Source organism: Sminthopsis crassicaudata, chromosome 1 (assembly GCF_048593235.1).
Source record: "Sminthopsis crassicaudata isolate SCR6 chromosome 1, ASM4859323v1, whole genome shotgun sequence".
In the NCBI taxonomy this organism is placed as follows: Eukaryota; Metazoa; Chordata; class Mammalia; order Dasyuromorphia; family Dasyuridae; genus Sminthopsis; species Sminthopsis crassicaudata.
The window spans coordinates 631,648,276-631,720,364 of NC_133617.1; the positions used below are offsets into that span (position 1 = coordinate 631,648,276).

A 72,089-nucleotide genomic window follows, 5' to 3' on the forward strand; every position below is an offset into this window, starting at 1 on the left:
TTTTCCATAAAACTGAAGAAAGCCAAGGGGCAGGTAGATGGCGCAGTAGATATAGGACAGGCCCTGAAGTCAGGAGGACCTGAGTTCAAATTCAGATTCAAATACTTTACACTAGCTCTGTGACATTGGGCAAGTTGCTTAACTCCAAATGCCTTGCCAAATAATAATAATAATAATTAATTAATTAATTAATTAAGTTATTATAAAAAGAAAGTTACATCCAAGCTATAGAGAAAATTGATATAATATGACCAATAACCAACCATTCTCGAACAGATAATGGCTCAAATAAGATAATATTTATACCTGGCACACAACAGATGCTATATAAATACTTATTCCCTCTCTCCCTTCTCCAGGCAGAGCTATGAACAATTTTTAAAAGAATTGCAAACTATCAACAACCATGTTGAAAAACACTTCAAATCACAAGTAATAAGAAAATGTAAATAAAATAACTCTTCACCTCACATCCCTCAAAATGGCATAGATGATATGACAAAAATAGTCCATGTTAGATGGACCATAAGAAGACAGGCACACTAATGCTTTGTTGGTAGAGTTCTTAATTACTCCAACTATTCTGGACAATCTTAAATTATGTGAGAAAACATTAAAATGTTCATGTTCTTTGATCCATTTATCTCATAACTGGGCACTTACCTTCAACAAGATGAATGACATAAAGAAAGAAATTATTCTTACAAATAGTAACAACACTTTTGGTGATAGCCAAAAAACACAAACAAAAACTTGGAAATAAAGTTAAAAACCCATTGATCAAGGAAGAACTGAACTAGGATGTATCAGTGCAATGAAATATTATTGTACTATAGGAAACAACAAGTATAAAAAATTCAAATAAACATAAGGTTTTTATATTTTCAGTTTGATAAAAGTGAAGTAAGCAAAATCAGGAATATAATACACACATGACAAAATACAGACAATAAAGGCAAAAATATAAACAAAAACACAGCAAATGAACTCCAAATAAATTCAATGACCAATCAGAGCCCCAGAGGAAAAAAAACTGAAACCAATTTCTCATATCTGTGGAGAGGAGACTAGACAAATTTTTATCTAATAATTTTTCTCTATTTCAATGAAAAATTCAGTGATAGAGTTGTCAGTCAGGAAATGATTTATTTTAAAAAAAAACAATAAAACTTCAAATGGATACATAAAAGTAATCTGGAATTGTCCTATTACTATTATTAGGTCAATAGTCTGTTCAGTAGGTACATTCCCATAGTAAGATCCAAAAGCACACCCTTACACTGCTTAAAATGTTCTCCTCAACAATATGAAATAGATAATACAAATATTATTATATGAATTTTTTATCTAAGAAAACCGAGGCTCAAATCAAGGTCACACAGCTATAACGGAATAGTCAGTCCTCTTTTTGCTTCCAAATATGGAGCTTATTCTACCGTTTATTACAAGTTCCTGCAATGTTGTGATTAGTTATCTGTGAAAGTAAAACCCCTCTCTCTTCTCTCTGTAAATGTCTCTGGCAAATATTGTCAATTATGTTTCTAATACACTTGATGTATATATCCTTGATAGTAATGTGCCAACTGACCCTTCCTCAACTGCAAAAATTTCTCAATTTTCCAGTCTTCTAAACGTTTTGTTTTTTAGGTTAGTTAAAAAGATCATTTTAGGAACTTTGCCAGGATTTTCAATGGATTTGTCAGACTCTCCCGTGTAAGAAATCCAAGTTAGGAATACTGCCTCCTTCTAAGCCATTTCCCCAAGAATACTTGCCTGAACTAAAGAAGACACCGCCTGATCAAACTGAGTATGAGTGCTAGATCTGGACACAGGGGATGTGGATTCAAATCCTAAACACTTAGTAACTGTGTATCCATGAGAAAGTCCCTTACATCCTCTGAATCTAATTTCCTAATCTATTTAAAAAAAAAAAAAAAGGATAATTTTTCTACCGACCTCACAGAATTGTTGTAAGGAAAGCAATTTATGAACAGTACTATAAGAAGTGTTATAATTTATTATCATAATCTAATAATGTTAAAAGGTCACAAGTAGGATAAATCTAAGAGAAATTTTAATTACATCTCTAACTAAAGAACCAGAGTTGTTACTTATTAATCAGAGATTCATTGTTTTTCCATAACCTTGAAGTGAATATTCAAGATCAGGATGAAAATGATAATTTATTTCATTTCCTTCTTATACTTAATCTAACTCTTCTAACCTCTACCTCTTAATGCTGTCCCTGAGTTGTTCATTCTTCAATTAAGGCAAAAATTATACATAATCCAAAGTACTTCCCACCTCCACCTTTTTTTGTCTTAGTTGTCAAGAAGCTCAGTTAAATTCAGAATTCAGCTGCAGAAGTTAATTTATCACAGATACCTGGTAACATTTCTTTCTTTGCTCCTTTCTCCTGGGTTTTGTTGTCTTTTTTTTTTTTTAAACACGCTGCTTTAAGCGTCTTACTTCCTCTGGTATTCCCGAATCTCTAAATTGAAAGGGAACACAGGCGATTTGAGTGTAACATGTTCTTGAATTCCCTCTATAACGAAACATAACAAGTGGTCATATAGACTCTGCAAAAAGACTTTTGTGAATGGGAAATCCACTACATTTAGACATTCCACTCTTAGACAGCTCAAGGCATAAGGATGTTTTTCCTTGTATCAAATTAAAATCTATTTCTGCACTTTCCACTCTCTGCTTCTCTCGGAACAAGTCCCATATCTTATCTTCAGGTTAAACATAACCTGTTCTTTAACCTATATTCAGATATTACGAACTTGAGGTTCTTTACAATGCTGATTATCTTGCTCAAAACATGCTCTAGTTTGTATACTTTCTAAAATATGGCATTAAAAACTAAACACAACTCTCCAGATGGGATCTGATCAGGACAAAGTTCATCAGGACTCTCATCTCTTTAGTTTGGTATAGGAGGCTTCTTTTTATACAGCATAAAATCATCAACTTGTTTGGTTACTATGCTAATGTGTTGCTTGATGGTGTGCCCATAGTCCACTAAAAGTTCCAGATTTTTTAGGTGCTTGCAGCCACAATCCGTATCTTATACCCATGAAACTCACTTTCTGAACCCAAGTATAAGAATTTTCATTTTCCCCATTAGATTTTATTAGATGGAGCCAGATGTTCTTGTCTGTCAAGACGAAGCAATGCTAGTTTCTTGTCCCACATAGCTTCCTTTTCTAAATATTTATTAACCATCCCTTTAATGAAGCAGATGTCTAATCAGCCATTTTTTTCTTTGAATGTCCCTGTAGTTATACTCAGATGACACCATTAAGACACCATGCATGGGAGCCAAAGAAAATTACAATCAAACTCAGAGTGTATTGAGACTATCACAAAAGGTCACAAATGGTTGTGCTGAATTGGTCGTTAAAATGCCAAGACCTTGAGAGATTTTTTGGCACAACTCCCACTGGAAAGGCACATTGAAGCTTTAGCCTCTGGGAACTTTCAGGTGGAAGTCAATCTGCCTTTGATACAGAAGCAGGGCGTTCTCCATCTCTCCCTCCCTTTGTGTGTGTGTGTGTCTCTCTCATACACACTCTCCCCTTCTCTCTCCTGGGCATCAAGTGTTGGAAGTCAGGACTGTGACGACAGCAGAGACACCACTAAGACTTTTTGGAGCCCAGCATGGGAAGATACAGTAGAGAATTTAGTGGAGATTTATGGGGAAAGGATGGAGTAAGAGATGAGGGAGACAGCTGGAACTGAGACAGCCTCTGCACCTCAGTGTAATCACTGCACTTCGTAATCTCTACTTAGAATTGATCCTGGTTAGACTATTCCTCGGCTTTCTGCAAGTGAAAGTGGAGTTAGGAATAAGTGTCCCTAAATTTTGATTGGAGTACACTGAGAATAGTCATCTGAAGCCCAGAAGCAAGGAAAATGGAATTTATTAGGTCTTCATCAGAATGAGTGCTGCCAAGAGTTTAATACTTTTATCTTTTTCAATCCTAAATTCCTTCTTAATCTGAATTTCAGACTATAAACATATTCTACTCCAATAATGCAAATGTACTTTTTAGTTTACAAAATTTGGAAGGTGATAAGAATCCTAACAGGAAATGAAAGTACAAGCCAATTGTGATAAATTTATGAAATAATGTATGAAAAAATGTTTTAAATTTTAAATTTTTAGCCAACTCCATATATATCATGGCAGTAGGAGTCAGGCATCATCTGAGCATTGGTAATAATCTACCTGTGTTTCCCTGTCCTGCCTCCATGGGGAGCAAGAACTTCAGTAAACAGAAACAGATCAGTCCTTACATGAAAGATTCCTAACTTCTTTAAACTTTCTAGAATTTTCCTAGGAATCCAAATCAAAGTCACTGCTCCTCAGGTTTTCCTACTCCATTTTCTTCCTGGAAGGGAAGGGCAGGGAAATGAGGACATTTAACCTTCTTCACTTCTGCAGTACTGCTTCGATTCTTTAATCTTTCAAAATTCACTGTCATTCAAGTCAAATATCCAGTCCTTCCTTAAGAGGTTGCACATTTAGGCCAGATGATCTGAACTTTTCAAAGGCAATCGGTACTCTCTTAATTTTCCTTACTTTTCTCAGAGGTCAATTACCCTTTTAGAGATATTTTCCTCTCGTTTTCAGTTCAAATATTCTCCTTAGCCAATTTAAAAAAAAAAAAAAAAAAAAAAAGCAAAATAGAATTAAACAAGTTCACCCTTTCTCCCTCCTATCAGGTTATCATCACTCCATCTACCCTGTCCAATGGGCCTACCTATTTTTTTATCTTCCTTCCCCATACAGCTTTAAGACTGAAGGGGGAAAAAAACCTCTTTTTGTTGTCTAACTTACCCCAACAACCTTATCACACTGGGCTTTAGCATCCTGGCACTAAATTTTTTTTGCAAGACCATACCATGCTTTTGTATGCAATCTGTTACTTGTGTTTGCTTCTATCTTATGTATATTGTCTTTTTTTTTTAATCTAAGTTGATTAATGAGTTCCCCCTATGACCACATTATAAGTTGCCTCATGTCATTTTTGAAAGCAGGAGATATATAAATCCCAAAAAGATAGATGGGTAGTGGTATAATAAAAAGAATACTGAATTTGAATTATGGCTTTCATTTACCTTGGATAAGCTAGTTAACCACTGATTCTGTTTCCTCATGTCTAAAGTGAAGAGGTTGAAATAGAAACCAGCTATGAAAATGGTATTTGGCTTGTGTCAGGCACTGATAAGTCCTAGGAATAAAAAGTGTAAGTCCCTACCCTTAGGGAACCAACATTCTATATAAGGAAACAACATATATACACCCAAAAATACAAAGTAAATTATGCAGAGCTTTGCAGGAGGAAATTAGCCAGGATCAGGAGAGGGAAAGTAGCATCATGTTGGAAGTGCTTTTTCTGTTAATCTTTGAAGAAAAGGAGGGATTCCAAGGGGTGCGGCAGAAAAACTGCATTGTAAAGCTACAAATAGAATATTAAGAAAATGGAAAGTGTATGTGGATGGGTGAAGTGAAGGGGATAGATTTCCTGGCCAAAACTTTAAACTCTTCTTGGGGGGGAGGAGGTAGTAGAAGGGAGGTTATCTGAGGAGATAAAGGGGAAACAGCCTTATTGTGTAACAGAAGTCCATCTGATGTGGAAATCCATTTTTGGGCCCTATAAGGGATATTCCCAGAGCCTGCCAAAACGACTCCCTCAGGGTCCTTTTATCAGTTTGGACCTCTCCTCTATACTTATTCTCTCTCCCTTGCATCATAGTTACTTGTGCTGAAGTTCTGTCTCTATCCCCAGGAGATAACAAATTCCTCAAGGACAAGACCTTGGTGGTACTCATCTTTATACATCCAGAACCTAGAACACAATGCTTTACACATAATAGGCAAGTAAATAACATTTATTAGAACTGAATTGTGCAGGAACACATGTAAATAAAAGAATACCTACCTGTACACTGCTTTCTGTGTAGTTATGTGGAAATGAGGTTTTACATTAGGAAGGAGCTAACAGGTGTTTGTATTTACAGCTTACACCAATTTAAGGTTGGTCCTCATTAGCACACATTTACACTATGTCATCTCTCATCCCTCTTCTGTGTAGGCTGAAAGAAAAACTTCCATACCACAAGCTACAAAACTTGCCAGATGTACATAGTCCCTGAGATTCCACAGTGGGCTGGACTTTACTACTTGTGCAGCTCCCCAGAGGACTCAATAAGTCTCCCAGCACACTCAGAGCTGGGAAACGTTGCAACAGGTAAACAGAAAGCACAAGCTAGGTGGTTAGAAAAACCCAGGAAAAGGAGTCAACCCAAGATAATAGAAAGGAAAAGAGAAACAAGGGGAAGCTAGAAGATAGCAAAGGAGAGAGATATTTGAGGGAACTGGGAAGTTCACATGAGGAGTCAGGGAGTACGAGGACTAAAAACAAAGGCAGTTTCCACAGAGAACCAAAAGGCAATCTGAGCACCTGAACAAAAGCATCTGGTAGGCCTAATGGGAGTGTCCCACTCAGCACCGATGCCTCTTAATATCTACTCCTTCCCCCAAATCAACAAGTACCAGAATCATTGATGCCAAGGAAAGTAGTCTCCCATATGGTCTCCATGCTAAACTGGAGTTCTGTCAGTGAAAAGTGGCACAGATGGAGTGAATTTTATGTGCATGGGAACATTTTTTAAAATTTTAAACAATAAAATTAATAGTGAACCAGAAATGGGAATATCTTTTCTACCAACAATTTCTATCCACAAAAATCAATAAGGGCTACAAAGAGCAATTTATTTTAAGTTTTGTTACCCCAAGATAGGTGACAGCAATAACTTGCTTTCATTTTTAAATGAATTGGAAACATCCAATTTATAATTATAATAAGAAAGAACCACCAAAAAATATTTCCAGGTTTGAATCCTGGAGTCATACTTATTAGCTGTGTGACTTGGGCAAGTCACTCCATATCCTAGTCTGATTCCGCATCTATAAAATGGAAATATATATGCACTACCCACCTGTGTTGAGGGAAAAATACAAAGTGTTATTAAAATATGAGTTTTTATAATTAAGGGAGACATAAAAAGGGGGAGGAAGTAAGAACAGTAAAACATGAATAACTGATAGAGAAGAAAAAATGACAAGAAGAAAAAGATGTGAGTGTGAATTCTGGAGAGAAAAGAAGAGGACTAAGACAAGGAAAGGGAGATACAAGAGGGAAGCTCAAGATGTTTAGTGTGATTAGTGAGCTTATTTCTCTGTCACACCCTATTCTTTACTTAGACTATCATACCAGAGCAAATTATTACCTGGATATACTGAATAGCTCTTCAGAAATCCTTTCTTCACTGGGAAGCAGTTTGCTTTGCCTTTAATGTTCAATCTTCAAAGTATATTTCTGAAATAAAAGTTTATTTTTCCTATGGAAGTTCTGTACTGTGTGAAGCAGTGATTTAGGTTTTAGAAATATACTTTAGAAACTCTAAATTATTAACTCATTTAGAAGCTATTCCTGGGAGTATACTTTTAGATTCAAAAACCTTCAAACTGCCTTATCTTTAGAGTAGGGCTGCTTCATTTCATAATGGCGAAAGATCACATCTAAAGCTAACATTCAGTTCATTATTTTCAGCCTTCTATCTACCTTTAATAAAATTGAAGGTACTTTAAAAAAAATCTTTTGGTCCTAGTGGGAAAAAACAGGAACCAAAAAATTACTGGAAACCTTTTAAGAACAAATGGATCTGTTCTTATCAAACCTTCAAAGGCTGAAAGAGACAGAAATAAATAATGGGGCCCCATTGGTGAATTCTGCTCAAGACTGCAGCACTCTGAACAGAGTAATATCATCTCCATATGGTACTTAATAGAGATAGCCAGAAAACTGGTGAGACACAGCTTTTGTCCAATATTATCTTGCTAGGGAACAAACTGTGCATCTCAGTGAATGGCAACAAGAGAAATATTTCATTTAACAACTATACTGTTAAGTCAAGAATTGACTAATGTCAATGACTTTAAGAGTCATAATTTTATGGTTTTATGTGCCAAAAGTTAACATCCCACCCTCCACACTAGTCCAAACCCTGTAACCTAGTACTAATAAGCCTAATGTGTAAATCTGAGTGAAAACTAACTGAGCCATCAAATGAAAAGAAAGCACTGGGATCAATCTCAGGAGCCCCTGCAGACTTCACCCTTCTTACCAAATGACTCCTTTAAAGTAGAGAATATGTTAATGCAGGATACAGTAAGAAAATCCCCCCTCAAAATGTAAAATATTGCCATTTCACCTGGCAAACTTATAAAACCAAATAAAATAAAAAGAACTAGGCCTCTCATTCATTATGGAAAATTCCTTTGATGAGGGACCCAAGTTGTCGACAGCAAGGGAGTCAAGTCAAGCTCAATTTCTCCATTCTTTTATTAAAGCTAGGTTCTCCAGCTGACAAGGGTGAGTATGGGATGGATGCATTTAGGGGAGAGGGGAGGCAAGAAGGGGGGCCAAAGGGAACACAAGACATGCACGTGAAGAAACATGCCAGATGTGGAAAGGGATGGCATCTGGATCCCGGCACTGCTACCAAAAACGTCTGTGGTTTCCGCAGCTCCTTTGCTCTCCAGGAACACAGCACACAAACCCACTTCCCTCCCTGACACCCCATTTCTAGGGCTTCTATTCCTCCTAGGATAAGGGCAGAAATTGCTATGTAGGACACTGCCCATAGCTCAGGCACCATATCTTTCTTGCCCAGGTATGAATGAGCCAAGAGCCAAGATAATGCTGCATAAGTGATCAATACAGTGATTTCCCCCAAACGTTACTAATCCCCTCTGCATCACCACATATCCCCTTTATCCCCTCCCCTCTTATTCACCCCCATCCCCATATCGATTTTTAACCTTCCCTTCTACTTTCCCAACCCCCCTCCCCCCTTTCTAAGGCCCACCTCCCAACCCCACCAACTACTTGTGCTTCCCAACCCTAATTCCCACAAAGACCCTCAGCAGCCCTGCCTCTCTCCCTCCTGGCCCTCAATGCCATGCCTACATTATAGCAAGTGAATTGTAGTTGTAATGAATGAAACTGGATTCAAAATGGCAATTTTTGGTACCGTTCAGACTGGCAAAGAAACAAAATGGTTTGCTGGTTATTTCCCAAGATGCCCTTCGATGCTCTTTAAACTAATTGTGCAGTTTAAACTAGAGTACTTTGCACATAATAGGCATTCAACAAATATTGGTTGTTCTGAATCCTAACTTGGTCATTAATTCACCATCATTCTTGTGCAAATTACTTAACTTCTTAGTGTCTCCATTCCCTGCTCCACAAAACAGGAATGCTACTCTTCTATGGGAGTAATGCTTGTAAACAGAAATATGACTCACCTCTAGTAATGAACTAACTATAGAAAAAGAACTGGAAAAGGCCTCCAGAGGTCATCTGGCTCATTCCACGGCCTCTATTCTATTCCTAAAGACCTCTAAGAAAGAGATTCTATGACCTCCTTCAGTCCATCACTCCCAGCAGTGCTTAATTATACTGAAAGTCTATCAAGTGTTAAAGTTCAGAAGAAAGGTGCTAAGTGAACCACACCAGCTTCCCGAGACTGTCTGACAGTCTGTGTGAAGATGCTAGTGCAGAGCATCCCTGGCTTTAGGGAAGATTGGGAAGCAGCAGAGCCTTTTCCCAGTGACTTTCACCTCCGGGTGAGTTTATGTGGAAACAATGAACAGTAACCTATTTTACTCTAACTCACAAGAGAGGGAATCCACACGGCTCAGAGAGCTCCAGAAGCAGCCTTAGGTTCACGTAAATGTGTGGTTTTCCACAGGCCCCTTTGTGAAATGTACATCTTTTGCCTCTAGCTCCCAAGCAGAGGTAGAGACAGCCAAGACTTCTGGGGAGATGACTGGAATGAGAACCCTCTTGATTACTATAGTCAAAGACGTGCTACCTGTGGGCGATGACAAGGCAAACCGGCCACTCTGACTAAGCAAGCCTGCCTTCAGGCAGCCGAGAAGTGAGGCAGTGGACTGTGGTGCCTAGGGAAGCACATTCATTCACTCTTGAAGCCGGAAGCCTCAAACGACGCAACCTTTCCCAGCTGACCTCCAGAATACTTAGGATTTCCAGCAGAGGAGACAGTGATTAACATTCTTGACTACTATTCCATCAGTTGGTACTATGATTCAACTTCAAAGCATGATCACAAAAAGTCACATTAAAAGTTTTCTCAGTTCCATTTCAATTCCCTTAGGCTAGGAACATAGAGCCGATCTCTTTGGAATTCCTCTAAGTTTTCTTATCCACTGATCCACAAAAATATAGAACATAAAAATGACAGAGCTAAGGACGTGTCTTAGGACACAGAATGTCAGAACTGGAAAAGACCTTAGAACAGAAGATGTTAGCAGTAGAAGGGGCCTTAGAACACAGAAAACTGAATTTGGAAGGAACCTTAAAACATTAAAAATAGAATGTCAGAAGTGGACAGGACCTTAAAACATAGAATACCATAACTGGAAAGGACTTTAGAACACAGAAAAGAGAATATTAGATGGAAGGGACCTTAGAAATCATCTAGTTTTAACCCTAGAATAGTGACTGAAGTTGCCAGGCTAATGCCAGTTGACATCAACAGAAATTACCAGGTTCTTACACCACTTCCTAATCAATATTAAAATGAATTGAATTGACTGAAGTCACCCATTAGCCAAACATTTTTTACAAAGCTAGGTGAGAAGGGGGGAAAGGGGAATTCCATAGCTGCAAGTTAAAAGTCACTCTGCTCCACCCACTGCACCTGCCACCCAGACTTGAGCTTTGATTCACAGACTCCCCGCTCCCTTTATCTAGTCCCATGCTACCAAGCAAGAGTCTCCTTCTCTTGCTCAAACCCAGGCTTTCAGAGAAGAAAGGGTTTTTCCCACCCAATTCTGCATCAGAGTAAAATAAATAACATCACCATTCCTGACTATTGGTTTGCTCTACTATTTAAACCCCAAATGGAATCATATTCCAGGACACTGGGATGCCAACCTTCACTCTTCTGCATCTTTTCTCTCCTTCAATCTTTCCCAAATCCCAGCTCTCACCCCGTTCTGCCCCAAGGCCACCTCTTGGATACCAGCTAGGCCCCTTCAGAAAGGCAGCTTCCTACTAGAGAAGTGGAGCAGGAGAGAATCACAAGTGTGAGGGGCTGGGGAACTGCCAGGGGCTTCAGAGAAAGCAACTTAAGCCGAACTCCCTCCTGCCTAGGTCACTGTCTGGAGAGAGAAGGAGGAGGGAGCATGAAGTCAGGTGACCCCCAGGAAACCTCACAGGGATTATTCCCTATACCCAGCTCCCTGTGCAAGGGGAGTCATAAAGGGAAGAGACAAATGGTCTCTTGGGACATGCCTCCTCCCAGCTCCCTCCTCACCCACCTCACATGAGGGTCTCCTCATAAGAGCAGGATGGGCCAGGGAACATAGTAGGTTCCTCAGATGCAAAACTACTAGTTTCTCCCCCAAATTCCACCTTGGGGTTACTATTGTCCTCCTTTTCCCCTGAAGGCCTACTGGCTTGGTTCTGCCCTGACCCTTCTGCTTTTGCCGCTGGCCCAGTTGTTGTTGTTCCACGATGAGTCTTCATATGGGTGAGGAGATGGGAACTCTGAGAAAACCTGCGGCCACAGGCTGCACACGCATATGGCCTCTCCCCGGTATGTGTTCGCTGGTGGGTGACCAGCACTGAGCGCTGTGAGAACCTCTTCCCACACTCAGGGCAGGGGAAGGGCCGCTCACCTGTGTGACCCCGCCGGTGCTTGGCCAGATTGGAGCGCTGGGCAAAACCCCGGCCACAGTCCGCACAACGGAAGGGCTTTTCCCCAGTGTGGGTTCTTCGGTGCCTCTTAAAGTCTGAACTATGTCCAAAGCCCTTGCCACAGTCGGGACACCGGTGAGGCTTCTCTTCCGCGTGTGCCCATTGGTGCCGAGTCAAGGCCGCACTCTGCCCAAAACGCCGCCCACACTCCCCACAGGCATAGGGTCGTTCTCCTGTGTGTGCCCGCCCATGGGCCGTCAGGTGAGCCCTCCGGCTAAATCCAGCCCCACATACCCCACACACAAAAGGCTTTTCCCCAGTGTGACCACGCACATGGGCAGCCAAATGAGAGCCACGGGCAAAACGGGCCCCACACTCTGGACAGGGGAAAGGACGTTCACCTGTGTGTGTGCGCCGGTGCCGAGCCAGGTGAGACCCATACACAAAGCTCTTCCCACAGTCTGCACAGCGGTGTGGCCGGTCCCCAGCATGGTAGCGCTGGTGCTTAGCCAGAGCTGCCCGACGCCCAAAGGTCTTTCCACAGTCAGAGCATATCCATGGAGTTTCTTCTTCCAACATGGAAGAAGGCTGGGGGTCGGAAAGGAGGCTCCCCACTGAAGGTCCAAAAGATAGCAGTCCAGGAGCACAGGGGTCGCAAGGCATTGCTGTCCCATCAATTAAAGAGATCTGATTCCCTAAATGACTAGGGATAGGTGGAGCATCAACCAACTCATGGGCCACCCTTTCTCCAAAATCCTGAAGAGCTAACATGGGGAGATTCTCTCCATGAAGCCAAGATTTGGGTGGCAGGGGGAAGTGGAAGTCAAGAGGGTGAGAAGGACCTTCCCCTTCCCCAAAGCCATTTCCCAATTCAGGATAATTTCTATCTATAACAGGGCTTTCATTTACAGGGTCCAGATTCTCCCCACCCAACTCCGGTCCCTCACTCTCTTCTCTTCTTGCCTCTTCTCTAAGATCAGAGCACTTCCCACCCCTTCGATGGCGCTGGAAATCTGCTCGAAGTCTAAAGGCCCGTCCACAATCAGGGCAGCAGTGAGGTTTCTCTGCGGTGTGGACAGCCTGGTGACGGGCAAGGGCCGAGCTCTGACTGAAGCTGCGGCCACACTGGGGACAAGGATAGGGCCGCTCACCTGTGTGGGTGCGCTGGTGTGTCACCAGGTAGGAGCGGCGGCCAAAGCCAGCCCCACAGAAGGAGCAGCGGTAGGGCCGCTCACCTGTGTGAATGCGTCGGTGGGTTACCAGGTGGGATTTATAGACAAAGCGCTTGCCACAGTCTGGGCAGGGGAAGGGCTTCTCTCCTGTGTGTGTACGCTGGTGAATAGCCAGGTGAGAACGGTAAACAAAGCCCTTCCCACACTCTTCACAACCAAAAGGCTTCACAGCTGCGTGGTAGCGACGGTGCTTGGCCAGCCCTGACCGATGAGGAAACACCTTCCCACACACATCGCATGTTGTCTCTGGCCTGCCCCCCGCTGCTTCCACCACTGCTGAGAAGGCCCAGGGAGGCAGAAGTGGGGCACCTGCTTCCCCAGTATGAAGAATGGGCTTCATCTCTTGTCCTTCAGGGACCATCCCCATATTTGCGGGGTCTCCTCCCCACAAGTCGGATGGCTGGACCTGGATGGAATCATCAGGTCCCCAGGTTCCAGGGACATCTCCTACACCATAGGCTGCTGACCATACTCCTGGTGGTTCAGATTCCTCAGGGGTCTCTAGAGGACCTTCTTCTTCATCTTCATCTTCATCCTCCTCATCCTCATTCCAGAACCAACCACCTAGAAAAGAAAGAACGAAATGCTAAGGAAGGGGTACTTTGTATAAACCAAGTCTTTGAAAAAGAGTGTGGTATAGTTTAAAAAAAAATAAAAACAAAAACAAAAACATCCATTTTAGAGTGATAAGAGCTTGGTCTGAGCTCCAACTCTAGCACAGACTGTCAGTACAAGTAAGAACCCAGGGAAGATGTTTAATCTTTCTTTGCTCATCTATAAAATGAGGATAGTAAAACTTACACTCCCAACTTCATAACACTATTGTGAGGAACTTCTAGAGAAGTAGGAGTTACTTTGATTATTATTCTACTGATGATACTGAGTTCCCAAAGGCTGTATTTCAGAAAAATACAAATTCTAATAGGTCCGTCCAAATTGGAAAGATGGTAAGTCTGGTGACAACTGTGAGTTATCATGTAAGGACTAATCTCAGTAATCTGAAAGAAGTTCAAAACAAAGCTGGCCTCCTAGTAATGATTCAGTCATGACTACTCTTAAAAACCATCTAATAAGGCAAAGAGGGTTTGTGATCTACACTGATGGGAGGAATGCTCTCACCAAGAAAATCAGATCATTCAACCAAAACCACAACAATAAATGGTTTCCATTGTTCAAAATCAAAAAGACAAAAAAAGGATGCTTTCAGGAAAAGGTATATAATAACAATTTCTTCCAAAAATAAAAGCAAAACTATTTTTTTTAAAAAACAGGAAAGGTCTAAAGAAAACTATGCTCCCTGCAATGAAAGTTTTCAGAAGGCTTATTTTGCTTGTTAACATCAAAACCAGTTGGTCAACAAACAATAACTGAACCCTTAATCACCAATAAGATTCAGGTAGTAGGGGTTCTGAAAAACTAAGTCTTTTCTTTAGAGGCTCCTTAACACAGGCCACATCTCACAGCTCAATCACCTGAAAAGTTTTTTCCCAAGTCATTATGGTGACTGACTAACTACACTACTGTTAGACCCAGGTCTAAATGCAAAGCAGATAACAAAAGCAATTGTTTAACTAAGAAAACGATTCCAGTTCCCACTGCTAAAGGACATTTTAGGATGCATTTTCCATTATCAATATTTCTCTGAATGCTCATGTATCACAATTCTTGAGAGATCTATTCCTTGGGCTGTCTCTATATGATACCTTTTGAAAGAGATCTGAAACTACTATACATTTTCTTCATCTTCCCTTCCTTATAGGAATTCACAAAGTTAATGCTAAGAGAGATCTGATACCTATCAACTACAGAGAGGCAAACATCGTGATACAGAGGAAAAATTTCCAGAAATGGGACTCTAAAGACCTGATTTCCAAGCCCAAATCTGCTCATTTCTACCTATGTGATCTAGAGCAAATCATTAGCCTCAGTTTACATGTCTGGAAAATGAAGGGGTTGAATTAAGATTAAAATGTCCTTTAATGTCCTTTTGTCCACTTCTAGAACTTTTGTTTCTTTGATATATTGTACTGAAAAAAAAATATGTGAAGAGACCAGTTCTTCCACTAGTTTGATGTGCTACTCAAACATGCCACTTAAATCTCAGAGTTTGCTTTCTTGCTTGTAAATTAAGGACAATAATACTACACTGACTACCTCCTGGATGTGTTGTCAAGATTGAGCAAAGTAATAGATTTGAAAAGCATCTATCTGGATAGAGCAAAACCCTTTATGAATTTAAGATATTATCCCATTAACTATAATTCTAAGTAGCAAGACTTCTGTAGGTTGTAGCAAAGCTGTTGTTAAAGAACAAATAAAGAACAATGAGATGAAAGGTAGGACTCTGGGATGGAAAGTCAAAAGAAAAATCTGCTACTATTGTAACTTAGCAAGAAGCCTTTTAATGAAGTATTTTCAATAAATGCTCATTTAAATAAATTGGATTCCACAGAAATAGTTTCAGGTCTGAAAGGGACTTCTGTTCAAGCCAGTAGCAAAAAGAGGAATATTACATCCAACACCCCTGAAAAATAAGTCACCCAGCCTCCAACCGAATACCTCCAGTGAGTGACTGGGCACGCCCCAAGGCACTGATAGTTATGCTGGTTAGACATTTTATAGTGTAAATGTTTGTGTGTGTGTATATAATGTAGCTTATGTATATATGTGTACATATACATATGTATTGGTGAATATAAACATATATGTATGTGTGTACATAGTAAGACATAAATCTAAAATCAACCTCTAGTTATTACCACCCATTGCTATTAGTTTTGTCCTCAAGGACCAGATAAAAATATGTCTAATCCTTCTTTCTTCAAATACCTGAGAACAGCTATTACTGCACTACACATAACATGTTTTCTTCTACAAATTAAACAAGATCAGTTACTTAAATAATTCCTTAGAGTATCACAGATTTAGCGTTCGAAGACTTCTCAAAGATCATGAAGTCCAATCCTTTAATTTATAGATGAGAAAATCAAGGCCTATAGAGGTTAAAAGACTATTTTCCAGGACATGGTTTCAAATCTTCTCTCCAAGATGGTCATCCCCTTCATGATTTCTCTAGCCTGAATAAATGCCTTAAATGTAATCCCAGAACTGGATATAATACTCCACTTGCAACCTGATCTTGGATCCACTTAACTTTCATGATGTATATGAAAAACCCATTATATAATTAATTCAAAGATCATTCTATTGTGCTCAAATATGTTAAAATGTTTAGAAAGAAACAAACAAGTTTGGGTCTCTTTAAGAAACAAGTTGACCTGAACAACTTAATAAAGTTAACAAGAGAGAGAGAGAGAGAGAGAGAGAGAGAGAGAGAGAGAGAGAGAGAGAGAGAGAGAGAGAGAGAGAGAGAGAGAGAGAGAGAGAGAGAGAGAGAGAGAGAGAGAGAGATATTCAGTGCTAATTGATAAGAGAGGGAGATGTTATTAGAAGGTGAATCCAGGAAAAGATACCAATATATCACATAATAGGCATATCTGGGTATACCTGAAACTAAGCTGTGAAACAAATATGACCTTTCTGACCTGGAACAAAAAAGATCAAGAAAAAAGGGGGGGGGGGGGGAAATGTAGCTTTAAGGTTTTTCCTGAAATTATTAACAAAGCAATCTTTGCTGCCTTTCCAGAGATAGCCTACATATATCAACTACACCTTGTAAATACAAGCTGCAAGAAAGGATCTTATAAGTTTTCATAGCTTAAGGCAAGAAGGTAAAAAAGATCTCCAGTCTGAGGATTCTCAAGAGACTTCAGTGCTTAGAAGCAGGATAAGTGAAGGTAAAGGAGTCCCTAAAAATGAAAGAAAAGCCAGAGTTAACAACAAAGAGGTCTTCTCAAAAATTTGTTTAGTAGGTGAAGTTACTTAATCTGTACCAAGTTGTAGGTTTTTTAAAAACATTATTTCAATACATGAAAGATCTTCAATTTCATCTGAGTATGCCTTTCACAGATATGTTTTTGATAGAGGATACTTGGATATATTGGAAGGCAGTTGGAAAGCCAATTTAAAGGGAGATAAGAATTTAAGAGAATAATGGGATGATTGAAGATACAGTCTACTAGTAAAAACAGTAGGGAATGGGACAAATGCACATGTAGAAGGGTTGACTTGGCAAGAAGAGGGGTCATGTCTTTGTTAGGGCCTGAGGAGAATGAAAAAGGCGCTATAGATGATGTTATAAAGTGAGGGGAGGAAAAAAGGGCACTCGTGTTAAATAGCCTTTCTCTCTTATTTTCAGTAGAGGCAAAACAAAAACAAAAAACAAAAACAATTCCATACCTCACTCTCAAATTATGACTCTATCACTCCTTTTTTTCATCTACATTCCTTAAACAAGTTACTTATATTTTCTTCACATCCTCTCCTCTTACCATTCAAACCTTTGTAATTAAATCACTGAAAAGAAATTACTCTCACCAAAGTGGGCAATAATTTCTACATTTCAAAATCTGATGCTTTTTCTCCATCTTAATCTTCCTCAACTTCAGACACTGCTGACAATCCTATCTTCCTAGATTCTCTCTTCCCTGGTGTTTTTTGATCCTGGCTGACAACTAATTTTCAGTCTGTTATGCTAGTTCATTATGCACATCTATGCACATCTATGCACATCTACTTTAGGAATTCCCTAAGATTTTGTTGTGGACCACACTGAGGCAACTAGAGAGTATAATGGATACAGTTCCAAGCCTCAGTTCACATCTTGCCTCAGATACTTAACAGCTTGGTGATCATCTCTCTGTACTTAAGAGCTACCATCTTAAGTTCAGGCCCTCATCACTCCTTTCCCAGATTTTTTTGCAATAGCATATCTCCAATCAGTCCCCAACAGCCCTTTCTAAAGTGCTGCTACACTAATTTTCTTCACGTACAGAACCAGCCATGACTCCCTTATTTAAGCAAATCCAAAAGCTTCCTATTTTCTCTAGAACAAAATAGAACCTTTTCTCTTCAGTTTTTAAAGCCCTACAAAAATTCTACCTATCTTTGCAATCTCGTTGGACATACATTCTGGGATTCAACCAAAATATCTTTGATCCTCACAAAATGGCATTCCATTCTCTATCTCTAGACCTTTGTTCTGGCTATCTCTTACACCTTATCTCCATATCAAAGGGGCCCCCTTTCTTCTAAGATTCATTTCAGTCCTGATCTCCTGCAAGAACCCTTTCTTTTTTTTTTTTTTCTTTTTTTTTTATTATATATATATATATTTTATAATATTATCCCTTGTATTCATTTTTCCAAATTACCTCCCCTTCCTCTATTCCCTCCCCCCGACGACAGGCAATACCATACATTTTACATGTGTTACAATATAGTCTAAGTACAATACATGTGTGTGAATATCATTTTCTTGTTGCACAATAAACATTAGAATCCGAAGGTACATGCAACCTGGGCAGACAGATATTAGTGCTAACAATTTACATTCCCCTCCCAGTGTTTCTTCTCTGGGTGTAGCTACCTCTGTCCATCATTGATCAACTGGAAGTGAGCTGGATCTTCTTTATGTTGAAGATTTCCACTTCCATCAGAATACATCCTCATACAGTATTGTTGTTGAAGTATACAGTGATCTTCTGGGCAAGAACCCTTTCTTGACTCTCTCCCTCCAAAACTGCTTGAGATCCCTAAAGCTAGTTAATGTTTAAAGTATGTTGATGTTATGCTATTTAAGATGACAGAGGAATGGATGGATGGACGGATTATTGTTATAGTATTGTCTACTATGCTTTTAAACATAATGTAGTTCACGTCTTTATCTTTTCTAATCATATCTATTTTTACTGTTGCCTTGCCTGAAACAAATGTTTATATAACACTTTAAGATTTGCAAAGCACTTTTCTAATCCAATCTGCTCTCCTCTTCAGTTATATCTGAGCTCATTACATCTTCCTTCGTGGTTATGATTTTGTGTATTTCCCTTCATTTGGTCTCTTTTCTCTTTGCCTTTCTCTGTACAAAGCATTAAGTGATGAAAAAGCAAAGAATATGATTAACACTAGTTTTCTGTAACTAAAGCAATCCTGTCTTCCTGTCTACCCTTGGTCCTTACCAAAATCACTGGCCCACTTTATACTTTGTTTTTTAATCCTCTCTTTATGATTAGGCCTCTAAAGCTATTTTTTTATTTTGCTTGTGACTATTGTGACTATTGATGACGCTAGCCATCCTTCCTCTTACATCCATCTCAATTTCCTTTTTAAATTTAATCTGTTTCTACACTAACCTCTATGAATATACATGTGTATATTCACTCCACTCTAACCAGTTCAGAAGAGAGTGAAGTTTGTTACATGCCCTCCTGGCAGTTACAATTACTAGTCTGCCCTAGGCCCAACAGAGTACTTTTGACCACTGTCCTTTGCAGTGTCAACTCTACCCGGCTCGCCTCCTCTGAGGCCTTCAAAGGTCTCTGGCCACGATCTCTGGAATCTATAGTTTAATAACCAGTAGCACACTCAAGAACAGCCACATGTAATCCTAAAAGCCTTTATTATAGCTGCTCACATAATGCCCTGACTTGTCAGCTCCCTAGTGAAAACCTGGTCTGAAGACCCACGTGTTCACTACCAAACTCCTTACTTCTCAGCTTGGCTTGGCTTGGCTACCCCCAGGTTAGGGAGCCAGGTTAAAGATTGCTGTCTGCAGTGGGCTTATAAAGGGCCTGTGAGGTCACACACACAGCCAACCAGCTGTCACCCATTACAAAGCTGTCTCAATATGGACAGGATCCCACCCACCGAGCAGTCCTATATCCACAGAGAATATTTCTGGGCCACTCAAATCTCCTGTTGCGCTGTGGCGCCGCCCATTTAAAGGGCCCTTACAATTCCCTTCTCTTGTTTTGCGGGAACCATATCCTTACAGAAGTTCATGTTAAAACCATTCCATTCACCCCTTTCTCCATGTGTATAAACTCTTCTCTTGTAGCCCTCCAACTGACAAAAATATTAATTTCCACTTCCTACTTTATTTCTGCCCTAATGTGTTTCTTTTTCCTTCCCTTTTCTTTGCTCTAATTATTGTTATTCTGCCATTTGCAATTACATCAAATTCTTTGTGACCTTATTTGGAGTTTTCTTGACAAACATACTGGAGTGGTTTGCCATTTTCTTCTCCAGATCATTTTACAGATGAGGAAAATGAGTTAACAGAATTAAGTGACTTGCCCAGGGCTATTTAACAAGTAAATGTCTGAGGCTAGATTTGAATTCACATCTCCCTGACTACAGGCTGAGTGTTTTATCCATTTCATTACCTAGATGAATCTTTTTTGCTCTAAAGAAAATCAAAATGAAAAATTGCCTCTAGACCTTTCAATCCCTTTATTTATTTTTCTGTGACCTTTGAAGGCATAAACATTCTGAAGGGACATGTCTCTTCTCTTTCATTAAATATAAGTATTTCATCATCAATTTGTCCTTTCAAGAGTTCTATTTACTCTTGTGTTTGCAATTCAAAATTTCTATTCAGATCTGATATTTTCACCAGGAATAATAAAGAGTTTTCTCTCCCAACAAAGGCCCAATTTTATCCAAAAATGTTATACTTAATGTTAAAAGATAAAATGTAAGCCTTTTTTCCAAGATTTTCTTTCCCATAAATTATTGCTACCAAGTCATACAAGATTATGACGGTGATTCTTTGGGACTTTGAATGCTTTCTTTCAGGATGCTTTCAATAAATTTTTTTCTTTCACCTAGAAGCTCTCAATTTTGAATATGATATTCCTGTGATAATCATTTTAAGAAGTGATTGGTAGATTATATTTTCACTTTGTCATCTGGTTTTAATAAATATATAAAGATTTTTTTGTGGGTTTTCAAATTATGGGATTAAGACTTCTTTTTTCCAGGTCAGTTCTTTTTCATATCTTTCATTTTCTTCTATTTTTTCAACCTTTTGATTTTATTCTAGTATTTCTTATTATCTAATGAAGTAATCTGTTTAGTTTATTCTTATTTGAAAGGACTCCACTCCTTTAATAAGGTTTTTTTTTAACTTTCTGTTCCATTTTTTTCTCATAATTTTTTCTTCCAGAGCTCTTATTTCATTTTGTAGTATATATGGCTAAGTCACCTCCTTCTGATTGTACTTACCAGGTACTAATTATCATTGTATTTTATTCTTCTAGAGTGACCTTTGAGGCACTTTCTGACTCAAAGATATCAGTATCTATTTCTGTTTGATCAAATCTCCAGCCTCAATTCCTAAATTTGGGAATTTATGCTAAGGTAAAACTCTGCCCCTTTCTGCACTCTTAGGACATTTAGGCCATGCTTGGTCCATTGATTTCCTTCTAGGAGCAGCTTCCACTTATTTTAGTATATCTATTTACAGAATGCTGGCAGGCTTCAATATGCCAAAGGTAATTGGCTGTCCCTAAATATGACATTTCAGTGGTCTTCCAGCCCATCAGGACAAGATTTTCACAGAAAGCTTCTGTCATCCCTCAGGGATCCCCAGAGGAGAACTGTATGTAGTTATCCATCTTCCCCAAAGTATGTTTGTCTGGACGTTGCTAAGATTTCTAGTTTATTTGTCTGACCTCATTCTGGATTCTTTGGTAGGAGCTCTATTTCATATCCACATCTTCTAGCTCTCTTTTTGTATATGGCTAGATTAAGGAGCTTACTTAAATTTCTCTTTGAATTTCTTAGTCATTATTGGATCTAGTGTCCTTTCTACATGATTGCTGAGAGCTAATTTCCTCTATTAATTTTTCATGCCACCATCTTGATATATTCTATCTCCATCCAGATCTTCATTACAATACTTTAAACTGTGGTCCAGAAATATTATATTCATATAATACAATCTTCTTAACTTCATTTCCCAAATCTTTTTTTGTCTTCAGGAATAGCAGTAATAAAGACATCATCTGTACCTTCTAAGCTCTTCACTTTCTTGACCAAAATCTTTTTTGGGGGGTGAGATGGGAAGCTGTTTTACTTTCCTAATTAAAAAGCATTTATTTTCCCTCCTTTACATTTCCCATAAGGAAAATTCCTTGTAATAATTATAAATAGTCAAGTGAAACAAAAACCTTAATGGCCATGTCCAAAAATGTATATTACCCCTTCTAAATAAGGCAGTTTAGTGGCATAGTGGATAGAATGCTGGGCCTGAAAACCTCAGTTCAAATCCACCTTTAGACATCTACTAGCTATGTAACTCTGGGTAAGTCATTTAACTTCTGTATGCCTCAGTTTAAACATCTGAAAAATGAGGACACTAAGACCTCTCAGGTTTGTTGTGAGGATCAAATGAAATAATATTTATAAAGCACTTAAGACAGAGCCTGATATATAGTAGGCACTTAATAGATGGTTAAGTAAAGAAATGGGTATTGTGTTTCATCTTTGGTCTTCTGGGATCACTGTAACCTCAAATTCTAGTCTTTCAGCGTTTTTGTTTCAGACTGTTGTTTTGTATAGTTTTCCTGATTCTACTCACTTCACTTCATACAGATCTTCCCAGTGTATTCTGAAACTGTCCATTCTAACATTTCTTATGGCATAGTAATATTCCATTACTTATACATACCATAATTTTTGAGTGTTTCACAATAGGTGGATACTCCCTTACATTTCCAGTGTTTTCCTATGAAAAGAATTGTTATAAATCTTTTTATCCTTTTCTTCTTCCATTTTTTGGAGGTATGTGCCTAGTGTGATATCATTAACTCAAAGGTTATGTTCAATTTAGTGGGTTTTTGTTGCTCAATATTTTGTCATCCTTAGCAATGCTTCTTATATTCCTTCTTCTACATTCTACTCTTCTCTGTTCTTCAGTCTCAGAGCAGCTAAGTAGAGCAGTGGATAAGAGTGCAGGGCCTGGAATCAGAAAGCCCTAAATTCAAATCCAGATTTACTAGCTGTGTACTCCTGGATTCTGCCTTCATTTCCTCCATGAAAAATTGGGGGCATTAAAGCACCTCACAGGATTGTTGTGAGTATCAACTAAGATCATTTGCAAAATGCTTAATATAATATCTGACATATAACAGATGCTTAATAAATGTCTGTCCCCTCTTCTTTCCCCCTACCACTTTCTGAATGATCTCTCACCTAACACATTTGGCAGCACTTTTTCATTCCTTAGAGGATAAGCACCAACTTCCTCTTCAGAAAGGGCCTCAGGTTTTTGTTTTGTTTTGGATTTTTTTTGGGGGGGAGGTGTTGGTTTGGGGCTTTTTTCAATTTAATAGCTTTAAATGTTCTTTGTCCTTTTCCCTTTCTTCCTCCTTTGTGTGACATTCTTTCATCCTCCAATTTTCAGATCCTTTTTATTTTCCTACTAAGCCAAATTTTTAAAGAAACATCCATTTTTTTTCTAATATCTGAATTATAGAAGGGGTGTGTGTTTCTCTGTTAGGACAAACAATCTGAATAGACTATCTCCCAAAGGGTTCCCAGTTTCTTAAACTAAAAATCTTCCTTTCATAATTTATCATCACATGCAGTTCTGCTTATCCCTGAGTTATGATCCAATGCCAATGATTGCCAACACCTTCATGAAACTCTTAATAAAGAGAATTTCTAATATAAAAGTGATCTCTCCTCCCCAGGCCTTTCAGGGTATTCCTACCATATCTCACTTATGCACTCATATCTTACTTTGTATTAGTCAGGTATTTATTAAGTACCTCCTACCACCATAATGATGGAAGTTCCTTGAGAACAGTTACCATATCTACTTAGTCTTTGTATCTTACTCAGTATCTAACATTAAGTAACGCATTACATAAGACAGGTACTTAACAAACATTTGATTTTTGTCATTCATGTGAAAGCAACTGTATCTCAGACAACCAGTTTAAAGACCTTAAGCCTCCAAAATTAGAAGACCACATATGAATAACCTATTAGGCATCTCCATGTCAATGGTCATACGTATCCATAGGCACACTGATCAATAGTTCTTCTTACCTCAACATTCAAATTTGCTTATGCTATGAGACCTAGATTCTTGCACTTGGCAAATAAGTAATATATGCCACACCAAGGTTACTACAGATCTATTTGTTTATGTCATTTGATCAAATACCCCACTACCACCACCTCCTTCTCTTTCTACACAGTCTTCTTCATCAGGAGTATTCTCATTGCCAAGAGTGGTGACATTATGTACAAAGTCCCATTTAAGGGGTGATTTCCCTCAACATCTGAATATCTCCCAACATCCATCTGTCTCTCCTTCCTTTGAATCAGTCCATAACTTTGAAACGGATAATAGAGTCTCCATAGGCTGCAAGCATTACTAGGCACTAGACTTTGGAGTCTGAAGATCTAGAGCTGAATTCCAGCTTTGAACCTAGTTATATGAGCTTAGAGAAGTCACAGCCTCTTTTTAGCCTTCATCTGAAAAATAGAAATAATTATACTGATATTGTCTACCACACAGAATTGTTCTGAAGAAAGCAGTTTACAAAACTTAAAATAATATAGAAATGTGAGGTTTTTTTATTATATTAATAATAACAACGTAGGATGTTTTCTCTTTTGTTTCCATGACATGAATAGTTACCCCTTCAAATAAGAGTAGTCAAGTATGGTTTATCTTTCTATAAAGTCTCCTTATTTACCAGTAAACATTTTTATCATGCTTTTGAGAGTTTTGGAAACATTTTTTGTTTAGTAGGTTTCCATAGGGCATAACTAACAAGAGAGAAAAAACTCAGATCTCTTCTCCAGAGTGACTAAGAATCTCATGGGGATCTAGTCTCTGAATCACAGTATTTTAGGCTAAAAAGAATCTTAAATATAATATAGCCTGACCCCTTTATTTTACAGGTAGTTCTCAGAATGGTGACAGCTTGTTCCATTACTAGATCATATAACTAACAGAACATGAACACAGAATACCAACATAGGTCTTCAGACTCAAAATTTAGTACATCCTTTCCATTATGCTACACTGTCTCTTCACTCTCAAGTATACTTTCAAGGGTCAGACCAAGAAACAAAAATACTAAAAGAAATTCAGTATAGGACTTTATAATGGAGAAAGGCAGGAAGGAATCTATACAACTGTCAAATAAGATCCATCAGCAGAAATATGATACCTTGATAGCAAGTAACCAGGGTTTCCTTATGTTTAAAAATAAACTCAGTCCTTTGGAAATGAACACAGCATGAAAACAAAATAGATCAATAATTTTTTAACTGAACAATCTCTGCCAGCTAATGTAGTGCAACTAAGTAGCTATAACTACCAGGAGTTGAAGATCAAGGTCAAACCTACAACAATATTAGTAATATTTGTAACAGTAATTATAAGACCAACTTAGAATTCTTAGTAGAAGGATGGCTTAAAGCTAAAGTATCTTTCAACTTGATTATCTTATGAACCTAAATGTTTTAATTTAAGTTCTTGAGTTGGAGGGAATACAGGTAACTGCCCAACAAATTCCAGATAAAGATATGCCTAAGAGCTGAAGTCATAGACATTCAAGGGACTGGAAAGTAGTACAGGACAGCACAGGGCAGAGTTGTGTTTAAAGTCCTTTCAAAGACTTAGAAAACAAAAGACCCTCCAAGAACTACATTCTTATCTTCTTATTTTATAGTTCAGGAAACTGAGATCTAACAGGTAAAATGACTTGTTAGTGGTTATAGAAGGAATAAAAAATAGAGCTATAATTTCAAAGCCCGTTCTTTAGCACTAGTAAATAATCTTTCACTGTACCATATAGTTCTGAATGAAACCCATTTTGGGTATGAAATACTGCATACTCCATGCTAGTTTTGGTAAACTGCTTCTCTGTCTCTGTTTCTATTTCTCTCCCTGGTCCTCTCCAAGTCCTTCTCCCTCTCTTTCTCTTTTTATCCCTCTGGATGGAGGGGGAAAGAGAAAAGGCCTATAGATGGAAATGAAGGTAATGTGAAACAAAAGCTATAAACTAAAACAATTTAAATAATTTAAAATATAATCCCTTTTCTGATACTAGTTATGTGAGCTCCAGCAAATCTTACAAAGTTTAAAATGCTATATAAGTATCATTTGTTATTATTAACAGAAGGAATTGTTTTTCAGCCAAATGAGAAAGGCTATCTACTGATCCATTGAACTGATGCCAAATGAATCAAAGAATTTTATTGGTGTATGTCATAGGAGAGAATGAAAGTTAGTTTGCAAGTCCTTTCACCCAGCTGATCTATAATTAGGTCCCTAACAGAGCTCTCCAGTGACAGGGAATTCTCTCTTTAATGAGGCAGCACATTCCTTTTTTGACTCTACTTTTAATTTTTACAAATTGATCTTTTACTGAGTTGAAACTGATTCCTTTTAACTTCTACCCAGTAAATTGTCCTAGGCTAATATTCTAGAGCTGTGCACAGAAGGTCCACTCTCTTCATATGATAGCCACTCAAAAGATTTATGACAGTGGTCACATCCTACAGTCTTTTCTCTCCCCTCATAAAAATAAAAACAGAAAAATGATCTCTCTTCTAGGATATGAAATCTTCTGAAAGGTAAACTCCTGGGTAGCAGCAGAGGTCTCCATAACTAAGCTCCTATTTTTGTTGGAGATGAGGGCCAGATGTTCCTTTGGGATATGCTAAGAATAGTGGTCAATTAATCTAATTTACCTAACACTAATGAAGCACCTATCTATTCTGTGCCAAGGGCTTGAGCCACAAATGGGCTCTAAGGCCACCTGCACTCTGACTCTGGAATTCTGCTAATACAATATTTAGAGAAGTATGAATTACTAAAAAAAAAAAAAGAAGAAGAAGAAGAAAGAAGAAAGAAGAAAGAAGAAAGAAGAAAGAAGAAAGGAGAAAGAAGAAAGAAGAAGAAGAAGAAGAAGAAGAAGAAGAAGAAGAAGAAGGAGGAAAAAAAAAATTCCATCAAAGTGAAAACACTGCTTGAGAACAGTCAGTACTAGACACTGGGCCTCCTAAACCTTTTACTTAGAATTATATAACTCTTAACACTAATTTTTATTATTCTATTTATTATATTCTATTATTATATTTCTATTATTATATTCTAGTTATTTGTGTACATGTCTTATCTCCCATTGGACTTTTAAGCTTTTTGATGGCAACTCAAAGATGATTGACCTTTTAATGTCTCCCTAGCAGAGTGCTTCCTGTGTAGGGTCTAAATAAAAGTCTGGATAACAAGACAAACAAAGCTGAAAGTGAGGAAACTAAGGTCAAGAAAAGATAAATGACTTGCCAAGAACACAGTTGGTGCTTGTTCAAAGTAAGGAGCTTCTCTTCCGCTTGTCCTCCTGACTCAGAATCTGCTTTCCCACTCCCATTCTCAAAACTTTTCTCCCAGAGTTATAGCTTAACGATCCACAAACAGATAAAAGGTTTCTAACTAAAGAACAAAGGACAGGGGTGCCATCGTGCACAGAGCACTGAACCTGGAGTCAGGAAGACTCATCTTCATAAGTTTAAGTTTAGCCTCAGACATTTAATAGCTGTGTGACCTTGAGCAAGTCAATGAACTCTACCTTAGTTCTCACATCTGTAAAATGAGTTGGAGAAGGCAATGACAAAACAGTTCAGAATCTCTGCCAAGAAAACCCCAAATGAGTCAAACATGACTGAAGAAAAAAAGATTGAAAAACAAATCTAATTAAATGATATAACCAATAGAACCCAAAAGATTCCAATAGTCCCTTTATTGTCTGATTTTATTGGTCTCTGAATACAGAGTGCATTCTATGATGAAAATAGGTATCCCTGGGTCCAAAGGTAACCTCTCTGTTTTCTGAGTAAAAAGACACCCAAAGAAAGGCTATCTTGATGTTGAGAAACATACATGAGGTATTTCTTGGAATTATTTCCAGAACTATTTAAAATCAGTTGAGACTACATTTCTAATGAGAAATGAGGCATTTTTAATAAAAGCCATCCCCCCAATTGAGTTGGTCAAAGGATATGAACAGGTAGTTTTCAAAGGAAGAAATAAGAGCTAACAATAGCCATATGAGAAAATTCTCTCAATCACTAATAATTAGAGAAATTCCAATTAAAACAACCCTGAGGTACCATTTCATATCAACTGGATTGGCTTAAGTTGACAAAAAAAGAAAAATGACAACTGCTGGAGGGACTATGGTAAAATAGATACTTTAATGCACTGTTGTAGTAGTGTGAACCTGACAGATCATTCTGGAAAGCAACATAGAACTATACCCCAAAAGCTATTAAAGTGTGCCTAGCCTTTGGTCTAGTGATACTGTTACTTCTAGAGCTATACTGCAAAGAGATAAAAGAAAGAAAACAGACCTGTGCATACAAAAATATTTACAGCAGCTCCTTTTGCAGTAGTACAAGTTATAGTATATGAATATATTTGTGCTGTAAGAAATGATTAAGAACTTAGGAAAACTTATATGAACTGATGCAAGGTGAATAAAGTAAAATCAGAAGGATAATTTATACAAAAACAATACTTTAAAATGATCATTTCTGAAAATCTTGGTAACTGAGAAACACAATGATCATAATTTCAGAGGACTTATGATCAAACATGCTATTCATAACTAGATAGAAAGCTGGTGCACTCCAAGCACACTCTTAACATATTTTATCTTACTTTGGACATGACTAATACAAGAATTTGTTTTACATGACTATATACATCTGTAATGACTTTTGTTTTTCTTGCTTTCTCAATGGGTGAAGGAGGGAGAGGTAAGTATAAAAGCCATAATTGAAAATAAAATTCTCTTTCAAAAAATAAGTTGCTTGAGATTAATGTGTTCTAATGAAGGTTAATCAATGGTTGATAAGGTGGAGACCAAAGCACATAAAATGTGAATGCCTCATATAGGACTCAGTCAGCCAAATTCCTTTAAGGTCATTAAATTTATGAAACAAATATAGCCCTGGGCTCAGAGATTAAAATTTTACTTGGTTAGCTAAAGTATAGATTATGAGGGACTAGAAGAAGCTTCTGTTTCCCTTGAGTCTAGCTTGGCCACAAGATTCCATTCCTGGGACTGAAAAGGCTGGACATGACTAAAATTCAGGAAAGAACAAATTAAGGAAAAGACTAAGAATGGGAAATAAACACGATGACCCCTTTTTTTATTTGCTTTTTAGGAGTCAATTGTCTGTCTAGAGAATTAATGAATAAAGGCAGGGGACAGTCCTAGCCAACTTCCTGAAAAACCAATCATTACCTGTATTCTAGGTGAAAGAGTACATGAAAGGTCATGTCCCTTCCAGCTCTAACAACAAAAATAATTACTTTCCCAAAATAGCAATTACATTTGCAAAAAACATACCCTTTAAAAAAAAACTTTCTGTGGTGCAATAGAAAGAACTCTGGACATGGAATTAGGAAACCTGAGTTCAGATCCTGGATTGACACTAATTAGAGTAAGTCACTAAACCTCTGGGACCTAAGGATAAAACATACAGCACTTTCTCACTCAAAGATAGTGAGGCAAGTGCTTTATAAACCTTCAAGGGCTATGAAGAATACTCATTTTCTCCCAGCTTAAGAGGGATCAGTATCTGAACATACTCTTTTACAAGGTTGTCAAGATAAAAGTCCTTTACAAACCTTAAAACACAAAGGAGTTGTAAGGTATTATACTTTGTATTACTTTTGGGAAGAGCTGGTTGAGCAACAGCAAGAATACTGGGCCTGGAGTCAGCAGGATTTGAGGTCAAATTCAGCTTCAAACACTGACTAGCTTGTATTACTGAGAAAAATCACTTCACCTCTGTCTTCCTCCGTTTCCTTAAATGTAAAATTGGTATAATAACAGTACCAACCTCCCAATGTTGTTGTAACAGTCAAAGGATATAATAATTATTTTTATGCTGAGGCAATTAGGGATAAGTGACTTGCCCAGGGTCACACAGCAAGGAAGTATTAAGTGTCTGAGACCACATTTGAACTTAGGTCCTCCTGACTTCAGGGCTGATGCTCTATCCACTGGACCACCTAGCTACCCCAAAGGATATAATAACTGTAAAGAACTTAGCACAGTACTCAGCACACAAAAGGCACTTTAATAAATGCATATTCCTTTCCCCTTCCCATCTGAACTTGTTCCTATTTTTCACTTGATGATATGAACTTGTCACTTCAGTATCTTCTTCTGTAAAATAGGGATAATATTTATATGTCCATCAAGTTGTTTTAAGAAAATCTTTCATGCAAATATGAGAGATGACTATTGAAAGAGAAGATGGATCAGATACCACCACACCTAGGAGAGTATGCAAAGTGGGCCAAAGATCTAGATTTCTGGCTATTGGCACATTATTCTTTGGAAACCAAGGTTGCATGTGAATAATCTCTCTCTGAAAAGATGGAATTCAGAGAAATGAACACCCCATTTTCCAAGATTTCTCTGGTTTTAGATGCAGAAATTATCATGCTATTAATTGATACTAAATTCCCCTTCAACTTTCAGGGGAAAAAATGGTTAGCCAGGTTACTCAAAGGAAGTCCTATGAACCCAGTGGAGTCATAAGGATCCTCTAATTAGAAGAATTCACTTTGTAATTTTGAATTTTTATTAATTACTGTCAGAGGAATACTTTTAAAGAATAGAAGACAGTCTGGATGATGGGAAACATACACTAATAACTGAAAGTTAAAATGGAAATAATAATATAGTACAGTAGAAAAATATTGGATTTAAAACAAAAGGACCTATGTTCAAATTCTGCCTCTGCAATTTTACTCAATAGAAAAATGACTTTAAGTCATCTGATTGCAGTTAACCTGAGTTTCTTTGGTTATGAAATGAAAGGCTTGTTTTAGATTATTTCTAAGATCTCTCCCAGCTAAAAGCTATTTTTATCCTACATGACTGAAAGGTTGAACTACAAAAAATGAGAAAGGAAGTGCCTAGAACTTCATAAATAAATTTCCAAGCAGTATGTGGAGCACCTGAAAGTTTTGTGGTTAAATAAATGAATCATATAAAAGTTGCATGACATAGCAAAAAGAATATTAGATTTGGAAAATATTGGGTATTGAGACATAGCGTTAGGAATACTCATATTCAAATCCTGCCTTAGACACATGCTAGATGTGTGAATTTGGGCAAGTCACTTAAATTTTCTATGCTTCAGTTTACTTATCAGTATAACAGGAATAGCCTCTATCTACCTCAAAGGATAGAACAAATACAATAAAACACAAATAACCTTAAAGCATTATGTAAATGCTACATAAGCTAAATAATGGTCTTCACTTCAGTTTACTTATCTGCAAAAAGAAGAAAATATTTGTTCTACCTACCTCATAAGACTGTCATGAAGTTAAGTATGTTGTAAATCGTAAAAATTCTACAGATAACTAAACAATTTCTGATTCCAAATTCTGAATATAAAATTCTCAGAGTTTGGGATGCACTAAATAAAGTTCAATCGGTATTGCCTTGGTCCATGGAGACAAGGTTTTGAGGAATCCAGAAGCCTTATTAATGGCTGTTATGTTAATAGTAAGGCCTTTTGCTACAAGTTAACAGTAAATTACAACATGATTCTCATGAAAAGCCAATTGTCAAGGCAAAGTTCATATTAATCAACTAATGCTGGATGGTCAAGGACCACTTTATGACACAAATGAACATGCACTCAATTTTAGTTCAGGAAAACTATGAACTGAATCTATTCAAAAAAAGGGAAAATCATTCTTTTTGCCCTTTAGTTCTTCTCAAAGGCAAATCAAAAAAGAGCTTCGATCTCAATTCCTCCACACTATATCAATAATCTCCACAGGAATGCCTTTTTCACCGAAGGGATAAGAGGGAATAGAAAGGCTGAGGAGTAGGTTCTATGGGGCCTTGAGTCTAAAGTTAAATAGAGTTAGCAACAAGCAACAAGAAGATTAACATAACCAGATGAGCTTACAAATCATTCCTTTTCCTAAAGTTACCTCTGAAGTGGGATCAGGAGCTACAAGGTGCCCTCAGTAAAGATTGGGTTCTGTTTCCCATGAATACTTGATACTGCAGGGCTTGGTAGATTTAACTCTTTTCAAGTTATGGTCATCAAGATTCAATCCAAATATATGTAACTATGACTGGCAAATGGAATAACCCCTTTATACTCCAAATCCTTATTTAAATTAAGCTTATTTACTTCTCTGATTTTCCCTCTCTTTCTAGAACCACTGGCTCAAAAAATTAAATTTAAAAAAAAATCATTGGCTCACTGCTGCCATGTCCTTTTTACATTATCTTCATATACTTTTATGGCTCGATTTAACTTCTCCATTCTCCTCTTCCACTCCACCATTATGACACAAAGGTCATCCTGGACTCTCAAAAGTGATACAATCAGAGCACAAGCTCTAGTAATTCTTATCAAGCGGAAAAAAAATGTAAGTACTGAGTCAACAGGCAATGAATCTGAGGACTAGCCTAGGTGGAACTGAAGAGTCTCATCACTGGCCATAAGGCCATAACTTATTAAACTATCTTCTTCATTATTTTTTGCATTCCTAGTACTTAGCTCAGTACCTGGCATAAAGCAGGTGCTTAATAGTTATTTACTGAGTATCTATTGACTATTATGTGTCAGGCACTAAATATTTAACAAATATTAGCTAATTTGATCCTTACAATCCCCATGGGAAAGATAATATTATTATTCTCACTTTGCAGTAGAGGAAATGGAGGCAGAGGTTAAGTGACTTGCCCAAAGTCACACAGGTAGTAGGTATCTGAGGCCACATTTGAATTCAGGTCTTCCTGACTCTAGAACTAGCACTCTAGGTACATACTGTACAACCTTGCTGCCAAGTTTCTGAGACACTATCAATTTTAAGAACTTTCTTTATTTCCAACTCTCTACTTCATTCTTTAGAATTTTCTTACTGATATAGAAAATTGATATAGTAGTTGTTATATTCTGATTTGACAATGTGTAATAGAGACCCTTTGTTCACTAAACTAGGAGTAAAAAAAATCCAGATTGCTCCAGCTTTGCTAATTATTATTGAAGTCATCCTGGACAAATTATTACATCTCAGAACTAGTTTTCTTTCCTGCCAAAAGGAGATGATAGGACCTGACCTATCTACTCCCTGCTGTGAAGAATCTAGAAGTTAATGAATTCGAAAGTGTTCTGTAAACTGTAAATGCCACATACAATGTTATTTTTATTTTGGGCTAGTTCCCAACCCAAGTCAGTCACCACAGATGGATGACTCAGCTACTCAGTCAAAACAAAGCAATTCGAATCCTGACTCTGCCACTGACTCATTGTGTGACCCCAGGCACTTCATTTAACCTCAATGTTTCAAGGTATTCCCCCCCCCCCTTAGTTTCGGTCCCTTTAATTCTGGTACGAAACCACAAGCCCAGGCCCCAGGAAAAAAAAACAGGCAGTAAGCCAGTGAAATGTGATTAAAAATGAAAATGTTACTGTCTAGTGCTACACTTGCTGTCAATTGTGCAGATGCCCAATCATAGTGAAATATTGGACAGATTGGGAAATATTTTCTAAGTTCATACTTTTTTTCTATTTTATAAATAAAAAAAGGAAAAAAAAGTTATCAGGAGACAATATAAGAAAAATGGGAATTCCCTGTCAAACAATAGAAAATCTCCCCAGTTTTTTTCCAGAAAAGATCAACCTATGAATAAGACTGACTAGAAAAATGTGTTCTGGTCTCATTTATAGCGAGGAGATGTACATAGTCAAGAGGCTAAGAAAGGAAACAGCAACAGCATCTCAAAGGGGCTACTTTCATTTTAACTAGTCAACAAAATCAGGATCACTTCAAACAACCTTCAAGTGAAGGATGAATGGCCACTTGTTGGAAATACCACAAAGACAATTCCAGTGAGAGGACTAGATTAGATGTCCTGAGGCCTCCTTCAACTCTTTAGATGGCAGAGAGATTAAAATTCTCCTCTGAGTGCAGAAAAGTCATGAGAAAGAGCATGTGGTTTGAGATACACAAAGCCCCCCAAGCTACAACATACCTTCTTCCTTTTCCAACCCATTACTTGTACCTTCCTCTCTAGTTTCAAGCTCTAGGCTCTACATGCTAGGAAATGAGCCAAGAATGTTTAAGACTCAGACTATCTCCTAACATAGTTAGCACCTCTCTCCTCTTCTTCTAAGATATTTTCTAATCCCTCCTTACTCTTCCTTATCAGTTCCATGGATCTACATTAAAATGATTCTTTCTTTGACAGAACCAGGAAAGAATACCTGGTTCTTTTTAACATAAAATAACAGAAATTGAGGATCCTAGTGGTAGAAGAGCTCCTGATTCTGTTTTATTTTTAACCAGTCTGTTCTTCTTAGTTTCCCAGATCTCAAGTATAAACCATATTAAAGCAGCAGGAAGCTTTGGAATGTAATAAATAAACAGAGAGGGGGAGGGGCGGGGAGAAAAAGAGAGAGGGAGAGAGGGGGAGAATATTGTGAAAGATGAAATTAGAGCTTTCCAAAATAGCAAATATGACCATTTTTGTGTGTCTAGAGATACTAAGGAAATAAGCTGATGTTGAATATTCCAAGAGTCCCTGAATTTACCATTTTTTTGTATTCTAGAGCTAATGCTCTCATTGTAGCTTCTTATTTGGATTTTAGGGCTTTTTGTTTTAGAACATTTTCTCATGTGAAATAGGTAGGGAAACACGACATTAACCCTTTAAACTTCACCTTTCTTTGAGGGGAAATTATCCCTTTTCCCTTTTCTGCTACATAGTACAAAGCTTCAGAACCCTTGGTCAGACATAGCCACAAGGCCCCAGAGCAGCAGTGGCACTTTTCACTGTCACTAGGCCTCTGTAACCTCAAGTCCTTCACCCACAATAGGGAGGGAATCAACCCTGTACTTTCTCTAAGTCAGTCCTGAAACCTAACTGATATAAAAGGAAAGATTAAAAGGAATAAAAGGAACTCAGCAAACACAAACCCCACCTGTTTACCAAAAATATCACCTCTAGCATTTGCCAATTAGAGCTACTGCCTGCCTGGTGAGTTATAACTTTAACAGCTGAGGTATCCTGAACTGTGCAAAGGTAGCATATTCACTTGTCTTTTAAATAGGGATTAGTATGAATGGCATGATGAGGGTTTAACTGTCTCTTATTCCCAATCAGTGAAATTGACCTTCCTGTGCAGAGGCGGGAATACTATACAAGACCTGAAAACCCTGTGGAGCTTAGGACACATAACACATACTCTCATCTAACCTACTGGAACAAAAATGTATAAAGCCCTGAGTACATGAGATCCTAAGCTGGCCAAAGACACATGGTACAAATAAGGACTACTGCTTTTGATGATATAATGAATCCTGTAAGAGAATTACTGTCATCATTCTAAATTCCATGATACCCTTCTAATTTTGTACTATAACATAAAGAATCATGGTCTCCCCAAAATCTCCCGTCTCCTGGGACTAAGATGACCAATCAGAGGATGATGAATGACAGAGGTAAGTAGAAAGGGCTGACAGCCAGCCCAGCTAAGGTAGAAACAGGGTAGGTATAGCCAGACCCAATTATCCTTGGTCACAGGGTAGCACATGACCTTAATCCAATTGGTTTATGAAGGAAAAAACAGATTAGTAATTTCCATAACACCTGTGTCAAAGTTAGGGGTACATGAGAGTCAAGAGAAAGAACTTTGGTACCAACAACTAAAGCAAGGCTTAGAAAAAGCCTGGCTCACCATTAAGATATCCATGCAACCCCTGAGATACATCCTAAGTGTTAAAACATTGTTTGAAATTGTTCTTGGAAATGGATGTGACATATTTCATATATACTTAATCCTTCTGAGTTCCCAGTTTGGGAAGTTGAACAGAAATGATGAACACATAAGAATAATATTTTTAAGTGTGTTAGGAAGAAATGGATAAGAAAATTAGGCTCCAATCCAGACACTGTTCTTACCATTTATGTGATATTGAATGAGTCATAACTACTCTAGACCTGAGGGTTTTTTTCCATAAGTAAAACATAGAAAACATCTATCTTTCCTGACTAATAGGTTTTTGTAATATTTAAACAAGGTAATTTATATGAAAGTGCTTTGAAAAATATAAAACACTTTACAAATCATTTTTAGGAGCCGGAAAGTAGCAGGAAAGATCAACAAAGTTGCAATAATATTCATACCTTGGCTAGGTCCAGTCCTAATCTTAATCCATATAATCTTAACTTTTAGCTTCATATACTTCCTTTTTAATCTCTATTTCTTCTTACTATTCTTTCAAATCCAATTAGTTTTCCAAACTGAAGGGAACCAAGACCAGAAATATTGGTAAATTGGTAAAAAAAAATAAAATAAAATAAAATAAAATAAGAAAGAAAGAAATATTAGTAATTATTTTCTAATATAATTTCTTTAATTTTGATTTAAATCTCAAACCTTACCACCCATTATATTACTTAATATGCAACATGACTCCCAAAAGAAAGGTAGTTTTAGGAACAATGAAAGGCTATGATATCAAAGGGGCCCAAATACAGGACACAGAGTAGGCTGATAGGAACAATGGAACCACATATTAGGCCTTTCAGCTTTGTGGCATGCTGGTTCTCCAGCAAAAGAAGAAAAGAACCACACACATGAGACCATAAAAAAAGTCTGGCATAGACCTGCACCACCCTTGAGAAGGTAGTATTCTTAAAAACTGTGAATGGCTTAGAAAACACCTTTAACATGCACATTCATAGAGGAAAAAGTTGCTTCTTAAGATGTTGAAAGGGAACCTCTCTCTCATCCACTATGACTTACGTGAACTGTTTGACATAACCCATGGACTCTTAGCCTAGTAATAATGTCTTTAGTCAGAAAATATTTCCACCAAGCTTTGAGATTCAATCTCAGCCTGAACACACCCATCCCAAAACCCAAAGAATACAAAATACCACCACAGTCAGTAAAATTAATTCTTCAAAATTATGCTCTGATGTTGAGAGTTGCACTAGTCACAGGGACCAAAATATTTCCAGTTTAAAAAGGAAACCATATTAAGCAGCTTTTTTTTTTTTTTTTTACTCCTCATTGCACAACTATCTTGGAACTGTTAGCAATCAACATAAAACTAGAAAATTAAAGGTAATTATAGGACTGGGTGAGAGCAAAACAGTAGGAAAAAAAAAAAACACTTGTGAAATTCCCATTCCTTTGTTTTCCTCTAATCCCTGATTCTCATGCTTCTCACCTGTATAAACACCAGTTAAAATATCTCCTTCCTCAGGACCAGGACTGTCTGGGACCCACAACTCTTCCCCACGCTCCATTCGAGAGATTACATCAGGTTTAGGAATTGGATAACCTATCAAAAAGGATAAAAAGAAAAAGAAAAGAAAGAGAGTGAGCAGGAGGTTGTTCATTATCAATGAAAATGATACTATCTCTACCTCTACCCCATACTCCAAGGAGGACACTGATGCCTTCTGCTAGTAAATGTTATTTCCTTAATTCAGTCCATCTCAAATATTTACAGCTTCTTTCACCCTCAGTTTTCTTTTGGGACCTTCCCCTAATTTTCCCCCACCTCTATTAACCACACCTTTCCCATACCCACTATTTTAGTGTGCCTATTATTTGAGTGCTCTCATCTCTCCACATCTAATTGACTCCTTACACCACTGGATGTGTTGGTAAAATCTATAGCCAACAGATTCCAAGTAGGACTGAGAGATGTATATAACCTAACATATACTTTGGATTCTTGGGCTAACAGAGACTGTTTTTAAAAGGTAAATTATAATTATTTATTGTTTAAGTTTAAACATAAAGAAAACTTTCATATATAAATCAAAACATCCCCCCAAAAAATAGGACCACAAATGAATTCTACTTCATTACCACTTGCTTTAAATATATAATTCTACTTTCTCTTCAAAGTAGTTTTGCTTGTTATACTAGCTGAATAACTTAATTTTCCTTATGTAAGTTTAAAATATTACAATGGTCCTTTAAAACATTATAATCATCATGTATTTTAAATTAACTTCATTTTACATTAACTTCCCTTTCTTCCTCCCAATTAAAAACACAAAGGAACAGAAGGTAAAAAAAAAAAAGTTTAACATAATCAAAATTAATCTACACATTGGCCACATCTAAAACTGTATGTTTCTTAAAAGAGGCTTTGAGGCTACAATGTACATACTATTCTGTGCATTCTCTGAGTTTATAATTCAAGAAGTACTCCAGGAGGGATGCTTTGTTCTGATTGAATCTAGTACTTTTCCCAACCTGTCAGAGACCACCGGTTCTAAAGAATGACAATGTTTCAGAAAGAATATCACAGTTGGATGTCCCAAGGAATTGTGTGAGCTTATCCCTCTGCTCACTGTTTCTTAGATGTTGGGAAAACCAGCACTTACCCAGAGACACCAGAATCCCATAGTTCTCCTGCATGACTTCCTTGTAAAGATCCTTTTGAGCTTCATTTAGCCTTCCCCACTCCTCCAAAGAGAAATACACAGCTACATCTTCAAATGTCACCAGTCCCTTAGAAAAAGAGAGCAATAATACATCCCCATTTTGCCTCAAATGAGGAGGAAGAGTAAAGAAATAAGCCAACAATGACAACTGAAAACCATATTGAAAGATAAAATGGAGAAAATACAATCCCTTCTTTGAGTCTGGTTCACACAAAAGTTAACCTTCAGACAGTATAACTTAATAGATGTTAATTAAACTATAATAATATATATAAATATTTTTAGGGGAGATGGGAGGAGAAAGAGGAGAATGAGGTGTATGGAAAATCCACATATAAGTTCTAAATTTTAGTTTTCTGAGTCAGGGAAAAGCTCTTATGTTGAATGGTGACATGAAGAGTATATGAAGCAAAAGAAGCCCAAATCTAGGGGAAAGAAACAGCTTGGTAGCTTCCATTAAAACTTTTCTGTAAGAAATCATGGTAGAGAGGAAACTCTGGTTTCTGAAATATTGAGACAACAGACTACAAGTTCTGGTATATCCCATCAAACCAAAAAATCTCCAGATACAGGCTTGATGATAGACTGGTAGCAGAGGATCAGACTTTTTTTTGAGAAATTTGAGAAAGGCTCATCTTAAGTAGTTTGGGGGCTAGGTAATAGATTTTTTTCTTCTTTTTTTTTTCTTTTTGGCCAGACCAACTCACAAAGACTGTCTATTAAAGAGTTAGAATTTGTACCAATCGGATGAACACCCAAATCTTAGCAAGCAGAGGGCCTTGAAGCACTGAAGTAATTGGAGGTGAATTTAATATTGAGGAAACCAACATTCTCGGGATGCACTCAATCTTCTACATTTGAAAAAATGAGCATAAAATTACAGAAGGGAAATTTACTGGCTAAGTAACTACTGACAGGCAATGATCTCCAGAAAGTAAACTTTTTGTAACTCTGCTTTAAGTGGAACAGCATCTAATCCAGATTAGACAGAAAGGTTGCCAAGAAACTGCATTAAGTTCTTTAACTGGTTCTTTAAACAGTGTCCTTAAAGTCCAAGTGCAGTTCAAAATGTTAGTAAATTAAATTCTATAAGAGATTTTAAAAATAATAATCTATTAAACATAATGCCAAGGTAATTAATTCTAGATTTAGCACATTTAATCTTAAAATAGTTTAGTTTCAACATGTCCACCATCAGTATATATATATAAAGCACATTATAGTTTTCTATGTAGCCTATATTCTGTGGTTATTCTACAAACCCCATTCAGACCAGCAGATTACGTTTTAAAGCTGCAGTCTCCCCATTACATCTAGTTTCACAAACAAATGCTCAAATTGTGTTACAGCACTGGTCACATTATTCTATCATGAAGTCCATTCTAAAAGCAAGGTTTTTTCATACTTTCATTTTAACATATGCCCGTAATTACAACTTTTTTGATACTAAAGAGCACAATATTTTTATTTTCTTCTACTGAAGCCATCTAGTCTACTAAGGTGGGTTATCTGGAAAAATACAAAATAATAAAATTCACTTCTTTTTCATTCAAAAATGAATAAATTATCTCTATTGCATTTTACATATTGTTTTTATGTCCTATTGAAGTGAAGCTATTGTTTTAAACTCCTTATAAACTTTAGGAACACTCTGTATAGCCCTTTTTGGATTACAAAATACCTTGGGCCATTAAACATATTTTCTTAATGAGTAGAAAACACAGGTGGCATTTATGTCAAATTGACAATTGACAAAAAGCTAAGAGGGACAACCCACATATTGGATGTAAAAGTCAGAAACAAGAAAACTCTTGAAATGCTCTTAGAACACTGGGCAGAAATCTAAGATACAATTTAATAAGAATAAATGTTGTCTTAAACTTGGGTTCAAAAACAACTTCAAGAGCAAAAAGATGAGAGGGAGATGCTATCAGAAATTTGTCTGAACCATGTCATCTGTGTGATTATAGCAGCTTAGAAAATAACACAATCTGCATAAAGTGGCATTAGGTCAACAACTAAGGAGTAATATAGTCCAACTGTACTCAGTGTACTGCCCAAACAATATCTGAAGTATCATGTTCAGTTATAGATGCTACATTTTAGAATCAAGACAGTAAGAGGCCTCAAGTTCATGAAGACCAGGTTAACGAGATTGGGGGTGTTAAGAACAGAGAAAGGAAAACTTCAGAGGAAGAGATATTAAGGACTGTCACATAGAAATAAGATTCAATTCAGAAGACTGAAGTAGGAGAAATGATTATAGCTGCAAAAATGCAGATTTAAGCTTGATAGGAAGGAAGACTTCCTGGGGATCCTAGTTTTCCCAAAAAGGAACAGGCTCTCTTGGGAAACAGTAGATTCTCCAATGCTGGAAATCCCTCAGTTCCCTTCCAACTCGAGGTTCTGTAATGTCATTTGACCCTAAAAAAAAATCACTGTGAGATGGGTTTTTAAATATTAGCTCCATATGACAGACAAAAGAAAGTCACAGAGCTACTAAAAGAAAAATCTCAGAGAACCAAAGCTCACCTGGGACTCAGTAGTTAGGAAGTCAGTTGCTGTCTCATCATCAGCAATGATCTCTTTTTTTAAAATAGCTGGAACCCAGGAAACTGACACAGCTGTGGAAGAAAGTGTGTTTTCTTTATTTCTCCTCCAGGCTCATGCATTAAAAAAGGTACCCTCTTCCCCTTCACCTTCCACCACCAGCCCCACAGTTACAGAAAGTTAAACTAGGAAAGACCGTTACAACCCCATATTTAGCCTGGCCAATCCTATCTATTCTATTCTTACAGAATTTAGAACTTATCACTTCTTTGATTCCAATGTCTCTTGCTTCATCCTCCTTCCCCCTATCCCATGCTCTTGATCTCTCCAGTTATCTGGTTCCCCTTCATCATAATCAAATGGAAGGCTTCTCCTTACCCTTCTCCTGAAGAACTGGGGACTCCATTTTAGAGTCATGGTTCAATGGTTCTTGTGGTTCTGGTTCTGGGCTGCCCTCGATCACCTCTGGGCTACCCTCGATGGGTTCTGGGCTGCCCTCGATCACCTCTGGGCTACCCATGATGGGCTCTGGGCTACCTTCAATGGGCTCTGGACTGCCCTCGATCACTTCTGGGCTGCCCATGTTGGGTTCTGGACTGCCTTCGATCACCTCTGGACTACCCATGATAGGTTCTGGAATGCTATCAATAGGTTCTGGACTGCCTTCAATTACCTCTGGACTACCCATGATAGGCTCTGGAATGCTATCAATAGGCTCTGGACTGCCCATGATGGGTTCTGAGATGCTATCAATGGGCTCTGGGATGTCATCAATAGGCCCTGGGCTGCCCATCATGGGCTCTGGGCTTCCAAGGATGGGCCTCGGGCTGCCTTCAATTGGCTCTGGGAGGTCTTCAATTGCCTCTGGACTTCCATCAATCAGCTCTGAGTTGTGTTCGTTGTCCTCTGGGCTGCCCTCAATTGGCTCAGGGCTCCCCTCACCCTCCTCTGGACTCTCCTCCATCGGCTCTGGACTCCCCTCTCCCTCCTCTGGGCTGTCCTCAACCAGATCTGAGCTGCCCTCCCTTTCCTCATGATCAGCTTCACACTCTGGCCTGACTTCCATTCTCTCCAGCTGGGAGGTTGGGGAGTCTGGTGCTGTATGCAAAGCTGCCATCTTCTGTTTCTCCTCCGATGCCTCGGCCTAGAAGAAGTAGGTTATCCAATCAGGACATTATGTATGCAACACATTTCTTTGGATGCCTGATGAACCCAATTTTATACCTGCATCTAGGCCTTCCTCTGGGCCACCACTATTGGGACAATCAGAAACTCCCAACATAGTTCCTTTGCCCAAAAAAATAAAGCTCTTAAATTCCAGTCAATCTAGCTCTCTGGGGGAAAAAAATACTATTAAGACAAAAAAAAATCCAAAAAGGAAAAGAGAATCTAGTTCTTCTCCATTACTATGTATAAAAACTGATCAATTACATCCTCAGGGACCAAATTCCTCTCTCTGATCCTCCTTTCTGGTTGATAATTCAGTACCTACCACAGTATCTGGGCACAAAGCGAGCACACAATAAAAATTTGTGTGGATATAATTTGTTGAAATGTTCCAATTTAGATTTCTAATCTTAAGGTTCCCTATAGCATCCAAAGGTTTAAAAAAAAAAACTTCTAGCCTCCTCCTCTAGGCTTTAGGCACAACCTGTTCCCTTGGGTCTGTTGGCCCTATGCAGTATCCACAGTGTGATAACATGTGTGTGGCATGTTGCCTTGGTCATCTCCCAGAGGGCAGAGTCTTGTCAAGTATATTTTTTGTACAGAGCCTAGGACATTTTGAACTCTTAATAAAGATTACACAATCTCCACCCACTTCATGCCTAAAGGAGGGCTTTTCTTGCCTGGGCCTCAGGCTGGGAGATCCAGTTGAAACTGGACACCAAGCCAAGTCAAACAGAGCTCTGTCTCTGCCTTGGCCTCCACTTTACACTAAATAGCTACTTCAAAATTCCAACGAATAAGCCAGGGTGGCTGGAAAGGAATACCATCAAAGGAGAATATGAGAGTTTTGAAATGGAATGACTCCAAATATTAATCTTTGAATTGTCGACACAAAAACAGATATAAGCCTAAATTTCATATCCATTACAGAGCTAACCTTTGGGTCATTCCCAAAGCTATCATCCCAGCCTGGAAGAAGGAATCTTAAAAGCAAGAGTTCACCTTAATACAGACGTACCACTTCCAGGGAGGAGGTACAACGTTATAAAGTTAACTGGGACACCAAGACATTCATCTCAAAGTCAGAAACTAAAGGAGATCAGATAAGGTAGTCTAGAAGAAGGAAAAGGTCCAATATCCTAGGAAGGGAAGCAAAAAGGAAACTAGTTAGGTAAGGCAGAGCAACGGGGCCCAGGCTAAACAGATCCTCAAAGCAGGTTATGCCTGGAAATCCTATGAAAATCCAAAGTTCTAAAGACCAAGGAATACGAGTTAAGAAGAAATATAAAGAGAACAAAGACTGGAGCATGGCAGATATGAGTCCTTTACATTCATAAAATTCTATCTTTTTCACCTCTGTAACAAACATCCACTCTTCTGTTTTCCCCCCTACAGTGATCTTCAACCTCGGCTCTTGTCCACCCCCCCACACCTTTTTTTTTTAACCCTAACTTTTTCCTTATTCAATTCAAAAAAATAGTCTACTCTTATCTATAACATGGAGCACACCATTCCCCTCTCCAAATCAATTTGCTGGCTTCCAATCTCCTTGATTATTAAATGCAAATTGTACATTTCAAGTTCCTACCTAGTACTCATCATCTTATATAAATTTTTCTTATTTTCACTGTGATAATAATGGGAAGTCAAAATCATTTAGTATTAATGCTCCAGATTCTGTTGGGGTCTGTATAAAAAGTTTGGAAACTCTGGGTCAAAGTGGAGTGTCATAAAAAGTTTGAGAATCACTGTCTTCAAACTTCTTTGAAGAACGTCTAATAACCCAGACTGTCTTTCAAGGTTTATGTAGTGTTAAATGGATAGAGGGAATCTATCGATTGAAAACATACACATTCTGATTCTAATCAGGGTTTTTTAGTTGTTACTGGCCTTTCCCCTCAGCTATGAGAGACTAGCCCAAAGGATTGAAAAATTCCATCCCCAAATTACCTTCTCTGGAGCTAAATAATAGGATATTTGGAGGTCACTACTGACTTTTCTCTATCTAGTGGAAACCCAGAACATGTTCTATTTCTTCCCGTAAGTCACAGAACTATAGGATTTACACATGGAAAAAACCTAGAAATTATTCAAATTCTGTATTTTACAGGCCTCGAAAGGCTAAATAACTTGCCCAAGATCACACACATAATCTTCCCTAACATCTTGGGGCTTCAGTGACTATTTCTCTTCCTCTTTTATTTACAGCACTTATTGTCTGAAAATATATATACACCTTTAACATTTAATTATACTCTCCCTTGCTTCATCTAGTTAACTTTACCCAACTAGACAGTAAAATCCTTGAGGGCAGAGACTATATACTTCTCTTGTAGCCTCTATACTGATGGGTACAGTGATGGGAATATTATATGCTCAATAAATAAATTGAATTGAACATCAGTTCCTCTAAAAATAAAACAATGCAGAAGACTCTAGTTTCTTTTCTTGTTTGCAGGCCTTTCCTGTTCATCTCCTTAGGATACACATTTCCCAGACTCAAAGGTCCATTTCCTATCCAAATCTCTATCTTAAAACAGAGAATGAGTAAACTCAGAGCTTTCTAGTTTTCACCAGTCCCCATGCCTTTGACTCGTTATGCCCTGTTTTCACCTGAATGCAAGTCATTTTCCCTACTTCCTTTAAATATATCCTAAAAAGAATGTTGGGACCTTGAATCGCCCTTTGTCTCTAGCCACCAGCAAATATTTATCCTTCTCTATAAAGTGTGTTCATCAAGGACCCACAGTCGGCTGGCATCATATGCAACAAATACAGTTCCTCATTCTTCAATACTTTCTTCTTTACTGGAATAATAATAATAATAAACCTAAGAACTGCCCTAGTGGATCCTACTAATACCTCTTAAAGATTATTCCCCCTGACAATACCCTCAACCATTAGGCTGTAAAGCCTAATAACTTATTACAGAGATGCAGCAACTTTCCTCTCCATAAACATCAGTTTTCTGAAGCTATATGTAAAGACAGATCTTGTCGAACCTTTTCATTTTATCAAAAAAGAAAACTAAAGTCCCAAGAGATTAAATGATTGTTTGTGGTTAAACAGCTATTAAATAATAATCTTGGGCTTCAAACTTAGGTACCTCAAACCCTAAATTCATTGCATTTTTCATCATGCCAAACTCTCTTCCCAAGTCGCTCCTAAAACAATTCCATTCCCCCCAAGTCCACAAGCCTTCCTCCATAGTCTACCTCCTTCAAGGAAAGCTTTATGGAATGAAAAATCATAAGTATGCATTTTGACCAGAATTTAATTACAGAACCTCAAAAGCAGTCAAGGTGACCTACCTTCCCAAATTTATTCATTTGGTAACTGTAGGGAATATGGCTAACAAATTGTACTTTCATTTACCTGAGTCATGAAAAAGATCTCAATCCCAAACCTTTACCGAACCCATTCTCCTCTCATTCCATTCATTAATCCTATTCTCTTCTCTCTACCCCACTGGGCTTGATACCTGTTTAACTGGGGAAAGATAGGGAATGGCCTGTGATTTCATTTGTTCAGGGTACTCCTAGGTGAGAAGACTGTCTCTACCAATATAGGTTGGCATCCACTCTTCCAATTTTACAGTGGCAGAGGGCTGTCTAGAGCACTGAGGGGTGGCCAAGGTCACACAACCAATACGTGTCAGGGTCTGGACTGACACCTCGAGACTCTTTAATTTCGAAGTCAGTTCTCTATCCATTTCGACTCCAGTGCACAAATTCAAATTCAGCAGTTTTCCGGCCCTTTAGCACTTCCTATCTCCTAGCTTTAAAGTGTGGGGTCTGCTCCATTTTCTTCTACTGGGTTTTTGGTTGAAAAGTTAGCATAATCGAGCTAATCCTCTTAGAATTATCAATCCTTTGTATTTATATAGGGTTTTTAACTGTTCCAAGTGCTTTCCAAATACATTTTCCCGTCCGATCCTCACTAGTACCCAGTGAAGTAGGAAGGGCTATAAACATTATCGTGGGGGAGTAGAACCCTTTCACTGATTCGGAAAACTGGAAGCCCAGAGAAAGGTTAAGCAGACCCTGAGAGTTGGTTGCTCTTAAGAGCCGGTGGCTCCTGATTCCTAAGCCGGTAGTGTTCCTCCCACTCCACCAAAGAGAGCCCTGGTAGGCATCTGGCCTACAGATTCACAAAGGGCCTACACAGTCTAAGGAAAAAGCTCTCCCCAAATGAGAGGGCCCACTCTGTCTTTGCTCGCTCTGGCCACAGCAAGGGGAGCTCCAAGCCCCTGCCCGAGAGCTCGGGGCGTTCAAAGACCCGGGAGAGGAAGGAGACGATTAGACACGAACACCACGAGCGCCCGGGCACCTCCACCTTCTTTGCTAGGGCCCTGGTTGCTTTGCCCTCACTCCCCTCACTCCCCTCCAATCTCCCCACGGGAGGATTGGAGCTGGCCCGCGCCCTTTCCCCTGTCCTTGATTCCCACCATGCCGGTCCCCCCCTACACACACAACATGCACACCTCGCTCGCACACCTCGCTCTTCCCCCTCGCCCGGCTCTAGGCCTCTCCCCCAAACCCTCCCAGGCTAGTCCCCAACTAGGAAAGGAAAGGGAAAGAAGCGACCGCGCCTCTCCGGGGGCCTCCCCGCTCCCGCTCCCGCTCCCCCTCCACGGGCTTGAGTCCACTCCTCCGTGGGACATCCGAAGTGCGCGAGAAGGGAAGGATTCCCCTCCGAGAGCCCCGCCCCGCCGCGGCCCGACCCGGGCAGCCCCCGCCGGACTCACCCCGGGGCTCGGGGCTGGGCGACCCCGATCCCCTGGGTCCCGGGCCTGGCTCTGCGCCCTCCCTCAGGCCGGCCGGACGGACTCTGGGGTTGACGGCGGCCGCCCAGTCCGGCTGGGAGACGAGGATTCCTGGGTCCGGGCCCGGAGAGCTGGGCCGGGGCTCCGAGAGGGCTGGTACTGGAAAGCCCCGAACTCCTGGGGCCTGGGGCCGGCCGGGTCGGGGAGGCCTGGTCTGGGGACGGGATGGGGGGGTGAGAGGGAGGGGAAGCACGGCCCGGGGCCCGGAGCCCGGACTCGGCGCTCCTGGGGGGGCCCGGGCTCAGACACAAAGTGACGGCCGCGGGAGCTGCGCGGCGCGTGGGCACCGGAAGTGCCCGCCTCGGATCCCGGCTCCTCCCCTCTCCTCACCCTGTGAAGGGCGGGGGAGTGGGGAGATGGGAGTCGTGAGGGGGGGGAACCAAGCAGGGGCGCCTGCGCTGTCGGCCCGCCGCGCCTCTCTAGTGCCCCCCACGCCTCTCCTCTCTTCGGGCTCCCCCGCCCCTCGGATCTCGGGCTGGGTAAGGGAGGGGGCACTTCCGGTCACGCAGGCGCCCTCGCCCTCTCTCTCTCCCGCGGGGTTTATTGTCCTTGTGTGAGACCCGGGCCAGCTGTGGCCGGCCCGCTGCACGCAGTCCGCGGCGCGCGGGGAGGGTGGGAAGGAGGGAAGGAAGGAGGTGTCCTCTCCTCCGGCTGCCGGAAATGAACTCTTTGAGGCGCCGGACTGGAGTGGGGGATGAAAGGCCGGGCCCAGGCCGGCTGGATCCGGCCCTGGGAGCCTGGAGGGGGCTGGGGCCCACGTACTGTCAGCTCCATTCCCCTATTGCCCCAGGCCCGGGGAGGGAGAACAAGAAGGAATAGGAGCGTGGTCCACAGTCCGCCGAAGAAGTGGCGGGGAGACCCAGGTGGGATGCAGCGCGTCCGCGCGTGCGGGGAGAGTGAGAATGCCTCCCCCGCGCCCACCCTTTTCGCATGCACCCCTCTGCATCGGAAGCAAGCCACCCGAGCACTCGGTCCGAAAAAGAGGATTCCCCAAATCGAAAGTTAGACGTGAGGGTGTGAATACGCGAGCCTGCGTGGGTGCGTCCGGCTGGAAGTGTATTGGCTTTTCCAAAGTTGACCAAAAGCGGATTAACACAATGATCCATTTGCCTAAAGATCAATTCACTTGCTGAACACCGCCTACTTCTTTAAATCCAACTCCACAGAGGAATTCTCGGGCAGATTCACCTCCTGCCTCCGGCAGTAATGTCTTACCTTCTGTCACCTCGACTTCCCCGACTTTCCTTTCTCAGATCTTCTCACCTCCCCAATCCACATCGTGCTTTATAGTGTATTAGTGTGGATACGCCTTATCCGCCAAAGTACCTTATCTTATTTAAGCTTTGTATTTCCCCTCAGAATTATAGCTCAACACTCCTTTAGTCCAGGTATTTGGTTCGTTATATTCACTCAAAAATCCACCTAAAATATAAATTTCCAATGAGTATCAAATATTGGAGAGATATTTCATTAGAAAAAGGGTGGTTTTACTTCCTTCCCTTGCCATGAACGATTCCCTCATTATTTTATATTCATAATATTCATTTTGCCTTCCTTTAGGTATATTAAGAATTTCCCAAACCAGTTATTATCAGAGCATTTTCTACAAATTCCATATTTCAGAGTCGACAGCCACACTTTCCACCCAAGTCATGGTCCTGCATTATTTAGGCAAAATATGAGACTGTTATGGTAACATAGATCACTCAAAGCAACATGGAAGGGTGGCACTAGAGAGTCCTTCAGAATCTATATGATAGGCATCCAAGTGTCTGGCCCCGAAAAACAGCAAAACCTAAATGAGATGGATTTGGAGTGAAGCATCCAAGGTACCAGCCAACCCAACTTCAAAAATTCTAATTGTGCACAAAATCTGAACAAGATTACTTAGGGCTAGTGCCCTAATATAAATATTTGCGATTAATTTGATGAAATTTCCCATAACATTGCCTTCTTCATAAAGTACTTCAATTTATATACACAATTTCATTGCCTCCTGTCTTTCTCCAGGGCCCTGTTTCAGTAATTATCCTTTCCCTTTCTTGTTTCTCAATCTTCTACCAATATTGTCAGGTCTTCTCACTCTTAAAACAAAACAAAACAAAAACATACACACACAAACACTCACTTTCCCTTAACTTTTTAGCATTGATATAATATCCTTCAACAACTAGCAGTAATTCTATTTCTCCCTTTACCACAATTTGGGGGGGGGGGGAAATGTTTTTTAGAAACCCATACTTATATCTACTCTCCATAACCTTTTGCAGTATGGCTTTCATTCTCAACACTCCATTGAAAGTTCTTTCTCAGTGGTCACTAGTAATTGCCTTGTTGCCAAATGTTATGTTTCAGCTATTTGATTTACCTAAATGTCCTCTGTAAAAGCTTCTTCTTAGTCTTCAGTCTCCTTAGTTTCTATAAAATTTGACCACTCCTTTCCTTTGGGTGACTTTTTTCTCCCTTGACTTCACATACTTCTGGTTATCCTAACTGATTATTCCTGCAGTCTCCTGCAGCACCTCCTGACCCCTTAGAAGTAGGTGTTCTTCAAAAATCCGTCCCTTGCTGTCTTCCTTTTGCACTCAACCTTGACAACTTCATCATTCTTGTGGTTTCAAAGAAGATGAATTACAAATAAATCTGTCTCCAGCCTTGTATTTTCCTCAGAGTTCCAGATCCATATCTACAATTGCCTATAAAATTTCACCTTGTATGTACCACTAGTGCCTCAAACCCAGTATGTTAAAATTTGTGCTTATCTTTCTTTTATATATATAAAAAAATTGTTACTTTGTTTTTCATCCATCTCCCTATGTCATCCAGGGATCTATCCCTAAAACAAGGAATTAAAGAAATAGCAGAAAAAGAAGAGGAAAGAGATGAGAGAGGAAGCCATTATGAAAAACTAAGCACATAATCAAGTTCTAATAATATGTTCTACTTCCACAAAAAAAGTGAGTTAGATGAATTTCTTCAGGGCCATGTTTATTCATAACAATTACTCAAATTATCTTTAAAAAGAAAACCATTTTCTATTGGACTTTACTATCTGTATCATATATCCAGTCTTATCATAATCAAAACCGTTATTTGACTTTTTCTCTTGTTTTTCTCCTCTTCCCACAATTCAATTCCTGTCATTTCTACCTCTGAATTGTCTTACATCTGTCATGCTCTCTCTCTTTTTTTTAAATCACTACCACCATGGTACAGAAGCTCATTATCAACCACTTTAGCTACTGCTACAAGACCCTAATAGATCTGGGTAGACTTCTAAAGTTGGAAGGGGCCTCAGAGATAATGTAGTCCAGTCCATTCCTTTCCTGAAAGCATGAATTCCCTCTGTAAATGATATCTGACAAATGATCATCCAGCCTGCACTTGAAAACTTCAGTGCTGAGGAACTCATTACCAAAATAGCCTATTACATAGAATGACAGCATGTAGAGCTGGAAGACATCTTAGAGATCATGTAATCCAATAAATTTATCTTATAGATAAATAAACTTAGATATAAAGAGTTTAATTTTCCCAAAGTCCAACAAATAGTAAAGTAACCAACAGTTTTTAACTTAGTAGGTTTTATTTCTACTCTTTTATATCAGAGGACTGTTCAGATCTAACTTCCACAAGAAGGAAGTGTAAAATTGTTTTAACTGGAGAAGAGGAAATAGATTTAAAAAAAAAAAAAAAAAAAAAAAAAAACTTGTGGAACTTCTTCCTTACAATGCAGTTTTGAGTACTTCTTCTTTGGAAGGGGTGCACTATTTTTGTCTCTGAGAGAAAAACAAATGCTATTGGATGCCTACCTTCTTGAGGGTTGACTCATTTCCAGGTTAAATGCTCCATATGTTTTCATAGTCAGGGACCAATCTTCTAATGCTATAAAGAAATTACATTATTCTATACCTCAGTCCCAAGAACAGAAGATCTTGTTAGGGATTATGAAGTTGCCATGAGTGAAAAGAAAGTGTTCCAGTGGTCATTTTTGGACAACTCCAATTGAGTTCTTCCTCACATTGAACCAAAATCTGCCTATCTTCTACCTGCCTCCATTCTCTCCTCAATTCAAAGCCATTCTTCAGACACACAAATTAATTATCCTTACACATAGAGCTCTCATTTTACTCACCTACTTAAAAATTCTTCAAAGGTGGAGCATGGCCAACAGAAGAAAATTCAGATTCCTTACTGGCATTCAGGGCCCTCCACAATCTGGTGCCACCCTATTTTTCCACGCTTATCTTATACTATGCCTTTTCATGTGTTGAACACATTGGCTAAATGATACTAAAGGCTTTTCTGCCTCTATGCTTTTGTTCGTGCTGTTCCCTATGCCTGGAATGTTCTCCCACTCCCCACACCTCCTGTTGAAATCCTACCCATCCTTTAAATGTCAGCTCAAATGCCACCTCAAGGCATGAAACATTCCATGATCTCTCCAGTTATTAATGACCCCCTTCTCTGTCCCCAGATCTCACATTGAACTTTGCTTCCCTCTGATATATTTATGTATTATTTTGTAATCTATTTGGAATTTTTCATTTTTCTCCACTAGGATAAGAATTGGGAACAAAACAAGACTTAAAACATTTCAATAAAGGCTCTCCAATGATTCTTTCTTAATCCTGATAAGTCCTATCATAGAATCAAAATAATAGCACAAACCATGTTGGACAAAACAACAGAATTCATCAGATTAACCAACACCTGAATATACCAAACCAGTTTGTCACCCAACATTCCTCAAATGATGACCTCCAATAACAATTTAAGACTTCATGTCCCCACTCCTCCGATCATTAGGAAACTTTCATATTGACCACAAATCTGCCTCTCTTTAACAGGAAACAGGACCAAGAAGAACAAGTCTTAATAATTCTTTCACATGACAACCATTCAAATATTTAGGGTTTTGGTGGGAGTGGAATTTCCCTTAGATAGATAGCTGGAAAAGATAATCATCTTCTAACAGTAGATTCTTGGGGAGGCATAGGCCATTATTGTTCTCAGAAAGAATAAGTATCATAGATTTAGATCTAGAAAAGACTATAGAGGCAGCTAGGTGGCGCAGTGGATAGAGCACCAGCCTTGAATTCAGGAGGACCCAAGTTCAAATCTGGTCTCAGACACTTAACACTTCCTGGGCAAGTCACTTAACCCCAAGCCTCAGGGGGGAAAAAAAAATAGAAAAGACTATAAAAGTCACCTATTCCAACACCCTCATTTTGCAGATGAGGAAACAAGTCCAGAAATATTGTGACTTGTCAGAGATTAAAAGACTAATATTTATCTAAAGTGGTTATTTAGTTATCTAATCCTAACTCACAGATAAGGCCCAAAGAGATTTTGATTTATAGATCAGACCCATATTCTCTGACTCATATCCAGACCCTCTCTATTGCACCACACTACAAGGGGTACATACATATCATATCCTTTTAGGGTTCATTCACTGAAAAACTGGGAATGGATAACTGTTGGCAAGGACTGTAATACATACAAAAGATGCATCTTCCTGGCCAAGAGACATTTCATGCAAAGAGTAATACCAGGAAAACTTTTTCCCAAGGCTTGGACTTACATGAGTAGTGCTACCCCACTTTCCTTGGAAACCTCAGAGGTTCGGTGTCTGCCCATAGAAGTCATGGATCCCTGGTAGATCCATGGCTGAATAGTTCTTTAGATGGAGTTTTCTTTACTCTCTCAACTTATGTTTTCTCATATTTCTCTGTAGTCTTCATTATGTAATTTCTCATGGTGCAATAGTATTCCATTATATTCCAGTATATCATAATGTGTGTGAGATTGTTCCTCAATCATTGAACAAAAGTTTTTTACAGATATTTTTTTCCCTTGAGAAGAGATGGTCCTTTTTTTCCACCAGTGATATAATTATTGCATAGTCCTACTGGTGGAATCAATAGTGGAATATTATGTGGATCTTATTGTATAATTCCATAATGCTTTATCCCCCCAAAATAACTAATATTTGCTTGTTTTCCCACACCAAGACTAACATTGCATTTATTATTTTCAATTATTTTTGCCAATTTGATGGGTGAAAAGTGATATCTACGGTCAGGTTTTTTAAATTAGCATTTCTCTGATGATCTTTTAAAAACACTTTTTCATGTGGTTATCCATTGTCTGTGATTCTGTTCTCCTTAAATCTTAAACTGACCTCCCCTCAACATGCTCAATTCTATTCCTTCAAATAATGTTCATGTAACATAGCTAGATGAGCTCATCAATAAATTTGTGATCTGATGCAAAAATTTTAAATAAAAAATTAGCAAAGAAATTAAAACAATTTACCAGCAGAATAATACACTATGACCAAGTAAGATTTATACCAGGAATGCTAGTTGGTACAGTGGTAGAGTCCCAGACCTGAGTTCAAATATAGTCTCTTTTCACTTGCTATGTAACCTTGGGGGAAGTAATTTAATCAGTTTAATCTCAATTTAATCAGTTTCCCTGTTTGTAAAAATGGGATAAAAATAACACTTTCCTTCAAGAGTTGTTGTGAGGACTAAATGATACAATAATTGTAAAGCACTCAGCACAGTGCCTGGCCCATAACATTATGTAAATATTAGCTATTGTTATTATTAAAGTACTTAATCTTTCAACCTCTAAACAATTGCCTAATTTATAAATTGCAAGCCAGATGTTAATTTGCATTAGCAAAAGGAGTATTCATATAGGGAAATTTCTCACATGAATAAAATTACAAGCTAAAAAAATTATAGTATTTTGTAGCCTGATATATATTATAGATTTAATGTTGAAAGGGTCATTTGGTATCACCTAGTCTACTCCTTTATATTATTAAGGAAGAAACTGATCCTGAGATTATGTAACTTGCTTGAGGTCAAATAGTAAATCAAATCTCAGAGTTTGAACCCAGCTCTTCTGCCCCTAATTTTCTTTCCACTATATCACACCCAATGTGCAATCTAAATTTATTTCTATTTTACAAGCCTAGGAACATCATTTTTCCATTTTTAGTGACTATAGATATTTATAATAGATACACCTTTGCTTTTATGACAGTTTACATCCTATCTAGAATTCTTTCATGTGAAGTAGAAAGGATATGGGAGTTGCAGCCAAGAGAGGTTTAGAGTCCTTGCTCTGTTGCTTGCCACCTGTGTGACCCTGGGAAAATCCCTTCCTCTCTCAGTGGACTGAAATTTCTTTCTCTATAAAACAGGGGAGTTGGACGAGGTGATTTTTAGGGCGTAAATTATACAAAATCCAACTAATTTACTATGGCTCTAGTTAGGAGCTTAGCTACTACTAACACATTTCCATACAGTATATTTCATAGAATGGCAGAGCTAGACAGAATCTGAGCAGCCACCTCATCTATTTAGGCCCATTGAGTCCAAATCCACTGTACATATGATCTGCTTTGAAACAGGGTTCCCCAGACAACGCTGAAGAGAAGCTAGAACTGTCCTCTTCAACTGTTTTCCTTATCTATTAACAAAAGAGTTGATCCAGTCTGGGGCAGAGGGAATAAAGAAATATAATCTCCTTTTAACTTTATAGACATTTTTCTACTACTGCCACCTGGTGGCTGCTTTCCACACATTGCAGGTTGGTCCCATGAAAATTCTTTTCAATTCTCATTTTAATCTACTCTGACTCTTAATCTGAGCCCATTTTGTAATTTACTGCTCTACAGGTAGCCAAGAATTCTTTATCCTATGACAAAGTAGCACCCATCACCACAAGTTCTTTAAAATTCACTGCTTTGTAAATGTGATGAAATACTATTTTACAGTAAAAAGTGATAAAAGATCATTTCAGAGAAATATGGAAAATTTTGTATGAATTGATGCAGAATGAAGTGAGTAAAAGCAAGAGAGTCATTTGTATAATAATAACACTATAAAGACTTAAGAACTTTGGTTAATGCAATGATCAACCATGATTCCAAGGGTCTCATGATAAACATGTGTGTGTGTGTGTGTGTGTGTGTGTGTGTGTGTGTGTGTGTGTGTAACAACACAAAATATATGGAGAGAGTGATCCTATGGCCAATGTGAGAATTTGTTTTGCTTAATTATGCATAATTGTTACAAAATTGTTTTCTTCTAATCCACATAGTTACAAAGTATAGCTAGCTTTATCCCATTTAAAAGATGTCTGCATTTTCTTTGTTAATATTAGTTAAGGTCCACTTTTAATCCTAATTCTCCTAGATGCTCTCTATCTTCAGAAATAAAGGCCCCTGAAACTGGTCCTTCAGGCTCTTCTCCTGAAGCTCAATTATTTTTCCAGGCAGCTCCATGACTCCTGTAGTTAATTGCTCTAACTTCTTTGATTCCTGCAGTCAGTAATTCATTCCACAAGCAACATTTAACAAACATCTGTTAGGTACCTATTATGGAGGAGATAAAGGGATAAGTAATGTTATCTGTGTAGAAAAATCAATAGTGGGGGAGGATACCTGGGTTTTAGTCACAACTATGCTACTATCAACTGTGTGTGAGCTTAGACAATTCATTTTCCACATCTGGGATCAGTCTCCTTATGTAAAATAATGGGGTTGATAGTGGCTAGAAACTGGAAACTGAATGGATGCCCATCTACTAGAGAATGGCTGAATAAATTGTGGTGTTTGAATGTTATGGAATATTATTGTTCTGTAAGAAACGACCAGAAGGATGATTTCAGAAAGGCCTGGAGAGACTTACATGAACTGATGCTGAGTGAAATGAGCAGGATCCGGAGATCTTTATACACTTCAACAACAAGACTATACAATAATCAATTCTGATGGGCTTGGCTCTCTTCAATAATGAAATGATTTAAACCAGTTCCAATTATTCAATAATGAAGAGAATCAGCTACACCCAGAGAGAAGACTATGGGAAATGAGTGTGGACCACAGCATAGCATTTCTACTCTTTCTGTTATTGTTTGCTTGCATTTTTGTTTTCCTTCTCAGGTTTTTTTTTCTTTCTAGATCCAATTTTTCTTGTGTAGCAAGATAACTGTGTATATATGATTTAACATATATTTTAACATATTTTACATGTATTGGACTACCTGCTGTCTAGAGGAGGGGTAGGGGAAAGGAAGGGAAAAGTTGGAACAGAAGGTTTTGCAAGGGTCAATGTTGAAAAATTACCTATGCATATTTTTTAAATAAAAAGCTATAATAAAAAAAAAAGATGGGATTGTACTACCTAATCCCTGGGCTTCATTTTCTTTATCAATAAAATAAGGGGATTGAACAAAGTGATCTCTGAAGAAGCTATGATTTAATTAAATTTTTTTAGCTATTTGGCCAAAGCTGCCATCTCTTCAACCACTAGCTTTCCAGTTCCTCCTGCCTTCTTCCACCTTTCTTTCTTTCTTTCTTTCTTTTTTTTTTTTTTTTTGGCTGACTCAGTTGGGATTAAGTGACTTGCCCAGGGTCACACAGCCAGGAAGTGTTTGAACTCAGGTCTTCCTAAATTCAGGGCTGGTGCTCTATCTACTGCACCACCCAGCTGCCCCCTTCTTCCTGCCTTAATTTACTGAAATGTTTAAGAAGAAAATTTTAATTTTGTCTTTCTAATTTTCTGACTTTTATCATTAATGTCTTTTCTTCATATCCTTCTGTCAAATAGTGGTACCAAGTATTGCTCTGTTTCTCATCTGTTAATTTCTGAGTCAACATAGATTAGCAATAATGAGTATTAATATGTACACTTGTAACTAAAAACTCTCAAAACCTGGAAGAGCCTCAGAGGCCATCTAGGACAATTCATACCCAAACAGGAATTTCCTCTACAACCTCTTCAACAAGGGACCTTTCCAACTCCATTTCCAGACTTCTAATAAGAGGATACTCATTCATTTTCAAGACAAGTCCAATGTGATCTCATGCTTATTAAATAGGGCCGAAATTGAGTTAAATATTTTGGCTATGCATATTGCTTAGAAAAAAAAACAACAAAGTGACTTCTGGAAAGATAACTAAGTGAAATACCATAAGAAACGTTACTTCTTTAATAGTCCTCTCAAAAATAGAAAAGAAATGTCAAGAAGTTAAACACTCATATTCTCACAAGGAAATTAAAATTTCCCATGATAATGAGCAAATTTTAAAAGTTTCATAATATAGGCTCCAGAGACAAGGAAATGGGGGTATTGAAATAGCATCAACAGTTGCATTAGAAGTACAATAAATTTCTAAAAACACAATAAAATGGGAAATCATTGTCCAATCATTTCCAATTCCTCATGACTCCATTTGGAGTTTTCTTTACAAAGATATTGGAGTGGTTTGCCATTTCCTTCTCCAGCTCATTTCACAGATAAAGAAATTGAAGCAAACAGAGCAAAATAACTTATTACACAACTAAAAAGTCTCTGAGACCACACTTGAACTCAGGTCTTCCTGACTCTAGGCATGGCACTTTATCCTCTACTCATATTCAATGATATACAAAGAAGTAATAAAATCAGCAAAAGAAAATATGGGAGGGACTGAGTATAGCTAAGGAACAAAATGATGAACAAACTTAGCAATTTGTGAATCATACCTGAAAATATAGAAACATTAATGCAGTCAATTAAAAGAAAATATTAAGAAATTAAAGATGAAAGTGAAGAAAACACTGTGTATATGGAAAGAAACTCAGAAAATGCCTAGGAAAAAGATTGGGAAGTAATGAATATGAAAAAATGAAATATGAAGAATCATCAGGATTCCAAAGAATTTTGAGGAAGAAAATTTAAACACTTTATTTCAAGCATAAGAAATCTTCCCGGAATACATATAGTGTAAAGCATCTAACTTCCCAGAATATATATCAATATATATAGTATAGAGAATGCATGACCTGCAAATAAACAATATAAATCTGGGCTCCCTGGCAGTATGCTGATCATTTAGAAAATGAATACACATGGTAAGCAGGAAAGGTTTATGAGCACTGTAGCTCTTGGAAACTTCTGCAGGCTTCTTAAACTAAACTAGACTTGGATAGATGTGTCTGTGAAGTTGAAAGATCACTCTGAGCAAAAGATAAAAAAGCAATGGCATTCTAGCATACTAGGAGACAGAAATAAGAATTGATGTGCAGAATAACATATCCATGAACCCTAAAATACTGGGAACTGACAAAGAAAATAGTTCAAACATTAGGCAACAGTCATATATTGACAGGTCACATATGTTGAAAGGAGTTAGGATTGAAGGTGAAAATTTACTAGATGATTTTACTTCAATTCAATTCAAAAGACAATTATGAAGCATTTACAACAAATAGGGCTTTAATCTCAATTCTACTAAAACTATAAAAGGTACCAGCCTGCATGGTCAGAGGGAATTTCTCCACAGGAGTTGTACACAGGTGAGAAAATCACAGGATAAGTCAAAAAAACATTGTGCAAGGTTCCAGGTACTAGTTTCTAAGGAATAACATCTCAGAAGACTAATAGCTAATAACATTTATGTTAGGCTTTAAGATTTTCAAAATGCTTTACAAATATCATCACATTCTCACAACTACCCTGAGATGTAGGTACCATTATCCCCATTTTATAGATGAAAAAAAAAAAACTGAGTGAGAAGTCAGTTAAGTGACTTGCCCAGGGTCAGATGGAAGGAAGTATATGAGGCCAGATCTGAACTAAGGTTTTCCTCACTTCAGTTCCAGTATTCCATCCACTGCCTTTAAAAATTAAATAATAATAGCTAGCATTTATATAGCAATTTTAAAATTGCTTTACAAATAACTCATTTGATCAAGTAAATGGTTTATTCTATTCAACAAAGTGCCTCTATTCAGTGCTATTGTCTAAAAATCTTCTTTTAATGGATCACCATGACATAGATGATGCCAGGTGGTCAGAAACGATGTCCATGAAGGATAAGCACTGGCAGATGCTATCAAGCTGGAAAGATTTCAAGTACAGGAGTGGCAAATTACCTACCTAACCTACAAAGTTCTTCCTAGAGGAGCTCCTTGCCCCAGAGTTGGTTGCAGCATCATGAAAGTTTGGAGTCACAATTATTAAGAAAGACTTTCTCCTGAGGTTATTTTTTTAAAAAGTATTGTTGTGCAGTCTTCCCACCCCAGGGAATGATATTTTGGACAGACCTATGATTTCATCAGTGTAAGGAAACTCCCAGTGAGGAAACTCCCTTTACCAACAGGCAGATTAGTAATTGTTCTGCAATTTATAGCCTTGGAAAATTGCCTAGGAGAACTGCAATATGTCAGTGGTATTATCTGAACACAAATCTTGACAGTGAGAGTGATTCCCTGTCTACTAGAATATAATGTCTTTCTCCTAGGTTGGGGAAGCAAATATGAAAAAAAAAAAAAAAAAAAAAAAAAAAAAAAAAAGCATGGTCCCAGGATCTCATAGTTTAGGAAGGAGACATACCTTCCTAATTATTAAGCACTGCTAAGTGCATGGTTCTGTGCTAAGTATTTTACATGTCATCTGTTTTGATACCACAGCCTAGGTAGGTAGGTGCTTATAATAATCCTCATTTTTCTCGAGGAAATTGAGACAGGCAGAAGTTAAGTAATTTTCCCAATTCACACGGTATGTGTCTGAAGTCACATTTAAACTTGTCTTTTGACTATAGATCTATTGCTTTATCCTCTGAGTCTCCCAAGTTGTAGGAGTATGTAACTTAAAGCATAAGAAATGCACAACAGAGAGAATAGTGAGAGATTGGGGGAAAGATAAAGAAAGAGGCAGAAACAGAGACAGAGAGAAACAGAGACAGAGAGAAACAGACAGACAGAGAGAGACAGAGAGAGAGAGATTATTTATAATCAAAAGAGATTAGGTAAGATTTCAGGGAAGAAGTGGCTCCAGAACTGAGTCTTGAAAAAAAGAAAAAGATTTCAAAAGATAGAATAATGCTTTGTTTAATTTAGAATTAATTTTGTTAAAACTGCAATGTTGTTTGATTAAAAGTAAACAGGTTATCCTTTGTTTATTAGTTTAAGAAACCAGAGTCTTTGTCAATGGGATATAACTTTTGACAAATGCAGGGCAGAATCACAGGGCAGAAGGCAGTATTGGTTGCAATGTGCTGATCCACTCTAAAAGAGGCCTGGCTGTGATCTTCTAGACTTTGCCCCAGAAACCTTATCATCTTGCAAGCTCACTCCAATTCTGGAACTCACACCTCATCAGTTCTCCGGATTCCTGGGACCCTTCCTTGTGATTGGAGAGGGTGGAGTTGGGGAGCTCCTCCCAGAACTTCCATTTTAGGAGGGCAATAAGACCAACCATTTCTTCATTTCCTACCCAGCTGTATTCCTCTGAATGGTCCAGTCATATCCCTTTGCCAGGTACCTTCCTCCCTTATCCTCTCTCAGCTTCCTTTTGTGTGCTGTCTTCCCATATTAGATTATACATTCCTTTAGGCAGGGGCTTTTCAGTTTTGTTTTGTTTTTTTTGTTTAGTTTTGTTTTTAATTCATAGCACTTGGCACAGTGTCTTATACATGGTAGTGCTAAGTAAATAAATAACAGAGTAGCATTTCTTTCCGAAAAGATCCTGGAGAGCAAGGAACTGATGAGTTTTGTTTTGTTTTGTTTTGTTTTCCATTATTTCCCCAACCCAGGAGAAAGGCATCATGCCTTAGTAGACAAGGAATCGCTCTCAGAATCAAGAAGATTTGGGTTCAAGTACTGCCATTGACACATACTGAAGTCCTCCCTGACAATTCTCCTAGACTGCTTATTATTGTTTAGTAATTTTTCAGTCATGTCTGACTTTTTGTGACCCCATTTGGGGTTTTCTTGGCAAAGATACTGGAGTAGTTTGCATTTTACAGATGAGGAAATTGAGGCAAACAGGGTTAAGTGACCTGCTCAGTATCACACAGCTACTAAGTATCTGATGCTGGATTTTAACTCAGCTCTTCCTGACTCCAGACTTGACATTCTATCTCCTGCACCATCTGATTGCCCCTAAATCTTTATTGACAGGCTGATAACTTGGCAAACTGGCAGTTAATGATAGCTCTGAGTGACACTTTTTGATCTGAGTTTCCTAGTTTATGGCTGTTCCATACTCTTCCACCTTAGGCTCCTCAAGCTATTTTCTTATTTCTCTTTGTTCTATCTTGTTTTTGTTTTGTTTTTCTGTATCTGTGAGTTTGGCACCTTTTGCTCTCTGTCTCTCCAGTTTAAATCATGGCTTCAGGATGAGATCAGGAATGTGCACTGGAACTAAAATTCTAATCTGAGTTATCACTCCACTCATCTCTAAGCCTGTTTCCCCATTTGTAAAATGGCAATAACACATATCATCCACCTCACAGGGCTGTTCTTATGAATTAAATTAAGTACAACCTATGATCCAAGCCTCTATTCCCCAAGATTCTAGACTGGCATAGTACAGGTCTGATCTTGGGGACTTACCTAAATAAGGCATTTTTTTACTTGGGTTTTGAGGCTCACACCTGTAGTTTATACTAGGACAATCTCCAAACATAGTTTAACCTGAGGTTATATCTATATATGTGTGAGTAAATAGAATTGCTCCCATAGAATCATTCAAAGCAACAGAGATACAGAGTATGATAGCCTTTATTTTGCCCCACAGAAAATGCAAAATATTCATAGTACTCACAGAAACCCATAGATACAGAAAATACATAAAAAATACATAAAGCATTCAAATATTCCACTACCCCACCCCCTTATTCCATAAAGCAATCACACTTAGGTGCTTTGCAATAAATACTACTGTCTGAACTATTTCCTCTAATACAAGGAAGGACAGCAAAGTCCAGATCTACTTTCCCCAAATCCTGGGTCTCTACTCTTTCATTCTCAAGCACCACATGAGTGATCCTCTTCTTTTTTTCTAGGATACTGTTCAGGAACACTTTCCATGAAGTACTCATTCAAGCTGGGTGGGCAATCATGTCTGTTCCTGACATGTGCTTTTACAAGAATTCAATTAATGCCCCAGCTGCTGCCTCCCTCTCTTGTTCCGGAACAGTTCACTAGCCATAACTCTCCTCTCAGACTGTGCAGACAAGCAAAAAGCTGCCACTGCCAAATGCTCTTCTAGTAGCTCGAATCTTCAGTCTTGACCTGTGCTCAGAAAGCAGTTACCAAATCCTTGCAGCCATGTCCTCCTGCCTCAAGGAAGAAGCTATTACTAATTTCTAGGGGGGAAACTGAATGTATGGGCTTCTCTCCTTCCCATAATAGAGATCTGTTCTAGTATACTATGGTATATCTAAAAAGAAGAAAGCAGGTGAAAAAAGCTTGAGGGTAATCTGTCCCTCTCATAGGCTGAAACAAAGGGGTGGATGCTCTGATAAAAGGCCAGGATACTGAGTTTAGGCTAGGCAATCATCTTGGAAGAAGCCCTAGTCCAAGAAACTCAGTAAGGATTTATCCTTGTCCTTTCCCCCAAGCATCACATATCTCCAGACACTATTGAGAGATACTTTCTTGATCACAGAAAAAAGATTTATGTCCTATCATTACATCAACTCATTTGAAGGTACTTCCAATCAATGTCTCTTATGGCACTATAATAAAATTTAACCTATACTTTCAATGTAAATCTAGGGTATTTTTGAATAAAAAGATGACATTATTGAATTCACTTTTTTCTTTTATTGAATTTAAATCATTTCCATTTAATAATGCAATTGTTAAATTCCATTTAAGCATTCTTTTATAAACAGTTGCTTTCTCAAACAAGAATATGAAATGTCATATTTTACTATTTCAGTTCTTAAGCCAAACTTAACAAAGAAACACTGAATAGCATTCTTGTACTTTATCCTATTAACTTTGTGATTAATTTGGATTCCTTTTCTTCTTTTGTTAAAGATAGGAGCTTCATCTTAGGATGGCTATGAGATCTTCTCCTACATACATATATCCCTACCCTTTTGCATTTTTCTTTTCTTTGTTTTTGGGAACATCCTTTTATAACTTTCAGTAACTTAACTAACATAATATTGTGGTTATTTTTATCATTCTTTGACAGGCACTGTTAACTAATTGTATGTTATTATAGATATTTATCACTTTAACTCTGAAGATTATTCAGTTCTTCATCCCTTTAAATGACTTTTTTTTTCTTAATTTGTTTCTGGATCTTCTCTTGTTCCCAGAAGTGGAAACACAGTGATTTGAGGTGCCAGTAGGAAACAGACACAAAAGTCAACAGCTTCACCAGCCCCAGGTGGTCTTTTTTTCAATCTTGTCTTATAGTTAAAGGCAACCAGAGGCATAATGGGAGCTGGGGGAAAAAACCCAAAAGACAGAAAAACAGAAAAATCCTCACAGTTTCTTTACAGTTTTGTTAGGTGAATTCCCCAGAATTAATTTAGAGCACCATACTCTTGACCAGGAATATGATAGAAGATAAAAGGAATTCCCAACTGTAATTCAGATAAGAATTTATACTATACAACCCCTGTGGAGAGAAGCAATTCAAAGGATACATTTTAAAATGTCTACAAACTACTCTAGATGACTGAGTATGACACTCTAGGGCCTACAGGACAAAAGATTAAAGATAGTCTTTGGGATTTTAAAGTCTGCCCTTTGAACTCTTTTTCTCCTGCTGGAATCTCTCAGTCTTCATTCTTATCTGAGCAATGTTTGGAAATTCCTTTTTATCTTCTCTCATATTTCTTGGTTTCAAATCAGCATAGAGAATTCACATAGCAAAACTGCAAAGAAGGTGGAATAAGGAATTGTTTTCAATCTCCATGACACCTTTAGTTCCCATGAATTTTTGGAACAAGAGAACACCTCAAAATAAAGAAGAAACCAAGAAATTACATGATAGTTGCAATCCAACATCTAGTTAATAAAGACAGCAGCAGTAACAGAAATGCCCAGCAGAGAGCATTCCAGCCAAAAGAACAGAGAAAGCAATGGAACAGAGCATCAAGAGGACACCAACTCAGTGGAGAAAAATGTTCACTCTATGATATAACTAAAGGTCACTATGGTTCAGAAGCACTGGAGACTTAAGCTGTCCCAGTTATATTTGTCCTTTAGTCACACATGATCTCTGTATTTGTCCCTATCTGTATGTTCTTTGACCATATATTCTCTGTGTCCCTCCATGTATGTTCCTTGGCCATGAGTATTCTTTGAATGTGTTCCCTCTCACACTTATGGTAAGAGAACCTCTGGAAGAAGATATCCCTGTCTACATGGAGAGAATCATTTTGGAGTCACTTTTTGCTGTTTAGCTTTTTGCTAAATTATTTTCCTTGTTAATGTCTTCCAGGCCCCTAATTATGTTGAGGTCATCCCTCCTTGATATATTCCCTAATTTATCAGATGATACGCTGTTTCTAGATCTTTTTGTTTCCCCCAATTCAATCAGGTAATGAGTATATCCTTCAGCTTCTAATGCATAGTCAAATTCCTTTGTGCTATATTCTCTGGAAAAACTCTGCTCTTAATTTGATTGAAAATTTGGGGTTTCTAATACATTCTCTATTTTGGTGAATTTTGTCATCATTTCCTTCCAAGCTTTTTTTCTTAACATAATTCAATTCTAACTTAACTGAGAGAAGGAAATAAATATTTATTAAGCATCTATATGTACTAGCACCTTTTTTAAAAACAACTTTTTTTAAAAAACAACTTTTTACAAATATTATTTCATTTACTCTCACAATCACCTTACTAAATATAGGTGGTTCCAGTCCCTCCAGAGATTTTTTTTTTTTTTTTTTTTTACCGAATACTACTTTTAAGACCTATCATTTTCTTGCAATTTTACCTTTCTTAAATAAATGCAATGTGCTATTAAACCTAATTGGGTAATTGTGAGAATAAAATGAGATTATATAAAATACCTTATACAATTTAGTGTTAGATCTATATCTGTATATAAATTATTATGTATCAAATATTATATCTATCTGGATTTCTTGGGATATTTTCTTTACCACAGGCCCCATGACAATGCATCTACAAAGTTGGGATGGGAGTAAGGAAAATTTTGCTTCAAATTCCACCCTATTAGCTATGTGCCTATGGGAAAGGTTTAACCTTTTAGTGCCTCAGGCATCCTACTAAAGCCATATATTGTAAAAGAGATACAATCTGTGTCAACAATACTAACCACAAAATCACCAGTCTTTGATATTTACTTTTCTTCTTAAGTCAAAAAGTATTTATTAAATGCTTACTCTATGCTAAAACACTGCTAAACTTTAGGGATACAAAGAATCGAAAGGGAATTAAGGTGGGGTGAAAGGAAGAAAAGGGGAGAAAGCCAATCCCTGCTCTCAAGGAACGATTTAATGAAAACAGCAACAATAACTACAAGACAAAGATAGGATAAAATGGAGACAAACTTAAGAAGGAAATCACTAGCAAGAAAGGTTACTTCGAATGGGCTCCTGCAGAAAGAGAGTCTTTATGTGAGACCTAATTCCATAAGAGTTTAAAACTATACCAGGGTTCTTCTTCAATTTGAGAAATTTTCTTTTTGTGTGTGTTTTAATTTTGCTAATTGAATTTTTGTCAATTTTGTTTCTTTTTAACACTTTTATTGTTATAGGAGAGATGGCTTCAAGACTTCATTTACCACAAAGCTTGGGGTAAATCTGCTCATGCAGTGGGAGAAATTCTTTACCCTGTCTTCTTAGAGACAGTTCATGAGCTAATAGTGTGGTTGATGTCACTAGGTTTAGACAGCTGGAGAATGACCAGGGCTGAAAACAAGTGGAAATGAAAACAGATAGAATGGAAAAGCTGCAAAGTTAGAATTGGAATGGAGAGGCCATGTGAAAGCATGTAGTCATGACAGCCTGGGACACTGGACACAAGATTAACTAATTCTCTGGAGCCAACAGAAAAAGATTCAAGCATTCACCAGAAAACTGTGAAAGACTTAAGAGAAAGACATCAAAGAGCTCATAATATCAGATTCTAATGTTTGGGAAAACAAATTTAAAATGACTCCTTTGTCTACCATTCTAGGGAATCAGAGTGGCAAGTAGATGGCATCGTGGAGAGAGTGCCAGGTCTAGAGTCAGAAGACTTGAATCCCAATTTGGCCTCAGATAGTAGCTATGTGACCCTGAGCAAGTCACTTAACCTATTTGCTTCAGTTTCCTCATCTGTAAAAGTGATCTGGAGAAGGAAATGGCAAACTGCTCCAGTATCTTTACCAAGAAAACTCCAAATGGGGGCAGCTAGGTGGTGCAGTGGATAGAGCACAAGCCCTGAATTCAGGAGGACCCAAGTTCAAATCTGGTCTCAGACACTTAACACTTCCCAGCTGTGTGATCTTGGGCAAGTCACTTAACCCCAGCCTCAAAAAAAAAAGAAAAAAGAAAACCCCAAATGGTATCATAATGTGTCAGACATGACTGAACAACAAAGGGAATCAAAAGGATTACAGCAAAATTAATTATTACTTCCTAGAATTGTGCCCCTTTGTGTATAAATACAAAAACTGTTTTACTATGTAATTCCCTTCTTTGATATTCATATTACTTTATGTCTTAATTAAAATACCTTAACAATAATCATATTATCTAAAAAGAGAAAACAAGCATGCACTGTATTAGACAGGGGCTCAGGTCATGCACTGATTTGCTGATTAGTTCAGTTGTTAAAGAGGGACCTGGGAGGATCATTACATATAGGTTTACTATGCTTTTTGAGATAGAATGTGAGAATATAAAAAAAAAAAAAAAACAAAAACCCTCCAAGATCTTCTTTGAAGTTTCCTGTTATCCCTTAGTGTCATATAAATTCACTATGTGAATTTTAATTAATAATTAATTATAATTATTTTAATTTATTTTATTATATATAATTATATATTAATTAATGTGATTAATAGAGCCCCGATGCCTAGCATATGTTAAATACTTTATTTAGTTATTGACTGACTAATCAATGTCTTCATAATTGAAATAATGCAACTATGATATTTTTAAAGCAATGAAAGAAAATATAACACCTCTTAAAATACTGCTCTTTGGGGAAAACTGCAATCTTCAGAAAAAGGTGAGTAAAAACTGTCAGTAATTTATATTTTTTAAAATATACTAATACCTAAACTATGCAGATGTATTTTTGAAATCTCTTCTTTTATTAATTTTCAAATCAGAAAAAAAAATCTTTAATAGAGAGTGTTTCCTCAATGGTAGTTCCCTATACAAATCAAACATGCAGTCCACCAGCCACATGCAGCCCATATCACATCACTCCCAAGTGTGGCAGGAACTATATTAAAATGGAACTGAGAAACATTTAACAAAATAAAAATTCAATACAATATAAATAATATCAATATGTAATTTTCCAAGTTAATGTGCAACCATAGGGATCCATAGTACTGTTTTATATCTCCTGTCTCTTTTTTATTTTCACATCATTGCTCATACCAATAAAATTAAAAGTTCTCCTCCCTCCCAATAACCACTTAACAGAAAACACCTATGTTCTTTCTCCTAATAATAGATCCTAAGAGATTAGGGAAGGATGGTCAGATTTTAGAAGATCTGTGAATTTGTAAAGGAAAAAAATTACATCATAATTATTTTACTAGCTTCTAAATGAAATATGGTATTTCCCTCAATTATGAATGTAGGCAACAATCATTATTCTGAGAAGAGGGCCATAGGCTAGCATTAGATTGCCAAAAGGGTGGTCCAGGACACACAAAAAGGTGACAAACCCTGTACTAAGAGAAACAAAAAGAACATGAAAGAAAAGGAGAAATTTGAAAGTTTGTAGTTTCTAATGCCACTCTCAACACTCACTAGCTTCACAAGCTTTAATAAATTTTGGAGAGAAAAAAAAAGGAATTGAAATAAACTGGACACAAAGAAAAATACACAACTTGAAAGTATTGGGAAGAAATATATGACTTTAGTTTATTGCAAAAGCAAGGTTTCTGTAGGGCTGATGGGGAGTCACTCTGAAGTGACAGGGATAAAATTTTTAATAAGAGCATCAATAAAAAATATTTTTTAATGAATTAGGTCAAAATATCATAGAGGAAAATAAATTTTTTTTAAAATTTTTTTTATTATATATATATATATTTTATAATATTATCCCTTGTATTCATTTTTCCAAATTACCCCCCCTCCCTTATTCCCTCCCCCCGACGACAGGCAATACCATACATTTTACATGTGTTACAATATAGTCTAAGTACAATACATGTGTGTGAATAACATTTTCTTGTTGCACAATAAACATTAGAATCCGAAGGTACATGCAACCTGGGCAGACAGATATTAGTGCTAACAATTTACATTCCCCTCCCAGTGTTTCTTCTCTGGGTGTATCTACCTCTGTCCATCATTGATCAACTGGAAGTGAGTTGGATCTTCTTTATGTTGAAGATTTCCACTTCCATCAGAATACATCCTCATACAGTATCGTTGTTGAAGTATACAGTGATCTTCTGGTTCTGCTCATTTCACTCAGCATCAGTTGATTTAAGTCTCTCCAACCCTCTCTGTATTCCTCCTGCTGGTCATTTCTTACAGAGCAATAATATTCCATAACTTTCATATACCACAATTTACCCAACCATTCTCCAACTGATGGACATCCATTCATCTTCCAGTTTCTAGCTACAACAAAAAGAGCTGCCACAAACATTTTGGCACATATATGTCTCTTTCCGCTCTTTAGTATTTCTTTGGGATATAATCCCAGTAGTAGCGCTGCTGGGTCAAAGGGTATGCACAGTTTGATAACTTTTTGGGCATAATTCCAGATTGCTCTCCAGAATGGCTGGATTCTTTCACAACTCCACCAGCAATGTATTAGTGTCCCAATTTCCCCACATCCCCTCCAACATTTGTCATTATTTGTTCCTGTCATCTTAGCCAATCTGACAGGTGTGTAGTGGTATCTCAGAGTGGTCTTAATTTGCATTTCTCTGATCAATAGTGATTTGGAACACTCTTTCATGTGAGTGGATATAGTTTCAATTTCTTCCTCTGAGAATTGTCTGTTCATATCCTTTGACCATTTATCAATTGGAGAATGGTTTGGTTTCTTATAAATTATGGTCAGTTCTCTATATATTTTGGAAATGAGACCTTTGTCAGAACCTTTGTTTTTAAAAATATTTTCCCAATTTGTTACTTCCCTTCTAATCTTGTTTGCATTAGTATTATTTGTACAGAAACTTTTTAGTTTGATGTAATCAAAATCTTCTATTTTGTGATCAATAATGATCTCTAGTTCTCCTCTGGTCATAAATTCCTTCCTCCTCCACAAGTCTGAGAGGTAGATTATCCTCTGTTCCTCTAATCTATTTATTATCTCCCTCTTTATGCCTAAATCATGGACCCATTTTGATCTTATCTTGGTATATGGTGTTAAGTGTGGATCCATATCTAATTTCTGCCATACTAATTTCCAGTTTTCCCAACAGTTTTTTCCGAATAATGAATTTTTATCCCTAATGTTGGAATCTTTGGGTTTGTCAAAGATTAGATTGCTATAGATGTACCCTTTTTTGTCCTTTGTATCTAATCTGTTCCACTGATCTACCGGTCTATTTCTTAGCCAATACCAAATGGTTTTGGTGACTGCTGCTATATAATATAGCTTTAGATCAGGTACACTTAGACCACCTTCCTCTGAGTTTTTTTTCATTAGTTCCCTTGCAATTCTTGACCTTTTATTCTTCCATATGAATTTTGTTGTTATTTTTTCTAGGTCATTAAAATAGTTTCTTGGGAGTCTGATTGGTATAGCACTAAATAAATAGATTAGTTTGGGGAGTATTGTCATCTTTATTATATTCGCTCGGCCTATCCAAGAGCACTGAATGTCTTTCCAATTATTTAAATCTGATTTTATTTTTGTGGCAAGTGTTTTGTAATTTTTCTCATATAATTCCTGACTTTTCTTTGGTAGATGGATTCCCAAATATTTTATACTATCAACATTTGTTTGGAATGGAATTTCTCTTTGTATCTCTTGCTGTTGCATTTTGTTAGTGATATATAAAAATGCCGAGGATTTATGTGGATTTATTTTGTATCCTGCCACTTTGCTGAAATTTTGAATTATTTCTAGTAGCTTTTTAGCAGAGTCTTTGGGGTTCTCTAAGTATACCATCATGTCATCTGCAAAAAGTGATAGTTTAATTGAGGAAAATAAATTTTGAAAGGAAATACTGACTTCTGGATAATGAGAACAAACCAAAGGAGAGAAGACAGACTAATGGAGGGAGAGATAACAGGCAAGGACAACAATGAAAAAATAACATAGCTTCTGAGGAAGAAAATAAGCTTTGAGAGGTTCTCTACAGAGAAAAATCAGCCCAGGAGGGATAGAAAGCTCAAGAATTAAATTCTGAAAACATAAAAGAAAGCAGTTTTGATAAAGAGAAACATGAGGTCTTGACTTGAGTACCATTCAAAAACAGAAAAATCACTAAATTTTTTAAAAATAATTTTATTAAATCTTTTGTCTTTAAATCACACGTTTCCCAATGTATTCCTCTTTCCCACCCTATCACCAGAAAGCCTCCCCTTATAACAAAGAAATTTTTAATTGTTAAATTAGCCACAACATACAAAAAAACTTACATTATGTGCAGGGGGATACATCTCCATAGTTTCTGACCTCTGCAAAGAAGCAAGAAACATACCTTAAAATATCTCTTTTTTGAGAACAGACTTGGTTATTACAACTTCACATGATTTCATTTTGATTGTTTTGTTCCTATTCTTTCCATTTACCTTGTTGTGGTCATTGTATATATTGCTTTCCTGACTTTGTTCATTGGTTATCTATTCACTTAAGTTTCCATGCTTCTCTGTATACACTATAATCACTATTTCTTGATGCATGTTAGTATTCCACTTTAATCATGTACCCCAACTACTTCATTTCCTGACAAAATTCTAGAACATATTGTTAAAGTGATTCTTAATGAGACTAGAAAAAGAAGTGGTGTTCAAAAACAGCCAGTAAGGCTTTATCAAAAATAGATTGTGACAAAGGTTTTTGATAGGTTTATCAAAGTAGTATAGATCAGAGGAAATATTGTACATAAGATTTATTTGTTGTTCAGCAATTTTCTGTCATTCCTGTCTCTCCATGATACCATTTGGAATTTTCTGGGCAAAGATACTGGAGTGGTTTGCCATTTTCTTTTCTGGCTCATTTTACAGATGAAGAAACTGAGGCAAACAGGATTAAGTAATTGCCCAGGGTCATATAGCTAGTTGAAGTTGGAGAAATGAGTCTTCCTGACTAGGATTCTATCCACTCTACCACTTGCAAAGCAGTATCTTACATGCTATTCTTGTGGACAAGATGGAGAAGCATGGTTTCTGATGCTATTTGGTGGAATGGGAATTGGTTACATGACTGAACATAAAGACTAGTCATTAAAGGGCTGGATATCAGCAATGATGATCCAGCAATACAATTTTTTTTTATAAATTATAGTTTTTGTTTGCATTTTTTGTTTTTCTTCCCAGGTTATTTTTACCTTTGGAATCCAATTCTTCCTTTGCAACAACAATAACAACAACAAATTTCGGTTCTGCACATATATATTGTATCTAGGATATAATATAACATACTTAATATGTATGGGAATGCCTGCTATCTAGGGGAGGGGGTGGAGGGAAGGAGGGGAAAATTCGAAACAGAAGGGAGTACAAGGGATAATGTTATAAAAAAAATTACCCATGCATATGTACTGTCAAAAAATGTTATAATTATAAAATTAACAAAAATAAATAAAAATATAGTTTTTATTTACCAGATATATGCATGGGTAATTTTACAGCATTGACAATTGCCAAACCTTTTGTTTCAACTTTTCCCCTCCTTCTCCCCACCCCTTCCCCCAGATAGCAGGTTGACCAATACATGTTAAATATGTAAAAATTAAATACAATATATGTATACATGTCCAAATAGTTGTTTCAGTAATACAATTATACACAGATCTGTGTCCCAAAGAGATTATTAAAAAAGGGGAAAGATCCAAGTATACAAAAATATTTATAGCACTCTTTTGTGGTGGCAAAGAACTGGAAATCGAAGTGATACCCATCAAATATCATATAGATCTTACCTGCCTTCATGTATTAGGAAACAAATGACAATGTACAATA

General features: G+C 37.8%; 1 protein-coding gene across 5 annotated transcripts; it reads right to left on the reverse strand.

Moving 5' to 3' along the window:
- Positions 1–8,937: 8,937 nt before the first annotated feature.
- ZNF316 (zinc finger protein 316) lies at positions 8,938–47,415 on the reverse strand. Of its 5 annotated transcripts, none has more exons than XM_074282799.1 (7): positions 46,898–47,415; positions 43,169–43,289; positions 41,362–42,127; positions 40,966–41,057; positions 38,374–38,500; positions 37,200–37,313; positions 8,938–13,597 (listed from the first exon to the last, which is right to left on the reverse strand). In XM_074282799.1, exons 3-7 carry the CDS (start codon positions 42,098–42,100, stop codon positions 11,424–11,426), a joined length of 3,246 nt encoding a protein of 1,081 aa, XP_074138900.1. In that variant the 5' UTR covers positions 42,101–42,127; positions 43,169–43,289; positions 46,898–47,415; the 3' UTR covers positions 8,938–11,423. The 5 variants fall into 5 exon arrangements, with proteins under 5 accessions (XP_074138900.1, XP_074138898.1, XP_074138896.1 ...); XM_074282797.1 differs by having other exon boundaries at positions 43,153–43,289; XM_074282795.1 differs by lacking the exon at positions 43,169–43,289 and having other exon boundaries at positions 46,898–47,414.
- Between the last annotated feature and the right edge of the window lie 24,674 nt (positions 47,416–72,089).

Excerpts from the sequence above, each read along its gene's own strand:
- ZNF316 (XM_074282799.1), bottom strand. The coding sequence starts at position 42,100 with ATGGCAGCTTTGCATACAGCACCAGACTCCCCAACCTCCCAGCTGGAG. Across the intron at positions 38,501-40,965 it reads TCCTAACTACTGAGTCCCAG|GGACTGGTGACATTTGAAGA; the intron begins GTGAGCTTTGGT and ends TCTTTTTCTAAG. Across the intron at positions 37,314-38,373 it reads TGGGATTCTGGTGTCTCTGG|GTTATCCAATTCCTAAACCT; the intron begins GTAAGTGCTGGT and ends CCTTTTTGATAG.